Source organism: Phragmites australis, chromosome 9, assembly GCF_958298935.1.
Source record: "Phragmites australis chromosome 9, lpPhrAust1.1, whole genome shotgun sequence".
Classification (NCBI taxonomy): Eukaryota; Viridiplantae; Streptophyta; class Magnoliopsida; order Poales; family Poaceae; genus Phragmites; species Phragmites australis.
This window is the reverse complement of record NC_084929.1, coordinates 20,467,384-20,539,472: the sequence shown is the minus strand read 5'-3', so window position 1 is coordinate 20,539,472 and position 72,089 is coordinate 20,467,384. Positions and strand designations below refer to the sequence as shown.

The 72,089-nt window shown below is 42.0% G+C and overlaps 2 protein-coding genes across 7 annotated transcripts; both read right to left on the bottom strand.

Moving 5' to 3' along the window:
• Nucleotides 1-16,271: 16,271 nt before the first annotated feature.
• Nucleotides 16,272-25,421, bottom strand: LOC133928766 (beta-glucosidase 22-like). Of its 2 annotated transcripts, XM_062375242.1 has the most exons (13): nt 25,123-25,421; nt 24,922-24,985; nt 20,073-20,131; nt 19,720-19,795; nt 19,537-19,608; nt 18,794-18,881; nt 18,355-18,610; nt 18,143-18,258; nt 17,828-18,048; nt 17,575-17,603; nt 17,318-17,420; nt 16,890-16,980; nt 16,272-16,806 (listed from the first exon to the last, which is right to left on the bottom strand). In XM_062375242.1, the coding sequence occupies exons 1-13, from the start codon at nt 25,288-25,290 to the stop codon at nt 16,575-16,577; spliced, it is 1,575 nt and encodes a 524-aa protein (XP_062231226.1). In that variant the 5' UTR covers nt 25,291-25,421; the 3' UTR covers nt 16,272-16,574. The 2 variants fall into 2 exon arrangements, with proteins under 2 accessions (XP_062231226.1, XP_062231227.1); XM_062375243.1 differs by lacking the exon at nt 25,123-25,421 and having other exon boundaries at nt 19,987-20,131.
• Nucleotides 25,422-38,675: 13,254 nt separating this feature from the next.
• On the bottom strand, nt 38,676-45,321 carry LOC133928765 (uncharacterized). 5 transcript variants are annotated; one of them, XM_062375238.1, is made up of 6 exons: nt 45,246-45,321; nt 42,205-42,508; nt 41,017-41,324; nt 40,895-40,942; nt 40,058-40,467; nt 38,676-39,318 (listed from the first exon to the last, which is right to left on the bottom strand). In XM_062375238.1, the coding sequence occupies exons 2-6, from the start codon at nt 42,501-42,503 to the stop codon at nt 38,971-38,973; spliced, it is 1,413 nt and encodes a 470-aa protein (XP_062231222.1). In that variant the 5' UTR covers nt 42,504-42,508; nt 45,246-45,321; the 3' UTR covers nt 38,676-38,970. The 5 variants fall into 5 exon arrangements, with proteins under 5 accessions (XP_062231222.1, XP_062231224.1, XP_062231225.1 ...); XM_062375240.1 differs by having other exon boundaries at nt 42,205-42,511; nt 45,246-45,315; XM_062375241.1 differs by lacking the exon at nt 45,246-45,321 and adding an exon at nt 42,745-43,172 and having other exon boundaries at nt 42,205-42,511.
• Nucleotides 45,322-72,089: the final 26,768 nt, after the last annotated feature.

The following is a 72,089-nucleotide window of genomic DNA, read 5'->3' as shown; positions in this document are numbered from 1 at the left end:
TTATAACTGAGTAAAGTACAAGTTGAATGAGGATACAGGAGTGGATCCATGATCACTAAATATGTACCCACAGGGATAATAATTGTGGCTCGATCCAAATCCTCAATAAAATGCATCGTGTCTAGTGATAGTCATAACATTGCCATGTTTCGAAGTGTGGAAATATTTTTGCTCCCAAAAAATTGTTTTAGTGTTACGGCTATCCACTAAACAAATTTCTTCCATCTAATTTATGTCCCGTAAATTTTCTATATATACAAGAGAAAATTCCATAGGAATTTAACTCATATATAGAATACATAAAACCCTGATTTTCTTGAGTGGAGAGACACTATTGCATATAGTGATATACAATATATAATATCATGTAGGGTAATAGTATGCATATGACAATAATGGGATGATTAGGAGACTAATAGTGGTCGCCCAATTTTTTGACTTTACAGACATCTACAGAAAAGTTACATCTATTTCTCCACAACAATATCAAGTTCAGTGAATTTTCTAGGTAAAAAATGGCCTGGAAGATTGAGTTCTCGTCATCTGAAGTTTCTGCACTATTTTTGGAATATGCGTTTGTGTCCATAGCTTCCACCCCTTACATCAAACTTGAACAAAAAAATATACAATGGTTTCTATTCTATTACTGCTAAGGTGAGAAAAATAAGAGAAAAATAAAAAATTATAGCATCATGCTATGTACATATTTACTATATAAGCAAAAAAATATTAAGTAAGTTGTGATAGAAAACTGATTGACTAATACATCTAATGATTGATTAATTAAAATTCCTTCACCCGTTTTGTAGGATCACAACTTGATCCATTACTAATTATAGAAAACTGGTCTAATGATGGGTCACAACTTGACCCGTCACTAATGGCTCTTTCGGATGACACATCACTGATGTATTGGTTATTAGTAATGGATCACAACTTGACCTATCACTTATGATTAGCCAAGGAGACCCATCACTTATGACTGGTAACAAGTGACAGATCACAACTTGCATCACTTATGACTGGCAAAGGGCGACCATCACTTATGACTAGAAATAAATGACGGGTCACAACTTGACCCATCACTTATGACTAGTAATAAGTAACGGGTCAAAATTACGACCGTCACTATTATCATAAGTGACGGGTCATATTATGACCCATCATTAATTTCATGTCACCTTTATTTGTTTTTCACATAGTGAGATGTTGTTTGCTCATTGAAAAAATTGGGTTCTGATGGTAATAAATATTAGATTAATGAATGTAGCACCTTCGTACAAATGGATTTAGTAGTTGAATAATAACAGTGTTGCGATTGTTGCAAATTCAAGTCAGATTGTGGCATCTACTTACAATGGCAAAACTTTTGCAGGGTATGTTGTTATCATCTTTTGAATCATGAAGCTTCTATCAACATTTTTAGTTGTTAAGCAACTTGTGGTTGGAACCATTTCTACCAGGCCGGCCAATCCAAACAACCTATTAGTCTGGCCAAAAAAATTGGCATGCAAGAATTGACCTGACCTATTAGGAACTTAAGCAAACATAACTACACGGGCTATCTAATCTTTAAGGTAGATGCATTAGTCATCAGTCATTTCATTAAAGCAAGCAACCAATAAGATACTAAAGCTTGAAGGTCTTTGGGATGGCTAGTTAGATATGCATTTGATGAGGGTCCTTATAACAAAATCATTATCAATATTTCACTCAATTGATGATTCGGACATGAACCAACAAGATGTGACATAAATCGAAAGCTAAAGGTAAGAAAGACTTAGTAGAGACAAAAACTCATTTACCATAACAAATCATGGTTTAGAGTCTAAGGGAGGTAGGATCCCTAGGTGAGGTGAGGGACGCGGCCACACACACGTGCGGGGTGCTGGTCTGGCAACGGGCTCCCAGCCTTCCACGTCGGTGGCTCTAGCCATCCCTTCATGAAGCTACAACTGGGCAAGTGGAACGCCAAGATGGTCATGGTCAAGCGCAGTCTAGTGCTCGCGTAGGACGAGGAGTTCAACTTCCTCGTTGGTGACATCACCGAGGAGCTCATCATGTCTGAGCTCAACGAGGACATGCACTTCAGCAACGCCGTGTTCGGGAGCCATAGTCTGGCTCAGGTGGATGTCCCGCGTGGGGAATCGGGGTCAGCGCAGCCACCCGGGCTCGGTGACCTAAATCCTTGGAGGCGGTGGGGTGCCAGGAGCGTAGAGGCAACTGAGTGTTGGGCACGTTGAAGCAGCATGGTGTCGAGTGCGTCGAGTGGTAGTTAGGAGGTGGGATTGTGGATAGGGTTTAGCGATGGGGCTGCGCGACTGTGCTTGTGCGCTGTGCAGTTTTGGATCGGGCCGCACCGATGCAGGACGGTGGTATTATTTTGGATGGGCCGATGCCATATTAAAATTTGGTCAAAATTTTTTGTTCGATCGTGTTTTTTATCAGGTCCTCCGATTGAGCAATTTATTGCTGGTAAGGATTTCCCTACCCACAGATTTGAGCCCTTGACTAGCAGATCCACCGTTGCTCCACCTCATCTTGTCATGGCGGGTAGATCTCCGGTGATGCCAACTCCTCCTTAAAAACCCCAACTTCCCTTTTAATGCCTGAGGTTCTTCTACGCGTCCTTGACATATTCCTCCTGGATCTCGACAAACTCCATGTGGCGCTGGAGTGACTCGAGGAGCTGGGTAGGACGACAGGGGTGCCATCGGGTGGTCACCGGAGGGGTCAGGGTGGTCGCTGGAGGGGTCGGGGTGTTGGTGGTGGCTGACATCACCGAGGCGAGGGTGATGGTTTGGAGTATTGGGTTTGAGTATGGGGACGGGTCAAGGGAGTAGGGCGTGGGGAGGAGGCAGTTTGGGTGGAACCAAGATAGTTTCGTTACAAAACAGATTTCATCATTGAAGTGTACTAGGCACCATCTCATTTTTTTTGTGATGATGATATATAGTAACATCACAAAATAGTATAACGTCACAAAATAGTCGACATTCAATGACGATGATAACAGTTCATCATAGACACACATGACAAAATTGCCCCACTACGAACTCATGGTGAAATTTCTTGAATCATCACCAAAATAACCCCCATTTTGTGACATTTTTAGGTTTTTTCACAACCATTTTTGTCACAAATGATCAAATTTCTTGTAGTAGTTGCTCATAATGCTCCTAGAGGTAGTTCCAAAGAGCAAGTGGATCATTCTCCATTGAATACTTAGATTTGAGATCTAGATGGAGGTGATGCCATAAAAATGCAAAGTTGCATATTTGGAATGCTTAGAAATAGGATCGGCATTCTCTAGTGGTGGAGTTATGGTGGCGATATACTTCTTGGCAATCAAATTGAGTTTGATGTCCACAACCCAGGTTAAGTAATTATTGCCATCCAATGCAAGTTTTGAAAGATCTATTAAGGAAATTTCTGCCAAGTCCCACATGAAATGACAATGTAATAATTTACTAAAAGAGTAAATTAATAGCAAATATTGCAATATATTAAAAATTCTAATCATAAAATGTTAGAAATAACAAGTGATGCAGACCTTGGTATAGCTTATGCGATAAAACGCTACTATAATGTTAGACACTGTTCTGGATGGAATAGGTGGTAGTAGCCACTGCTAACATATAGACTTTGTACGAAAATGTTGAATAGACACGATGAAGGTAGTTATCAAAATGGTGTAAACCTCTCAGTATTAGGCGAGATAACTCACTGCTATTGTTATGGATTCCGTTCAATTAAGGCGGATGATGCTATAGTCACAGCCAATGTCAAAGTCTCCGATACCTTATGCTATGCCAACATTGCTTAGAAGGAAATAATCAATTTAACATCAATTTTCTGTGAATTATTTAAGCATAGGCTTAAATAAATAATAAATACAGAATATATTTATTCTATTAATAATTTGCAATGTGAAAAACTACAAGGAATAAAAATGTATAATAAACTGCAATACATTAAATGTCAAGGTATTAATGAGGTAACACATGTAAAATACAGTAATGCACATTATTTCTGCAATTCCTAAAGACTGGAAGGTCTAGAATGCATATTTACAAGAGGTAAATAAAACATAACGTAATTTATGTAAAAGCTGCAGGCTTAAATATAATAATTACAAGTATGTAATATTTTCATTTGGCATGTTCTGCAATTTTAAAGTTCTAAGGGTATCAAATGCAAGGACATCAATATACTTGAAGTTATATTTAAGCATAGCGTGATTTAGTGAAACCCAAGGGGTTTTATCCGGTAGTACAAATCACTATGCAATTTCTTATGACCTAAGAGTCTATAATCCATATTTACATTATGTAAATACAATATAGTGCAATACATTTAAAACAAGAGGGTTTAAATGTAAAAGGATAATAGACACTTATAGTGATTTGTGTGCATACACAAAAATTAGGGGCCTTTCTGTAAAAAGTCCATTGTGCCCCAAGCCAACTTGGGCTGAGGCTCAGTGGGCCTTTGGGCCCTTTCAACCTGGTAGGGGAGCCACCCCATATAAAAAGGAGGGGGCGGTTAGGGTTACATGCCCACCCTCCCTCGCCTAGCTCCATTGGCGATGGTGGTGCCACTCGGGTGGCTGTTGGTGGTTGCCTACGTCACCACTTGGGAGGATGCTGCCAGAGGGTCGGGAAACCGCTGGGAGGAGAATGGACGTCATCAGGCAGGCCAAGGCCACAATCGTCTAGGCAGGCCAAGTCAGGTAGGCAAGGCCGTCGCCACTATGGGCTTCGATGGTACTGGAGGGGTTGGGGATGCCAGTCGAGGGTCACCGCCTTATCGGGCCGATGAGGCTAGCCACTTGAGGTGGATGTCGTCGTCACAGATGATAGAGGAGAAGGCACCGTCGGGTAGCCTTGGGGGTAGCCAGCTTAGAGAGCTACCGCTGCTGGTGAATCGTGGGCCAGTCGGCCACCAAGAGGGTAGGCGTAGCCGTTGTGGCATGCTGGTCTCATCCAGATTTGCACACCAAGTGGTCTACGACCACGAGCGTCATCGCACGGGTGGTCGCCATCGACTATTTCTCCGGGCGCTGCCATAAGGGTGGGCACAATTGGGTGTTGCTGGCTGGGAGATGGTGTGTCGTGCTGGAGGATGGGTGTGCTGCCACCGGAGGGTGGGTGCATCACCGAGTGTCTCCATGATGTGTCGACGATGATGATGCAAAGCATAGCTATGCCAGGTTCGAGGAAGAAAAGATTACATACTCTAGTGCAACGAGTGAGGTAAGAACATCCTTGATTGCATCTCCATTGTTTGTTGGAGGGGATGGATCATTGGCGTTGCCGACTGCCCTTTTTCTGTGATCTAAGTTTATCCTTGCGTGTGTCGCCATTGCTATGTACTTCTGTTCTTTTCTGCTCTGGCCTACAAGCAATGTAGAACAATACGTGACTAAAAATGTGTTGAGAACTCAATAGAGACACAATTGATATATTCAATTGAGTTTCTTGCATTCATTCATTAATTCCATGTTACATATATACAAGTGAAAGGGGTGCCCGTTGGGGAGGCAACCCCTCCCCAACGAGTGGCTGTCCGACAACCGCCATGGGTGGTTGGGCAAAGATGAGATCAACCACAATAGCAATGATAGCAAGGGATGGGCAGCCATCCAAGACGAGGAGAAATAGTGTTGCAGCATCTAAATCAGCCATGATGACAATTGGCAAAGCTCCACTGGGCACTGACTACACCCGACATTCCTGTTGGCAATGTCTTTAACGAGGAAGATGAGGCGTGAGGCGGATGGATGGATTGGGGAGTAGAAAGCAAACAAGCAGTAGGGAGGGGAAACATAGGGGCTAGAGAGGACTGCAGATTGGGCACGTGTACAGTGGGCGAGAGGTGGTGTGAAGCATGAGTGAAAGGGCGAGTGGCGAGTCAGGTCGAGAGGGCTGGGGAGAGGGGGCGGCATAGTGCAGGGTACGATTATTAAATGATTATATTTGAGGGGAGAAGGATGATCTTCTCACTAGTACAAAACTAGTCTTTTATGTCGCCCCATCACTACCAGCTCCTAATGGGCCAGCAGTGATAGGGCATCACTGCTGGTTCATAACCCACGTGAAAAGAATCAATCATCATGGCTTATAAACCGGCAGTGATAAAGTTCATCACTGTCGGTCGATGCATTGAGCTGACAGTGATGCCCAGCTCCCTCATCACTACCAGTTTAAGCCACTATCACGTAGTGATAACAGGGCATCACTACCGGCTGGTTATATGAGCCGGGAGTGATGTCTCGGCTATATAAAAGTCACCCTCTCCTTCCCTAAGCTTGAGAACAATAGAGAGGAGGTCTGTTCTTGCTTGGTGGTGGCTATTTTTGGTCACCAAGTTCTTGGTGGCTTCAAAATTTTGAGGAATCCTTATGCCCTAGGTGTTCCAAGGTATGTAACTTACCCTCCAATCCATTTCTAGTTGAATTTTATTTTCTAAATTGCTCTAGATTTTGAAATGATGGAGATGAATCTATGACCATGATGTTTTGAGACAATGTAGATGCAATTATACCTCATTTATAATATGGAAGCTTCAATTAGTAGCTTGTGGTGGAAAGTGTCTTTATTATTGATTTACATTAGCTATATGTATGAGCATATTTATTTTTGTTTTTTTATGAATTAGAAAATTTAGCCATAATATTAAGGTATATAGCAAACTCCAATTATATCTTTTATATTTTAATTAATTAGCAAGCTCCAATATAGGAACTTTAGGTATGAGCATATTTATGGTTGATTTTTAATGAATTAGAAAAATTAGCCATGATATTTAGGTATGTAGCAAGCTCCAATTATATTTTTTATATTTTAATTAATTAGTATGCTCCAATATGGAAACTTTAGGTATGAGCATATATATTTTGATTTTTAATGAATTAGAAAATTTTGCCATGATATTTAGGTATCTAGCAAGATACAATTATATTTTTTAAATTTTATTTAATTAGCAAGCTCCAACATAGAAAATTTATGTATAAGCGTATTTATTTTTCATTGTTACTTAATTAGTCCTACATAAGGGTTGAATAATAATGAAAATTTCTACGGATGACACCAACAGACACTCATCGGAAGCGAACGCGAAAGCATACAAAAGGTGGCTCCTCTAACCCGGGTCAATTGCCGGTAGGAGATGGCGAGGTAATTTATTTGTTGGTGATCGCAAAAGTTTCTAGATGTTATGAATTTGGATTTACAATAATGATATAATTGTAGATGGATAGAAGATGGATGTACGAGCGAGTCGTGTGAGCGCAGAGTACAAGAACGACGTGGAGTGTTTCCTGGTAGTAGCCACAGCGCACAAGTCAAATACACAGTATCAATACATGTGATGTCCATGCATCGATTGCGAGAATAAGAAGAAGTTTTTCATCACCCAGCAGATATGTTCCCACTTGATACTAAGGGTCTTTATGCCTGGCTATACCCATTGGACCGAGCACAATGAAGCTGAGATCGTATAGGAAGGGCAATACATTGGCAGAGAGATGAAGACTTGTGCACCGATATGCCGACCGATGAATACATTGATACACCACCTGCTGGAGATACGTTGGTTGATGATGATCTAGAGGAGATGTTGACCGATGCTGACACCGATGATCTGGAGCAGATGTTGCGCAATGGGGAGGGGAACTTTACCAATGAAAGAGAGTTTCAAAAGTTTCAGCATATGGTAGATGACTCTAAAACACCGTGTTCTCGAGCTGCGAGAAGGAGCACACAAAGTTACGTACCATGCTTTCACTGCTATAATTGAAGGTAAGCAATGTGTGGTCTAATACAAGCTTCACAAAGCTATTACTGTTCTTGAAGAAATTACTTCTAAAGGGAAATGTGCTGCTAGAAAACACGTATCAGGCCAAGCAGGTTATGTACCGCGGAGAGCATGTAGACTTGGAAGCGTGTCTCGTCTGTGGTGCAGCACGGTACAAGCACGATGGTGATGATATCGATGGTGAAGGAAAGAAGAAAAGGTCTCCCGTCAAGGTATTGTGGTATTTTCCTATAGTCCCCCGTTTGGAGCGTTTATTCGCTAACAAAAGGCATATCTAACTGATGTGATGGCACGTCGAGGAGCGCAAGGATGACGGAATACTGAGACACCCCACTGATTTTACATAGTGGAGAAATATAGATAGGAAATACAAAGAGCTCTAAAGATGTGAGGAATATAAGATTTGAGTTGAGTACGGATGGGATGAATCCATTCAACAACATGAGCGGTGGTCATAGAACTTGGCCTGTGACTCTATGTATCTACAACCTTCCTCATTGGTTGTGTATGAAGCAAAAATACATTATGATGCCAGTGCTGATACTAGGGCCGAGACAACCTCACAACGATATCAATGTCTACCTGAAACTATTAATGGAAGATCTTGTAATACTATGAAACGATGGTGTGCAAATATGGGATGCATACAAAAGAGAGAACTTCACCCTACACACAATGCTGTTCGTAACAATCCAGTATTGACCAACCCTTGGCAACCTATCCAACTAGATTGTCAAAGGCTACTGTGTATGCGTGCATTGCTTGGATGAAACAAAGAGCTTGTGGCTAAAGAACAGCCAAAAATGATGTACCTAGGTCATTATAAATTTCTTCGTAAGGATCACCTATACCATAGCAATAGGAGATCTTTTGATGGAAAAGTTAAGAGTTGATCACCTCTTAAGCATCACACTGGGAGACATGTATATGAGATAGTAAAGGGACTTAGGGTTATCCTTGGAAAGTGATGCGGAAGTACACCGATTCCAAAATCTAATCTTAGAGCTCCTATGTTCAAAAAGAAATATATTTTTTATGACCAAGCTTATTGGCCGGATTTTTTGTTTCAACATGCAATCGATGTCATGCACATTGAGAAGAAGTGTGTGATAACTTGATCGGTACGTTACTAGACATACCTGGCAAAACAAAGGATCTGAAATATTTTAAACTAAGACAGGATCTATATCCTGAAGATATGGAAGAAGGCGACAAATATCTTGGTCCCGCTAGCTATAGTCTGAGCAAGGCGGAGAAAATTGCAATGTGCGAAAGCTTACATGGAATCAAAGTTCCATCTTGTTACTCCGCCAACAAAAAGAGACTAGTAAACATGAAAGATTTAAAATTAACTGGCATGAAGTCTCATGATTGTCATGTGATGATGATATAGATGCTTCCAATTGCAATTAGAGATATTCTGCCGCCGAAGGTCGGAAACCCAATCATAAAGCTGTGTTCATTTCTTTAACGCAATATCACAGAAGGCCATCGATCTGACCATGCTAGATAAGCTACAGGAAGATATGGTTGAGACACTATCCCAACTTGAGACATTGTTCCCTCCATCGTTTTTTGATATCATGGTACATCTTATTGTTCACATTGTGAAAGAGATGCCGACTCTTGGCCCCGTGTTTCTGCATCAGATGTACCCTTTCGAGAGGTTCATTGGAGTTCTAAAGAAATATATTCGTAACCAAAATTGGTTGGAAGGCTGCATGGCTGAGGGCTGGGGAACTGAGGAGGTCATTAATTTTTGCGTTGGTTACATGAATCTCAAATCGATTGGTGTGCCTGTATCTCGCCATGAGGGGAGGCTATAGGGGAAAGGGACGATAAGTGCAAGCTCATACCACACTAACAACCCTATTTCATTCACGCAGGCACATTCTGTAGTTCTGGAACAATCAATTTTAGTGGACCCATATGTCGAGGAACACCAGAAGATGCTACGCACTAGAAACCTAGGGAAGTCCGATGTTTGGATCGCACTAGAGCATCGAGATCATTTTGGCGCCTCGATACGTAGACAAGTGATGTATAAGCAGATAGAGTGTGCTCATGGACCATCAACTACAATCCTCATATTATAAGGATATAGCATAAATGACTATACATTTTATACGAGAGTTCAGGATAATAAGAGCGCCAACCAAAATAGTGATGTCCGTATAGATGCCTATGATTGCAATAGAAATAGGGAGATCTACTATGATTCATAGAAGAGATATGGGAGCTCGACTATAGAGTGTTAAAGGTTCTTCTTTTTCGGTGCCAATGGGATAGACTCCCAGGGGGTGTGAAGAACGATACGATATGACTACAGTAGACCAAAAACTCGTCGGATATAGAGAAGAACCATTTGTACTTGCGAAGATGTTATGCAGGTCTTCTATGTTAAGAACCCAGACCTAGCTAACAAGGAGGATCGCCACGTGGTTCTTCAAGAAAAAAAAGAAGGATTATCGGAGTGGAGAATATCGTTGACGAGGAATACTATAATCAATTCGACACGCTACCTCCTTTCGGAGAGGACGTCAACCTAAGTCCCATGGAAGACACCGACAAACCTCCATATATACGCCGTGATCATAAAGAATGGTGAATCATTAAGACAAAGTAGCTAAATTGTATTAATTACTATCTATGAATTTGTTTTAGATGCAATTATACCTCACTTACGTTGTGAAAGCTTCAATTTGTAGTTTACGGCGGAAGATGTCATTTTTATTGAGCATATTGATTTTTGATTTTTAATGAATTAGCACTAGCACAAGCACTATTACTATGTATTACTATTTTTTATTTTCAATGAATTGGCTATAGCACTAGCATATTGCTATTTGCAAATTGCATGGTATACATTAGTTATAGTTATGAGCATATTAGTTTCTATTTTTAATGATTTAAAATATTTATCGATGAAATTAAGATATATAGCAAGCCCCAATGTAGAAACTTAGGTACAAATTTATTTTAAATTTTTATTGAATTAGAAATTTGAACCATGAAATTTAGGTACAAAACTTAATTTTGGTTTATAAGAAGTTCAAATTTAAAAAAAAAAATATGTATTAGGATTTTAGGTCACAAAATGTTAATAATTATAGATAGTATAAACTCAACAGAAAATACTTGAGTAGCGCAACGGTTTAATTATTTGGTCTTACCTAGGGCAGGCCGTGGGTTCGAGCCTCTGTGCGCGCACAGCTAAATCAAATTTTTTGCACCCCGCACCTGCAATGAAAGGGGTTTCACTGCCGGTGAACATATTCGACTAACAGTGAAAGTTGTTTCATTGCCGGTGGATTTATTGGGCCGATAGTGAAATATGTTTCATTGCAGGTTATCCTATTGAGCCAGCAGGGAGATCCACTTTCACTGCAATCATCATCTTGAGTCAGCAGTGAAAGTACTCCCCTATAAAAGTGCTCGATGCCCACGCCCTCTGATACTTAGAAAATTTTTCCCCTTCCTATCATGTGCCCTCCACCGAATCACCTCCCGACGCCGAGGAGCTCGTGTTGCCCGTGCCATGCATCATTGTCAACCACTGCCATCACTGAGGATCACTACTCTAATGCGGAGGAGCTAACTACCTCCTCTCCGACGCCGAAGAGCCCGTGCTGTCATGCACTGCACTGTCGTCCACTGTCGCCATCGTCGAGGACCACCACCCCGACACTGAGGAGCCCGCTGCCTCCACCCCGACAAGCACCCTGATGCCGAGGAGCCGCTTTGCCATGCCATGCACCCTCGTCCACCGCCTCCGTCGTCATGGACCACCACCCTGATGTCAAGGTAGGCCTCCCGACTCCCCCTCCGTCTCCTTCTCCCCTCCGATTCCTAGGGTTTAAGTGCAAGTTCGTACTGATTCATGGCCGACTGATTGTGTGTTCAAATGATAAGAACAAATGCTTTTATGCTGGTCCCTTTGTGTGTTAAAATTATAAGAATAGATGCTGCTTGTGGTCCTTTTGTGTATTCAAATGATAAGAATAGATGCTGCTTGTGGTCCTTTTGTGAGTTCAAATGATAAGAATAGATATGCTATCTCAGTCCTTTTATGTGTTCAAATGATAAGAACAAATACTGGTTGCGATCCTTTTGTGTTCAAATGATAAAAACATATGCTGCTTGTGGTCCTTTTGTGTGTTCAAATGATAAGAACAGACACTCCTCTCGGTCCTTTTGTGTGTTCAAATGATAAAAACAGATGTTGGTTGTGGTCTTTTTGTATTCAAATGAAAAGAATAGATGTTGCTTGTGGTCCTTTTGTGTGTTCAACTGATAAGAACAGATGTTGCCTCGGTCCTTGTTGGTCTGTACTTGTATACTGAGACATATTTCTTGTGTTGACTCTGCAATAGGCTACCTATTATAATTTGATTCCTAGATGATGTGTTGTTGTAAGTTCAGAGACTGATTAGCATATCAGATTCTGGATAAGGAAATTGATTCGTCCTTTTTGTTCTGTCATTACCTGTTTGAATCCTGTTGTTCAGTCTCTATTTCGATATCAGCAGGAAATTTCTTATCTTTTTTAGAATCTATGCTCTCTAATTTTGTACAGTACCTCTATTCATGATGATATTGTGTGATTTTTGAGAATTCTGTCTAGGTTCTAATAACTAGATGAGAACTTAGTAAATTATCCAGTAGTTAATGTACTCAATAGAACAATTAGAGGGCATGACCTTTATTGTCCTGGGGCCAATTATTATTCATTTCCTGAGAGCACTTTTCTATACCTACCGTCCAGTTCTTGTTGTACACATGTCATCAGAAATTCTTTATTATGAATTGCTGTCATTTCTTATTATCGTATTATTATTTATAACACTTGCACCTTGGCCTTATTAGGTTCACATAATAGTGGAAGAAGTAAATTGTGGTCAATATCCTTCATCTTCCTTATTATGTGTGCCTATTAAGACAATTTGCTATAGCCACTGAGGTCATATTTCTTTTTTACTCCTGTTACGTTTTGTATTAAAAATTGCACTGTTTTCATACTTATTTTTCTTTTTGCAAATGATGAAATTAGAGACCATATATATGACTGCAAAGCTCGACTAGGATTGTTATTACACATGCACCGAGCTTGCAATCGTATATAATTATCTCTATAATCTAATGCTAATGTTGTTTTCATACTTGTTTTATATATTTTTTGGTGTTAGTGTGGTTTGTAGTATACCATTTTTTGGAGTTAATGGATTCAAAGAAAAATGTTACAAAGGATACAAGTCTAAACAGGAAGATGTTGCGGCATACAACAGTCAAGTCATCTAGACCGAGCTAAAATTGGCTACCTTTGAAAATAAGGAGAAGAAATTTGATTTCATGTATAAAGATGTCGTAATCTTAATTCTTGTTGTAATCATTATTTTGCTATATAAGATGATGTGACTTGTAAGGTCAGTGTGTCACTTGTCAGTACCTTTTTACATATTTATGCCTATTTGCTACGTAAGATGTGACTTTTTTTTGTTAAATGTGGTAGTAATATACTCAATTATAATATTGTATGTGTATGCATTCTATCTATCGACTCCTTCAAGGTTATCTCACTCTTTCGACAGCCTCTCTCCCTCCCTCGTCGGTTTTATCTCTATCTTCCTCATTCATCAGCTTGCTATATGTAGAATACTCAATCGCTCATCGTCATCGTATACAGAACTCGCAGGAAGGGATGACACCACCAATTGCCGATCCGGCTCAGGTGCTAGAAGGAGACGTAGCGCTGCCATCAAATACTGAAGAAGGTAGCCCGAGAAAATAGATACCTATGGAGACGATGAGGTAATTCATAAGTAGATGAATGCATCTGTTCTACATATTGTCATATAGGTTCTCAATAATTTTTTCGCTTATGCTCAGATGCTTAATGCTCCGGAGGGTTACGACAATGAATAATCTCAGGAGCGGTATTGTGTCCGAGGTCCCTCAAAGATGCCTACGGGATGATTTGTGATCATGGAGGTCTCACCAGCAGGGGTGCCAATTGCACTAGAGAGAGTTCTAGGGCTATACAAGTCAGTCTGTAGGATTGTTGTTAAGGATTATGTGCCCATCAGCTACAGGTTATGGATTGGCGAATGAGGTGATCCGCATGTGGTTCCTGATTCGATCCAAAACGACATCTTTTGGCCCAGGCAGGGTTTTCAAGCGTTCCCCGTAAGATACACATATGAATATTTCCTCAACAGGGACGACTCCTTCTTTGTGCAATTTTTGTACATGTATGAACTGTACAAGAAAGATGCCCTTGACGTGGCTATAGTCAGAGCGTGGACTCTATAAATGACTTATTCGTATAATTTATGTTATATGATATTGTACCTTGAAATTTCACGGCTAACTTGTCTCTTTCGTCGAATGGAGATCCACGCATGCAGACAAGAATTAGATAATAAAGTAGGATCCATCGATCCTGGGCTTGTGAACGAGGAACTTGTAAGGGAGCGTCCAGAATTCACTGAGGACCACTTATTGAAGTGTCTGCTCCACCACCAATAGAAGAAATTTGTAATCTTACCCTATAGCTTTGAATACGTGTTTGCATGACAGGGCGTTATGCTTTTATGAGCAACTCGATTCTAGTACTAATTTGCTATGGTGACATAATATTATTGTAGTTTTTATTGGATCCTCCTTGTCATCCACCCGGACTTGAGCAAGATCATTGTCTTGGACTCGCAAAAGAGAGATAAGATGACTTACCAAGACCTCATCGACATGCTAAATATGTAAACTTGATCATTTAATATTCTCGATGATTGCATCTAACTTTAATTGGTATTCATATTCATGTATAGGGCGTACACAAGATACCGCAGAAAGAATGTTATCCACTTTCCATTTAGGAAGCAGTATGATGTAAAAACTGATTTTTTTGGTACACAAGAAATGTTCATGACTTGCATTTCCTACTGAATAAAAATATTCAATTCATTACACTGACGAATCCTTTCCACTTGAAGTGTATGAGGAAGCCACCCGGTAATAATCTCTGCGGGTTTGATGTTCTTACTTTCATACACACATTCAGCGTAGATGGAGTCGTTGTTAGATACAATGATCTTGAGGTATGAAATTACATATCAATGCATTCTTTTCAATTTCTATACGTGTTGAAGGACTAATTCTTTCTATTCTTCAAACGCAACGCTCTAAACTACGCACATGTGCGTTACAACCTGCAGAAATATATACCCTTCAAGAACAGATTGCTGGGTTCTTCCTGAAATATGTTATCAACCCAAACGACGAGTTTCATGAACTGATCGTGCCGTCGACATAGGACAAACCTTCAGATGACACCGTACCTTCTAGTAGAGAGTATGCAACAAGTAGGAAGTCTACCAGGGGGTTAGACTGCTTATATATTACCAAATGACATCATATTAATGAATGAGATTAATTACTATATATTAATGAAGGACATAAATTACTATGTATTAATAATGTGTCTTTATTATTGATTTACATTAAATGTGTCTTATTGTATGCATGTATTGAGAGGGAGAGAAAGACGGAGAGATCGAGGGGAGAGAGAGGGAGGACATAGAGGAGAGAGATAGAGATATTGAGAGGGAGAGAGACGAAGGGAGGAGAGAGACAGGGAGGACAGAGAGGAGAGGGAGGAGAAGCAAAACACTACCGGCTGAAAGCTTCAGCCGGCAGTGATAACCCCTTTCACTGTCAGTCCGACTATCACTACCTATTACCTACTGTCGTCTCTAAAACCGGCAATGAATGGGATTTTTGAGCCGGCAATGATATATTATTCTATAGTAGTGTCTTACTAGAGTTTTGCGACAACGTGGAAGCACGAGGATTAAGCTTTAGAGGTAACACTGTAATTAATGGGATTGACTTGTATAGATATTATAGATAGGTTATGTCTCCTTATAAGGTCACTTAGATTTTGCTTTTGTCTTAATGACCTTTCTCAACTCCTGCAACGTGTATGTAGAACTATTGCAACATATAACAATATATGTTTCTTTATTGTTGTAATAAAGACAAAAAAACTACAACAAACGTAAATAACTATAGCAACAAATAAGAAGAACTATTGAAGCATACAAAAATACCTATTGCAACATACAATAATACCTATTGCAGCAGATAAACAATATATGAAGAACTATTGCAACATATAAAAATAACTGTTGGAACAATAATACCTATTGTGGCAGATACAAATTATTAAGAACTATTGCAACATAAAAAAATAATTATTGCAACATACAGTAATACCTATTTCAACACACACACAAGTTAACTAAGAGATATGCACAATCTCAAACGATTGAGAACTAGCAAATCTTTTGATATGCTCGCCATTTTTTGGGCACATCAAGGATGGTCCCACTTAATTGTGATATTGCACTTTGCTTCAAGATTTTCTATGAGATTTGTAATAGTAAGAATCCAATTACTTGTAAGATTAATTGATCTCTGCCTTTTTTTTTCCAAGCACAGGATCTCTGTATTATTTAATCTGAATATTTATGAGTAATGACTAGTGACTCGTGACAACAATGACATCCAGCCTACAGCTGAAGAGTGTGCCTACATGGCTATAACTCATTAATGAACACCAAATGTTGAGCAAGACTAATTATAACAAACCGATGAAAAAATGTTTCTTCCAACCCAAAAAAGGACAAGAAACTCTCTTTTCCTCTGCTTGTTTCCCCAGCTCCCCAATCTGAATTTATTTCTATGCACTGCCAATAATCTCATTGTTCGGCATGCGTACTTGCATCAGGACTGATCCTGTTCTCTATGTTTATCTCGATTTCGTTCCTCAAGAATTTGGAGTACCACTGGGCAGAGAGTTTTGGCTCCCTTGGCAGTTCCGGGTCCTGAAAATCGACATGATAGAGACCGTATCGCGATTCGTAGCCTGCCAGCAGTTCAAATACATCCAAGAATGACCAAACAAAGTAGCCCTTCACATTGGCTCCATTCCTGCAGCAACCACAATATCAATAATTTCGAAAAATGTTCTTATGTTTGTGGCAAAGAATACTATCTTCCTTTATCCATGATACCTGAGTGCTGCAAGGGTGCTACCAATGTAGCCACTCAAGTACTCCACTCTTTTATGGTCATAGATGGAGCCATTGAAGAACTGCCCATAGCCTAAATGTGTAATGGATTGGAAGAACAAACAAGAGAAGTTAGATTTGCAAAAGCATGAACGAGATGTAGTTTGCTTAAATTCTTGAGGAATGCAATCGAAATAAACATAGCTAGAGAACTGGTTCACTTTCTGCAGAAACTAAGTAACTGAGGTCAAATAACCTGTTCAGTTTCTGCAGAATTTGCAGGTCAGGCATCAGCAGTGAACTCATTTTTGTTCTTGGTGTTTTGTAAAGATTTTAACCCAACTTAGAGAAAGACAATACATTGGTGGTACTCATAATTGTGACAGGGTCTAACAAAAAAATGCAGTGCACTTGAGCAATAGGTCACTTGCCATTTTCTTGCACATACACAGGAACGTTCTTGTAGGTGTCACTGAGGTACTCGAGCATAGATTGCAGCCCCTGTGGATCGTTCGGCATGTTGGATGGGATAAACTGTACCAATGCACATCAAATTTGATAATTTTTAACATAAGAAATAGTAACAGAAAAACATAACTGAATTTGGTTGGGTGTAGTTTAATTCAGTTACATTATAGAAGATTAAAAAAAATTCAGTAATGGTACATAAAAGGGTTAAACAGAATACCTGACCAGTGGGTGGATCATTGCGAGAAACTGCGACAACAAACAAGCAGGATATGGTTACAACAGGTAATCAAATTTTGTCATGTTTAACAAATGAAATTCTGTAAATTGACTAATGAAACACTGCTCTCCAGCCTTCATTGCAGATAAAAGAAGCTGCAAGGCTTAAGTCTCTGAAGATACTAGATGCTCTCGTAGGTGTGGATGTGCCATATATACTGAACTTGCTTCTTTACCCTCAATATTAAACTTACATCTGAAGGTAGCGGCCAGATCAGCATTGAAGTCCCGGAGCCCAGCCTCTGCACTGTTCGATCGATCGCTGATGTACACTGACGTGTAGTGGTTTATGCCGATGAAATCAGTGCTCCCACGGATCATCTCGGATTGTTCTTTGGTGAACGACGGTAGCCGGGACCCAACCTTCTTCTTCATGATTTCAGGGTAGTCTCCATACACCAAGGGGTTTACGATCCTAAACAAAGCAATGTGTCATCATCTCATCTCATATATGTCATCACTGTATGTCCAACTAAGAGAACTAAGAAAATACAAATTGGAGAACTCACCAGCCGATCATGAAGTCCAATGATCTCTGAGCTGCTGCCACGTCTGCGGGGCTCGGCGAGAACGGGTAGTCCCAGAAGCTGTAGACGTTCATGCCGACCACGCCCTTCTGCGTAGCCTGCAACATTCATGTTACAGACAGAAGATCAATAAGTAACATAATCAGTGGTGCTGTTCTGATGACTGCCAGAAATTATGAGCAGTTTAATTTTACCTGGTACTTTTCTCTGTAGAGCTTGACGACGGAGGCGTGTGCCATGATGGAGTTGTGCCCTACGACGTAGGGCTCCACGGTGGAGTTTCCCACGGTGCAGTTGACCCCGAACGGCGCGGAGCAGCGGCAGGGCGGGAAGGCGCCGCTGTCGTAGGCGGCGATGGAGATGACGTTGGGTTCGTCCATGGTTGTCCAGTGCTTCACCCGGTCGCCGAACTCCCTGAAACACACGTCCGCGTACGCCGTGAAGTCCTCCCTGCATGTATGCACAAAATCTTTTCAGAACTGGATGAGAGCGTTCAGGCTTTCTTCAGTCTCTTGCCACCTCAATGAATGAACACTGTTTGAGTGTTTAGACAGGGAGTGACCAACTGATCACTGATGAGAGAGAGAGAGAGAGAGAGAGAGAGAGAGAGAGAGAGAGAGAGAGAGATCTTACACGACCCTAGGGCTGAGCCAGCCGTGGTACTCGTCTTCCAGGATCTGAGGGAAATCAAGGTGATACAGGGTTACGTGTATCTCAATTCCTGTAGTAGATTCAGAGAGCCGGTCAGATCACTACTGTTCTTTTGAGGGTTCTATGTATCGCGAATTCACGGTAATCGGTCATATTGGTGACCTCTAGTAAGTGGTCCCTACCTGTAAACGATTTTTTGTCAAACTTGGGCAATTTTTATTAGATTTATTTTTTCTTGCTAAATTTGAATCAATTTTCATTCAAAATTTAAAAAAATAAAAAAGAATTATATACAGATATTTCCCGGTTTTCAGTCAGTCCATTCGGAGAGCTGATCAATTTAGTACTATTGTTTTAGGGTTCTCTATATCGCTATAATTGACCGTATTAGTGACCTCTGGTAAGGAGCTCCCTACTGTATGCGGCTTGTAGTTTGAACAAAATTTGGTCGAATTTGTACATTTTTATCACATTTGATATTTTTTGCTAAATTTTAAAAATTCAAAGAATTTCGAACCAATAGTTTCCGATTTTTGGCAATAATCCAGTATCTTTTTTTTTTCAAAGCTGATAGTTTGAACCCTGGCTGACATATACTTTGTGATGTAATGTTACAGCATAACTAGCTAGGGTCAGGAATTTGTACTACTTGCAGTGAACTTTTTCTGAAAATTTTCAGAATTCCAAACGGTCTACAATATAGTAGTACATCCATCGCAACTTACCCCTTTTCACTAACTCGTTTATCAGGTTGTTGTAATACTCCAGTCCTTTCGGGTTGACGTGTCCTCTTCCTCCTGCGCTCATATAAAAAGGGGGAAAATAAAGCTTACAGTGTGAGTGATCTGAGATTACTTGGAATTTTACCAGGAAAGGTAAGTCTCCAAAGGTTTTGACAATGTTCTTACTTGGAATAAGCCTAGACCAAGAAATGGAGAAGCGATAGGCCTCCAGGCTGGTGTCACTCATCAGCTCCACATCCTTCTGAAAAGTATGGAATGGAATATATCCTCATGAGTAAAACTCATTCTACACGCAGTTGTAAATCGCGCTGTTTTGTCGGATATTTCCCTGTTATATCGAGCTTCAGATAAAAATCATGTATGCAATTTACTACATACTCCCTAGCTTCATTTCCATTTTGTCGATAAAGTATGGTTTGAAAGGACAGGCACATGGAACAAACGCAGAGATGTAGCAGAGCTAGCCGATTGCGCATTTCCATTGTCCGCTATTGAAATGAAGCGAAATGCAGATCGACCTTGTATTTGTGGTACCCGTCTGCGCCCAGATCGCCGGTGCTCTTGTCCGGCATCCTCCCTGCAGTCACAACCACAGAAGAAAGCTAGCGTCAGGGTCAGGCAACGGCCTTCATACGTGCTGAGCTAAGTAGAGAGTGAGACAGAAAGAGATAACTGATCGCAATGTACGACTTCGACAACTTGCCAAGACTTCGACAAAGATGTCAATATCAGATATTTTGTGTCTCTAATGTGGGCTTGAAAAACAATCGCACTATATTCATTTCTTTCCGAGGACGATATACGTTGTAGCTCTTTTGGAATTCGTTCGTTTGTGGGTTGCTAAAGTGCCTAGTGTGTGAACAAAAAAAAAATCAAAACTCAAAGGGAATTGCTAAATCTCACACTGAGTGTTTTAGAGTGCCCCAACACCTAAATTTTGGTGTCTCAGATTCGTACCAAGATTTGTGCTGCAGGGATGATGAGTATGAGGTAAGAAGAATTTGTGTGTTTTAAGGCCTTCTAACACCAGAATTTTTTTTATACATTAATTACAGTTACATTACATATGAGTTACAATCATTTTTTGTAATTTTCGAGTAATGATGGTGTAATAAAAATTTGGGTGTTAGAGCTTCCACTTGATTTTTTTTTGTTAGTACAAAGTTAGATGTAATATGAGCCACAAATCTCAAAATTGGATGGCTGGAAAATCTGGTGTTGAAAGACTCTAAAATACCCGAGTGTTGTATAGTGATATGGCTAATTCGGTGAGAGATAGGGACAAGGAGGTGGTGGCTTGTTCGCCCTCACGTTGAGGCTCTGAACGACCAATTTAATAGCTAGATAAATTCCTTTTTGTTCATCCCCTTAAGAGTTTTGCCATGCTCTTTATATAGAGGCAACCCTAACAAACCGAGCTAACAATCTCAAATGAATCTCCTAACAAATAGCTAACAAACTCAACTCAATCAACTCGAACTAATTCAATCCAACTTCAACTGAAATGGACTCGAGGCACTGGACGTCGTTGGCGTGCTCTAAATGCGCATGCTCTGGACGCGCGCGCACTGCACGCGCTCTGGTCAAACTTATGTTGTGGATGCCGCCTGCTGCTTGTTCCTCCATGTGTAGGTCTTGCCGACAAATACGTCCACAACACTTCCACCCTTCTTGCAAAACAGCTCATCCTCGAGCTGGAAGTCTGGATAGTGCGTCGTGAACTCACCGAGCACCCATTGCACGAGCAGCTCCCAAGAGCCACGGTTGAGTCTTGCATGCACTACCGCTGAAGGCGATGGCACCACACGACCGTGGACAATTGCTGGTAGAGGCATGACGTCGGTCGGAGCATCGCCATGGTGCTTTTTGAGGAACACCATGTGGAAGACGTTGTGGATGCGCACCTTGGGCGGAAGTTGGAGATGATAGGCAGCCGAGCCAATGTGTTCCAACACTTGGAACTGGTCGTAGTAGCGCGGAGCGGGCTTGGCACAGGTCTGGTTTGTGATGGTCGCAGTAGAGTGTTGGTGAAGGCGGAGCCACACCCAGTCTCCCACATTGGTTGCGTCTCGCAGTGCAACCTATCATGGTTGGCCTTCATGTTATCTTGTGCCTGCAGGAGGCATTCCCTGATGGCGTCCAGGTTCTCGTCCCTGTCCTGTAGCTGCTTGTCCAATGCTGCCACCTCGCCATGCTCAGCTGGTATGACGTGATAGTCGGTGGCTCACGTCCATACACGACGTGGAAGGGAGATGACTGCAGCGCCGTCTGATACGAAGAATTGTAGCAAAATTTCACCCACATAAGCCACCTGAGCAAGCTCCGAGGATGGTCCACCGCCAGGGAGCGCAGGTACACTCCGAGCACCCTATTCGTCACCTCCGACTGCCCGACAGTTTGCGGATGGAACACGAAGTTGAGGCGAAGGTTGATGCTAGCCAAGGTGAACAGCTCGGTCCATAGCGTGCTGGTGAACACCGGGTCCCTATCGCTCACCATGGAATAGGGGAGGCCATGCAGCTGCACGATGTGGTCGAAGAAGTCATGCGCCACGGTTAGCACTATGTAGGGGTGACCAAGGGCGATGAAATGGGCGTACTTGGAGAAGTGATCGACGATGGTGAGTACCACCGACTTGCCACCAACCTTTGGGAATCCTTCTAAAAGTCGAGTGAAATGTCTTCCCAAATGGCGTGCGGGACGTCCAACGGTTGTAGCAGCCTAGCCAGATGGAGGTTCTCGGTCTTATTGCATTGACACACTAAGCATCCTTGTACGAAGTCACAAGTTGTAGAAGGAAGCTCGCAGATGATGGAGGGTCTTCTGGATGCCCTCGTGCCTAGTGTCGTTAGTTGTCTCCAGAATCTACAGCCATAGCGTGGACGACTCTGGGACAAAGATACGGTCGTGATACAGGATGAATCCATGGCCACGCCATCGCTAGTGATCACATGGTCGAGGTATGCCTTGCTCTTCTCACCGAAGAGGCACTTGAAGCGCTTCAGGACCAGGTGGTGACCGCTCAAGACTGTGAACACTGCACGAACATGCTGAAGATGCTTGGATCATAACTTGCTGTATATCAGAATGTCGTCAAAGTAAACCAGTACAAAGCGGCGAAGAAATGGGTGCAAAACCTCATTCATCAGAGCTTGAAATGTGGACGACACATTGGTGAGGCCAAACGACATCACTAGGAACTCGAAGTGGCCATGGTGGGTGCGGAACGCCATTTTCTCGATGTTGTTCGGGTGCATCCGCACTTGGTGGTAGCCGCTCTGTAGGTCAAGCTTGGTGAAGAAGATGGCGCCCTTGAGCTCATAGAGTAGCTCGTCGATGATGGGGATTGTGAATTTGTCCTTGACCATCTTGGCATTCAAGGCCCTGTAATCGCCGTAGAAACGACAAGTCTCGTCTCATTTGTGCACCAGCAGCACCAACGACGAGAGCACCGATGTACTGGCTCTAATGATGCCTTGCCGGAGGATGTCCTTGCACTGATGCTCGATTTTTTCCTTGAGCTTCTGAGGATAGTGGTAGGGATGAACCACCATGGGCGCCGAGCCGGGGAGCAGATGGATGCGGTGGTAAAGTGGTGTTGCGGTGGAAGTCTGACGGGAGACTTGAAGATGTTGTTAAAATTTGCTAGCTACAGTTCAAGAAGTTTGCACTCCACTAGGACTCCTAGCTTGGGCGCAGTATCCGTGTCCATGCCAAAACACTTGACGCGATGATCGTTGCACCAAAACAGCATAGACAGTCACTCAAAATCCTAGAGGATTGGTCCCAATGTTCTCAACCACTAGCAGCCTAATACGAGCTCATAGCCATCCAGTGGGATCATGTAGAGATCGATGGAGAACACCTCTTGGTCGATGGTGATGTTGATGGCCTTGTAGACGCCGGAGGATGGCACACGCTCACCATTTGCAATGGCCATAGACAGGTGGGTAAAACATGCCCTTGGCATCGGTGTCGTTCGGGCTGGCGTGGAGGCTGTGGAAGGGGTGACGCCGGACGTAGATGTTGTAGGTGCTATCCTTGGCGCGGTCGCAGATGCCGATGCCTGAGGATGTGGTGTCGATGCAAAGCATGGCGGCGCGCGGAGCCTGGAACGGTGATCGTCATCGTCGATCTACAGACGACGCTCGAAGGTACCCATGGCATCCTCAAGGGTGTCCGGGCGTTGCATCTCGACATCGACACGGAGAGGATTGCAGAGACCGGCGGTGAAGATGTCGATCTGTTGGTGCTCGGTCATGTGCTTGCAGCGCGCCAGGAGCGTCAGGAATTGGTCCTGATACTCTACCACCGTTCCTGTGCGATGCAAGTGGGTGAGCTCACTGAAAGGATTGCTTTGAACTGGAGGGTCAAAGTGTAGGTTGACGAAGTCCACAAATTGTGGCCATGTCGGCACGCCAGGATTACAAACAAGGCAGTAGTACCATTGTTGTGCCACCTTGGACATGTAGAACGAGGCCATCCAGACTTTCTCCTCCTCCAGCGTGCGCTGAGAGTGAAAGAACTGTGCGCATTTATGCAGCCAAGAGATCAGATGATCTATACTGTCGTATGTTGGGAAGCTTGATGCAAGGACCAACGAGAGTCCGCCTGCATCTTGCCGCTATCGTCCTCCAGAGATTGAGACTGGAGCCGATTGACGGCCATAGGGAGGCGGCTCTGGTCGTCCTTAATGGTGGCCACTTGTCACGAACGGTGGTCACCTCGGTCTTGACCGTGGTGATCTCCTTGAGAATCTGGTCGACGGCGGCCTTGAAGTCTAATGTGGAGACGACATCTCTCATGATTAAAAAAAAAGTCTCTGATACCAAAGATGATATGACTAATTGGGTGAGAAACAAGGACAAGGAGATGGTGACGTGTTTGCCCTCACGTTATTGGGACAAGGAGTAGACAATGAAATTTTTTAACAGATGGTATGACTCAACAGTTAATTCTATGATAAGGAATGATCAGTATGCAAGTTTTAGAACCAGAACACTTAACTAGTTTAAAACTACGTACAACTGATGATGAAACAGAAAAACTAGTCATCATCGCAATAGAAGAAAGGAAAGAAAATAAAAGAAAGAACAAGGAAGCTATAAACTTTCAGGGAACAGGAATAGAACAGTTTAGTGAAGTCGTATATTACAAAGATTAACCGATCAAACTGAAGTATGAATTGAGTTTCTTCCATTTTCTTCAAGAAACGACAGAAAAAAAGGGAGATGGTACAAGAAATGGCATGTCGATCTGACATAGATATATAGTCATATCACTGAAACTCCAAAGATTGACAGGGGAAGTGAGCTGTCTATAACTATGTAATATGTTCATATTTATTTATGTAGTAATTAAAATCACCTGCATGAGTAAAAGTGTCCCAGATGCTTGGGCTCCTTCCGTCTTCATCGGTTGCCCCTTCGTACTACATATATATATAATTGAAGCGAAAAATCAAATACCACGTATACATCAAATTGGCCCAAGAATTATTAGAAGGTTGCATGATGGAATACGCCCAAAGCTTTGTCATGTTCAAGAGTATTAGTATATACTGCGTACCTGATACGCAGATGTGCCAGCCCCGAAGACGAAGTCCCTGGGAAAATCCTGCCTCGTGAAGTTGAGTGCTCGAGCTGCCGTCCCACCCTGCCATGGCGCCACGAGCAGCAGCTGCAGGAGCGTCAGGAGGAGGAAGGCGTGCCTGCGAGTACAAGAAGGGGTGCCCATGTTTCTCTCCAAAGTCTGAATGGAGAGATGGCCTTCTCTGGAGTTTGCCTCTGATCACTCTCTTGCCAACGCCGTATTTATGAACTTCTGGTTTATAACGAACGACGGAGAGATGGATAGATATTGCTTGGTGTGCCCGTTAGCTGTACAGTAACATAAAAAATATGTGGTCGGCTCTATTAAGGGTCGAAACTCAATGATATATATGGGCCACCTGAGGTGAATCGGTTACATGTCAGGGAATCATGGAACGAAGACAGCTCCCAGGGAACCAATATCGGAAATGACATACTCCTAACTCCTTTCACAGAAAATCCGTGTTTCAAATAGAACATAATAAAGGAAGTATGAGATTCCGTGTGTCAAATAGAATATAATAAAGTAAATATGAGATTTCATATTTCAAATAGAACATAATAAAGAAAGTATGAGATTCCATGTTTCAAATAGAGCATAATAAAGCCAATGGCTTTGATGGTTTCCTGTAAAGTTTTATCAAACATTCCTTGATATTATTGAGGAAGATTTAATGACATTGTTCCATGAACTACACTTTGAAAATCTTCAATTATATAGTATTAACTTTGAGTTAATTACTCTCTTACCGAAAGGTAAAAAAGCATGTCACATTCGGTAGTATAGGTCAATTTGCCTATCGAATGCCAGCTTTAAAATTTTCACAAAGATGGTCACAAATCGTATAAATAGCATGGCAGACCATTTAATCCGTCCCACCCAAACAGATTTTATGCGTGGTCGTGATATCTGGAAGGGGTCATAATTTTACATGAATTTATTCATGAACTTAATCTTAAGAAACTAAATGAGTTTTATTAAAAATAGATTTTGAGAAGGCTTATGACAAAGTCAAGTGACTTTTCTACTTTAATGTCTCCAGATGAAATGTTTCTCATCTAAATGTTGCTCATGGGTGGAGCGCATCAATTCATCACTGGAGGGAGTATATCAGTCAAAAGTAGACAATTCTACTAGCCGATATTTTCAAATTAAAAAAGGATTACGTAAAGGAGATCCTCTATCTCTGATTATTTAACATTGTCGCAGACATGTTAGCTGCCCTGATAGAGAGCGAAAAGCGCTCGTCAGATTAGGGGGATAGTGTCACACTTTCATGATGGTCTATCTATTCTTCAATATTCTGACAATATGATACTCTTCATAGAACATAATTTGGAAAAAGCCAAAAACTTGAAGTTGTTGCTATGTGCATTTGAACAGGTACCTAGTCTAACAATCAATTTTCATAAGAGCGAATTATTCTATTTTGATGAGGCATTGGATAATGCAAATCGGTATGAAGAATTGTTCGGAAGTGCCAAGGGAGAGCTCCCTCTACACTATCTGGGAATTCCGATTCACTATCGCAAACTTCGGAACTGAGACTAGAAAAGAGTAGAGGAACAACTTGAAAACAAGAGTAGCTAGATGGGAAAGTACATGATGTCCTTTTCTTAATTCCGCGTGGCGCACTTAAAAGACTAGATTACTTCCGTTCTAGATTCTATTGGCAAATTAGTAGTTAGAAAAGAAGTACCGTCTTATAAAATAGAGTGTCATATGCCAACCTAAAGATCATAGTGGCTTATGGATACAAGATCATGTTCAAAATAACTCATTAATATGTAAATGGCTATACAAACTTTTGACAGAAGAGGTTGTATGGCAGAACATATTACAAAAAAAATATTTAGGATCCAAATCTTTATCACAAGTGCATTGGAAGCCATGTGACTCATAGTTTTGGGTAGGGTTAATTAAAGTGAAGCGACATTTACTACACTTTGGTACCTTCAACATCAAAGATAGTTCTCAAATAAGATTATGAGAAGATATCTAGCCAAGAAATCCACCTTTGAGCAACCAATATCCTTGTCTATACAACATAGTTTCAAACAAACAAGATACGAATGCTAACGTATTACAATCTTACCCACCAAATATCTCATTCAAGCGGAGCTTGATTTGACCAAAACTAATAGTGTAGAATGATTTGCTCCCTTTCCTTATCGACATCAATTTGACATAAGAGTTTGATGAATTCCGTTGAAAATTGAACTAATCTGGAAAATTCTCAGTTAATTCACTACATCGGGTTCTTATGCACAGGGATATACCGATAACAAACAGTAAACTATGAAAACTAAAAGTACCTCGAAAAATAAAAGTTTTCAGAAATATTGCTTTTGTCACAAAAATGAGACGATAAGGCATTTATTTTTTGACTGTCATTTTGCAAGATTTGTATGGTTTATCATTCAAGTGGCTTTGAACCTTTACTCATCGAGTAGTGCTCTAAATATGTTTGGTAACTGGCTTAGTGGTCTTAGTAGGCATCGGAAAGCCAAAAATGGTAGTGGCGGCGGCTTTTTTTTTGTGGTCATTGTGGCTATAAAAAATGATATTATCTTTAATAATAGAAAAATTAACTCTCTTTTACAGGTTATTTATATATATACGTGGTGGCTACGTACATAGGCAGTGCTGCAGCGGCATGAGGATCAACAAATGATGACATTGACATGTACTACTCTGGAGCAGGCGTTCAAGGATATCTTTACCCAGTTTGGATAGCGTTAGAATTATTGGGACCGACCCATGTAATACTTCCTAATAAATCTCAAAGGTCTATATTGTGGAGAGGTGGTCCATATTAAGGCCCACCCTCTATTGGTACCATATGAAAGTAGAGGTAGAGGGTTTTCTCCCTATATATATGCAAAGACCCCTACCTCATTGAGTATACGTACAACATAGACTGCTAATTGAGAGTTGCCCTAAAATTGGGAATGCTCTCATTATGTGAGTCTATAAAAGAATTAGGGTTTCCCTCTTTATCACTCGATTGTTCTGCCACTGTAGTCTATTCCATCCCAACATCGGCGTGCATATGTGAACGGGAGAGCAGGTCTCCGAAACCCTCGCTCTTGGGATCTTGTACTAGGAGAGGGCGAATAAGGTTTTTAGGAAGTGCTCCGCGCGACTACTTAAATTCTTCATCACAGCTCATCTTCCTAGTCGCTTGGGCGCTGCTTGCTGTTATCGTCAACAAACTCGGTGCATCATCAAGAGAATCGATCGTGCCATCAACACAGTACAACCAGCATCTTCAGCAACCTCCACAACCCAGGCCGGTATGTAAAAACCATGTTACTCGTACTTTATTTCCTACAATTCCTAATTTTAAGTATAGTAGATCTAGCCATATGTTGTGCTTTCGTACACATATCTAGATTATGCTCTGATGATACGATCATATCAGTTTATCAGTTTCTGCTCATGAATTATTTACAGATTAAATTAAACCTAAATGTGCCTTATTTTCTAACAATCCAAAAACCTTGTTATAGGCACTTAGGTTTATCAATGGCAGGTTTTGTTAATGCACTGAGGCCAGACAAGTTTTTTGATGTGTACTTTAAGAGATGGCAAGTCAATGTCACTTTGCGGCTGACGGCTATGAATGTCTACTGGGTGGCTAATGGCAAGCTAGAAAGAATCCTTACTGTTCACGGATGCCAATACACTCTTTGTAGGGTGCATTCTTAGTATTATTGGTGATCATCTTTGTGATGTGTACATACACATACAAAGCGCGAAGGAGTTGTGGGATACACTGAATACTAAATTTGATGCATCAGATGCATGAAGTGAACTATATATATCATGGAGCAGTATCATGACTACCAGATGGATGAAAATCGCTCTGTAGTCGAGCATGTTCATGAGGTTCAGTGCATCGTGAAGGAACTCGAACTCCTCAAGATCAATGTACTTGACAAGTTTGTAGTTGGAGGCATCGTTGCCAAGTTACCTCCTTCGTGGAGAAACTTTGCCGCTATTCTAAAGCACAAGAGACAAGAGATTACTGTTAAGAGTTTGATCACGTCTCTTGATGTTAAGAAGAAATCTCAAGCTAAGGATATGAGTCTAAAAGGAGGCGAGTGATAGACTAGCGCTAATATAGTGCAAATGCCCTTCCACAATAAGAACAAAGGAAAAGATATAAGCCAAACAAAACTACCACCTTCAAGAAGAAGAAGATGAACACAGCAAAACTACCTTGCTTTGTGTGCAATGAGATTGGATATTTCGCCAAGGGTTGTCTAGACTGTAAGAGAAGAAGGCTCCACAAAAGCAGAACTCAAAGACTACTAATGTAATGACCATTGGCGAAGCTGGAAATGGAGCTGCAGGGTATGAAAAATTTCCTTAAGTGTTTTAAGTATTTTAGTCTACTAATTGGTGGATTGATACAAGGGCCAATATTTATGTGTGTGCTGATATCTTAATGTTCTCTTCTTATTAGGTCGCCTATGATTCTTCTGTTCTAATGGGGAATGAGTCACATGCTTCTGTTCGTGGTATTGGCACGGTAGATATGAAGTTTACTTCGGGAAAGATCATGCAGCTGAGGAACGTGCAGCATGTCCCTACAATGAACAAGAATCTAGTTAGCGGCTCCCTTATTTGTAGATACGAGTTTAAGGTGGTGTTAGTCCAATAAAGTAGTAGTGTCAAAGCATGGAGGTAAAGGCTATGAGTGCGGAGGCCTATTCCGTTTTTTCCTTTTTGATTTCAGCAAGAAGTTTGTGAACCATATTTGTGACAATGTTAATGATGATAGTAGTGTTTGCCATTCGTAGTTATGTCATTTGAATTTTGGTTCTATGACTCAACTTTTCAGCATGAGTTTTTCCATAGTCAAAGGTTCTAAGTGCCATAGTTGTGTGCAATCACAATAACCTCGTAAGCCCTATAAGGTAGCCGAGGAGAGAAATTTGGCACCTCTAGAACTCATTCATTCAGATCTGTGTAAAATGAATGGTGTGTTAACGAAGGGTGGAAAAAGATATTTCATGACTTTGACTTATTCTGTGAGAAACATGGGATTATTCATGAGAAGACGCATCCCTATTCACCCTAATCAAATGGGATTGCTGAAAGTAAGAACCGCACCTTGACTGACTTAGTTAATGTAATGTTAGACACTCCAGGATTATCTAAGGCATGATGGGAGAGGCCCTGTTGACTTCATGTTATCCTAAATAGAGTTCCTCTCAAGGATAAGGAGAAAACCCCATTTGAAGAATGGGAAGAGAGAAAGTCATCACTTTCTTATTTGCGCACTTGGAGATACTTGGCGAATATCAATGTACCAATAACTAAAAAGCGCAAGCTGAGACCTAAAACTGTGGATTGTGTCTTTCTGCGATATGCTCATCGGAGCATTGCTTATAGGTTTTTAGTGGTTAAATCTGAGGTACCTGACATGCATGTCGATTTTGATGCAACATTTTTTGAGCACATAATTTATATGAAAGATTTACATAGCATGTCTAGACTATCTTCTGAGATAATTTCTGAATCTACCCCACCTCTTGAGTTTATTGAACAAAGACATAAGCAAGATCCTGAGGAGGATGATTGTGACGCTCCTAGGAAGAGTAAGAGACAAAGGACTGCAAAGTCTTTTGGTGATGTTTTCACTGTGTATCTTGTGGATGACACTCCCAAGTCTATTTCAGAAACGTTTGCATCTTCAGATGCAGACTACTAGAAGGAGACTTTTCGGAGCAAAACTGATTCCATCCTCGCAAATGGGACTTAGGAGGTCACAAAACGACCATATGGTTGAAAACCTGTGGGTTGCAAGTGGGTGTTGAAGAAGAAGCTTAGGCCTGACGGTACTATTAAAAAGTACAAGGCTCGACTTGTGGCTAAGAGTTATACCCAAAATGAAGGTGAAAACTTCTTTAACAATTATTCACCTGTTACGAGATTGACTACTATTCGAGTGCTACTTTCCTTGGCTACCTCACATGGTCTCATCGTTCATTAGATGGGCGTTAAGACAACTTTCCTTAACGGAGAGTTGGACAAGAAAATTTATATGGAACAGTCTAATGGGTTTGTAGTAAAAGGTTAAGAAGGCATGGTGTGTAAGTTCTTGAAGTCCTTGTATGGCCTTAAACAAGTTCCTAAACAATGACATGAGAAGTTCAACAGAACTTTAATATCTGCAGGTTTTTCAGCCAATGAGGCAGATAAATGTGTGTGCTATCACTATGGTGGGGGTGAGTGAGTTATATTGTGCTTGTATGTTGATGACATACTGATATTTGGGACAAACCTTGACATGATTAATGAGGTCAAGTCTTTCTTATCTCAAAGCTTTGATATGACAGATCTGGGTGAGGCTAATGTAATCTTAAACATTAAGTTAATCAAAGAAGAGAATGGGATTACTCTTACACAATCTCATTATGTTGAGAAGGTCTTGAGCCGCTTTGGCTACCAAGACATCAAGCCTTCTCTAACACCTTATGATCCCAGTGTGATACATCGAAAGAATAAGAAAAGTGGTAGGAACCAACTGCGATACTCTTAGATTATTGGATTACTCATGTACCTATCTGGTGCTACAAGGCCTGACATCTCATTTGCTGTGAGAAAATTGAGTCACTTTACTTCTAACCTGGGTGATGAACATTGGCATGCGCTTGAGCGAGTCATGAGCTATTTGCTTGGTACTATGAGTCATGGTCTTCACTATTCTAGGTACCCATCAGTATTAGAGGGTTATAGTGATTCAAATTGGATATCTGATGCTGATGAGATTTACGCCACAAGTGGATATGTATTCACTCTAAGTGGTGTTGTTGTGCCATGGAGGTCTTGCAAATAGACTATCTTGACGAGATCAGCTATGGAAGCAGAACTCACTGTATTAGACACAACCACTGTTGAGGTAGAATGACTGCGTGAGTTGTTGATAGACTTACCTGTGGTTGAGAAATCGGTACCAGCTATCCTTATGAACTGTGATAACCAGACGGTTATTATCAAAGTAAACAATTCTAAGGATAATGACAAGTCCTCAAGGTACGTAAAGAGACGATTGAAGTTTGACAGGAAATTAAGAAACTCTGGAGTGATAACCTTGGATTATATCCAAACAGCTAAGAACCTAGTAGATCCCTTTATAAAGGGACTATCACAGAGTGTGATAGATAATATATCGAATGAGATAGGTATGATACCCATGTGAGTTATACCATAGTGGTAAACCAACTTATGTGATCGGAGATCCCGTGAATTAGGACCGGGGAAGAACAAGCTATTGATCTAACTGGAGGAGATCACCTTTGTTATTTGACCCACTCGAGTGAAGATGCAATACTCTCAGAGATATATAAGGCAGGTTGGCTATTACCTTAATGTGTTATGTTAGCTTTAAGTAGCAAAGATACTGACCTACTGTAGTGAAAATGGCCCTATTAGGTTAGGATTGTGATTTTGGTGATTAATGACAACATAGTCATTGTGACTAGCATGTTTGTCAAGGATATATGTTAGTAGGTCTCATAGATGCAATTCATCAAGAAGCCACTGCAGCTAGGATAAAGTTTGATTGAATTGAAAAAGGTCATAGAGAAATTGTTCTCACCGAAAGGTCCAGCGTTGGAAGAATTGCACTCACCGGAGTATTATGTTCAGAGGCAGTTTACCTCACCGGATGATCCGGTGATAAGAAATATACACGCCAGAGCAATTCTGTTAGAAGGAGTCAAAGTGTATTGCACTCACCGGAAGGTCCGACAATCAGAAGAGATGTACAATGGAGTATTTAACAAAAGCTTGGTATTTTCTGAGGAAATATTTCCTCAGAAAATACCAAGCTTTTGTTAAATAGTCCATTGTACATATCTTCCGTGATGAGATGGATATCACACCATTTAACAAAGTGTGTGAAAAATCCAGAAAAGAAGAAGTTCTACATACCGGAAAGTCCGGTGATGAAGACAATGCACACTAGAGTATTTTGTGTAGAGAAGAAGTTTGGCGCGGTTAGGCTCAAGTGTACTCATTGGATAGTCCGGTGATGGATTGAAGATTACACCGGACAATCTGGTGTTCAGAAGAACTCTGAGTGGAGTTCCAACGGCTAGTTTCTGAGAATATACACACTGGATGGTCCGGTGCTTGTACCTCTGTTAACGTCAGATCATCCGGTGTTCACAGAATATTTGAACCGTTGGGATAATGGCTAGTCTGTGGGGTTGAGGCTATAAATACCCCTCCACTCATTCATTTGGAGTTGCTGGAGTCTAGAGAAACCCTTGTACACCTAAGAAGACATCCAAGCAATCCAAGAGCATAAAGTGTTCATCCATGGTGATTAAGCACGTCATTAATGAGTGATTAGTGTGCTTATAGGCCTAGAGAGAAGAGTTGCTATGTGCTGCAACCTAGAGTGTGGATCAATGAGTGATCCAAAAGTGTACCGAGAGGTACGCCGGCGCCTTGGAGTCTTTGTGAATCGCCGGTAACTTGTTGACCCTTCGATTTGGTGTGGAGCGGCGACAAGATGATTGTGCAGGGACGTGAAGGCCCTTGTCTTTATGACTAAAGCTCCTAAGTGAAGACGACGTACAAGTGACCGGAAGAGAGGTTAGTGGTGAGACCTCATCTTGGTGGCTTGGTGGCTCATCGTGCTTGAGGCCTTATCTTGGTGACTTGGTATCTCAAGAGCCGTGACCAGAAGAGACTTGGCGACCGGGAGCATATCCTTTGTAGAGCTTCAACGTGAACTAGGGGTGGCTTGTGTGCCACCGATACCATGGGATAAAAATCCCTCATGTCTAGTTTGTCTCTCTACCTTATTTACGTTTCTGCATTTACATATTTGCAATTTACCTTGCAATCCTTATGAGTGGTAGAAGTAGACATATTAGATAAGCCTAGAGCATATTTAGATAGAAATTGATATAGACTTATCTTGTGAAAGTTTTGGAGCCAATAGTTTTTAAGTGTCCTAATTCACCCCTTTTAGGACGTCCTCGATTCCCTTCACCTACAGGGCATTCTTGAAAGTACACACCTATATGAGTCTGACTATTGTTCGTAGTCTATGAAATTTAGGTGATCTCTAGTAAACTCATGAAGAGACCATGGAGTAAGACTTATATGCTCCACCCGCGGGTAGCTTACTGGCAGCCAAATATCAGTTATGACCTTAAGTAAAACTTGTTTGCACAAAACTTGTAATTCAAGGTATAGTCCATTGTTCAAGTTGTGAATGAGTGTAGCTTGATGTTCTAGGTAGATATTCAACTTAACAGTCTCCACTGAAACACTGGTATATCAAATAACAGTGGGAAACTGACAATTCTCTATGAGACTTTGAGATTTGGTGGGGGATTGTTAGAATTATTAGGGCCGGTCCATATAATAATTTCTAATAAATCTTAAAGGCCCATATTATAGAGAGGTGGCCCATGTTGAGGCTCACCCTCTATTAGTACTATATTTCTAATAGAGGTAGAGGTAGGGGATTTTCTCCCTATATATGCAAGGATCCCCACCTCATTAGATATACGTACAACATAGACTGCTAATTGAGAGTAACATTAAAATTGAGAACACTCCCATTACGTGAGTCCATAAAAGAATTAGAGTTTTACCTATTTCTCTCTTGATTGTGCTACTATTCCATCCCGACGTCGGCGTGCATCGGCGAACGGAAGAGCATGTTTGTGAAGCCCTTTTCTCTTAAGATCTTGCACCACGAGAGGGTGAATAAGGTTTTTGGAAGCGCTTCGTATGACTGCTCAAGTTCTTCACCCACGGCTTGTCTTTCTAGTTGCTTGGGTGTTGCCCGCTGTCATCGTTAACAAACTCGCCGCGTCATCAGCAGGATCGATCGTGCTCAACACAGTGCAACTAGAATCTTCAGTAACCTTCACAACGTAGGACCAGTACGTAAAAACCATGTTACTCATACTTTATTTCCTACGATTCCTAATTTTAAGTATGCCTAGATTATGCTCTGATAATATGATCATATTAATTTATCAGTGTCTGCTCATGAATTATTTATGGATTAAATCAAACCTAAATATATCTTATTTTCCTACAGATAGCAGTCTAGACATTAGATTGAATCTCTATAATAGTCTATGAATTGTATTGTTTTGTTATTCATAACCTCTTTTTGCTATTTATGGTGGTGTTTTTTTCTTCTTATTTTTGGGTTATGTGCGTCTATGCTATGCATAAGTCAGAAATGAACTTTTTAAGTGTTATATCACTTTGATTTAACTATAAGAGTCAATAAAATTTTCTTTATCAAAAAATGAGAAATACAGATCACGGTGCTGACGGCGATGTCATATACTTGTATATTTTGGTGTAGCGGTAATAGAGGCATACACCATTTCATCCAAAATAGAGATATACTAGACCAATGCTACGACGAGCCTACGACCACTCCATCGCGGCCGGCACCATCATCACCCGAACATGGAGTACTCCCCTGATCTGGTAGGTCATCGTCCGCTTATTGAATCTCGAAGCTTTGTGGTGGAGCAAGATGTTCGTAACTTGGACACGAGTCCTAGCTTCTAGAGTTATACCATTACAATTCATTTGCAGTCAAACGAAACGTTGAGACCGAAAAATCTCTATCATGATCTGGGGTTAGACTTAACTTCTAGGAGCTCACCAAGAAAATTACACATTTCTGGCCTGTTTCTTAATTTCCAAGTTCAAGAAAGTCCTAGCCAAGCATGAGACTTACCCATTCCAAAAGCAAGTGTTCTATCTTGAAAGTTCCAAGAAACTACTGCACCAGTCCGGTGGTGAACAGAGCTTGGAGAGGTGTGGAAGTCTCCGCTAGCTGCAAAACGCAAAGATCAACTCTAGCTTGGAGCTAGCCATGTAGCTGCAAAGTGCCAAAGATGCCACGCCAGTGCTGCTGTAAGACGACGAAAGCAACAGGGTGTCAGGGTCACCCAATGACATGTACGCCATGAATGCATACTAGTTGGATGCATGCTACCTAGTACCTACTAGTGCTTCATCACTGCAACTAGGCGACCGGAAAAGCCAGGAAGACATCGACGACTCCAAGACGGCAGCGATCGAAAATGGATGGATATAATCTTCTGCGCCGGCAGATTTGGTGGGTGGGGCCATGCATGGAGCGACATCCTATCATCTCAGCATGCGTGCACCTGCTCAACTAGTTGAGGCCCTGTTTGTTTCAGCTTCGAATTCTGGCTTTCAGCTTTTATAATTCGAAGCTGAAACAAACATGCAGTTTTTGGTTATAGCTTTTTAAAATCTGTTGGTTGGATTGTGAGAATCTGAGAAGCTGGTTTTCCTCAGCTTTTGATAGATTATGAAAGTCTATTTTACTAAACTGTCCATTAATTTTTTTTTTAAAATCTACAGTCTAAAAGCTTTTCATAATCCAGCTTTTTACAATCCAGCTTTTAACAATCCAGCTTTTATAAGCTGCTTTTCAGAATCTCTAGCTAAAACAAACATGCCCTGAGTAAGATCCTATTTGTTTCAGCTGTAGATTATAAAAATCAGCTTATAGATTGTGGATGGTGAGAAGCTGAATTGTAAAATCTGGATTGTAAAAAGCTGGATTGTGGATTGTTAGAATCTAGTGAAAGGCAGATTGCTGGATTGTTACAATCTGTGTGTTAGATTGTAACAATCCAGCTTTTTCAACCAGCTGTTTGTTTCAGCTTTTGGATTGTGACCAGAATCCAGCTTTTACAATCCAGCCGTTTGTTTCAGTTTTTGAATTTTGATCACAATCCAGCTTTTATAATCTGAAACAAACAGCTCTGTAGATTGTGAAAATCAGCTTATAGATTGTGGATTGTAAGAAGTTGGATTGTAAAATCTGGATTGTAAAAAGCTGGATTGTGGATTGTTAGAATCTAGTGGAAAGCAGATTGCTAGATTGCTACAATCTGTATGTTGGATTGTAACAATCCAGCTTTTTCAACCAGCTGTTTGTTTCAGCTTTTGGATTGTGATCAGAATCCGGCTTTTATAATCTAGCTGTTTATTTCAGCTTTTAGATTTTGATCACAATCCAGCTTTTATAATCTGAAATAAACAGGACCTAATACGATGTAGGTCTGTACCTGTTTTCTATCTGGGTACAGCAGCTTACAACTTATTTTTGGATTAGTGAAGTCTATGCCCACAACTTCCCAGCAGCAGAGAAGACTTTGCACCGAACGACTAGAGGAAACCGCCACACCAATACGCATAACGTACAAAACAGGAAGCCATAAATAAAGAATCTGTTTGATAGAGTTAGGTCCACACGCATATGCACCTAACTATTTAAATTTTTTTTTAGTTATTTTTAACTTTAATTTTTTTTAAAGTTAAAACTATAGGTAAATTGAGAGTTTTTGGTTTAAATATTTTGTTTTTATTTTAAACTAAAAAAATATTTAAACTACTTTATTTAGTCTTATAAATTTCAAATCTTTTATATATTTTGGAGCTGGACCATATCAAATCGGGTCAAAGTTTAAGTTGCCTGATGCTATGACTGTGAGTGTTCTCGGCATCAGGTGACGGAAAGAGCATAGATGTGAGAACGAGCTTAGTGAGAGTTTGGTGTATATATTCTTGGATATTCGTCAAATCTCAACTCGAAATTAAAACTATATATTTATCGCCTGCTGCTGGGGCGCTTATGCCGTGCGCCAAGATCCAGGCCTGTTGAAGTTAGTTGAAAATTAATAACAGCTACAGCAGCAACAGCAGAAAAAACCTAAGGACGTGTTTAATAGTCTGGTGGAGAGCGGATGCAACTCCGCGGTTCGGTTGCCTGGTCTAGCGCTCGGGCCAGGTTTCGATTGTGCAGACAGAGCGCTCGGGCTAGGCTTGCTGATACGCAAATGAGGACCGTTTCTTGCAAGCCAGGTCCGACAGATGCAATGACTGGACATAAGTACGTGTGTTTTTTATTTAACTTTCGATTTTTTAAGTGTAAGAATCGTTTAAAAATTCTAAATATTTTTATTATTAAACTAGAATTCACTAGCAACCCATTTTAATTGATTTGATCTAAAAATCCTAAACTAATATTTAATTAAAATTCTCAAAAAACCTACTTTTATATCTTCTAGTAAATTTTATGTCTCAAATAAATTTCAAAAATCAGAAAAAAAATCACTAATATTTTTTTCATATAATGTACTAATTTATAAAAATATTTCTAACGCTAGATACAAACCAACCTGAGCCATACTAACAACTAAACCGGCCCTAAGAGATGGACTCATAGACGGAAGAGAAAAATGGTTCAACTGGCTCCGGACGCGTGGCTACTTTGGGCCCCACCAGAATGACCGTCACCGATGAGCTCAACATCTGGAGCACGGCCTGTGCCATGGGGATTGCAGAGCTACACAGGCAAGGCAATTGCAGAGGTACACAGGTGGATAAACCAACTTTCTCTCAGACCTGTGTTCGAACCATATGACAGGAAACAAAATGCAAGGCAATCGAATCGAGGACTGAAAGTAGGAACGAAGAGGAACTGAACCAATACAAGCAAATCCTTATCACAAGTTACAATGTTGCCTCCCAGTTTAACCAACTTTTCACCAGCTCAACAAGGCCATAAGCAAACGACAGCAGTAGAAACAGAAGCAAGACTGCCTTACAAGCACCTCTAGGCTGAAGCCAAAGTGCCATTTTCCATCTTGCCCTTGATTATGGCATCGCCAAGAAAAGTTTTTTTGAAAAAAAAAATCAGGTACAAGGAAAGACAAATTTGCAGCTGTCGTCGTCATCTAATTAAACTGAAATGAGAGAGATGGAGGCACTCCCATCCTAGAACTGCTTCTTTTTCCGAATCCTCTTGTTCCTCCACGAAAGGAGAGCCGCTGCTGTGCTTGAACCACCTCGTCTTCGCTTGACCTGCTTCATCGGCTTCCTCTCTCGCCGCTTTCCCGTGAAGCAGGGCTTCAGGATTGCTCCCTGAAGGCTGAAGCTGCTTGTGCCTTCTTCCTGTGCTTCTTTCTTGATGCCAACCACAGGGGCAACGCTCTCATCCTCAGAATGTGCACCGGTTTCTCGCTTTACTGATACTCTTAGTCGCTTGCTTGGATGACTGATCACCTCAAAGTTTTGGTACCCTTCCTCAGCTGCTTGGTTGTCAATCAATACATCTTCAGAACTCTGCAAGTGAAGAGATTATAGTAAAGAAACATAGCCAAAATAACAATAATACACATGCATTGCAGAATGAGAGAATTCTAAAAGCTGTGGGTTTATAGTGGAGCATAGAAACTAAAGGAGAACTCTCTAGCAGTTTACAGTCAGGTTTATAATCTGAACTAAAAGAAATATTCCAGACCATTGGATGATTATCGGACCACACTGAACATCTGAGAGGATGTGGCGCCCTCTTGTACTTTCTTTTAGACTCACAGCTTTAATGTAAGATTTTATTTCATCTAACCAGTTAGTTTATTGCTATTTTTCAGATCTCCTTTGATTTGGTATGCATAGTATCTCATCATTGAGAATGCGTGTAAAATTTCAAAAGACAACCACTATCACTAATTATCGTATAGCACTCAAAAGATTCATCTACTCAGAACATTGACCACTTCTAAATGTCAAATGCAATGTTAGGCCTGCCTGAAATGCTTAGGAGAAAGCCACCCAGATATAATGTGCTGGAGAGTTTTAACTTTTTCAGTGCTCCAAGTTGAAGCTCAAGCTCCAAAAAGAAAGGAGGTTGAAGCTCAAGCTCCAAAAAGAAAAGAGGTTGAAGCTCAAGCTCCAAAAAGAAAAGAGGTTGAAGCTCAAGCTCCAAAAAGAAAAGAGGTTGAAGCTCAAGCTCCTTCAAATAGGTGACGCCACTCCCAATCAAGATGTTATGGTGTGAGATAATAGAGTCGTAGGAGCTTACTTCACGTAGTTCTCCCATCTGATGTGGACCTTCAGCCGATAATAGGCTCATGGTGTTCTCAAAAATATCCATGTTGTTAGCTTCTCCATAGCTCGAGAGAGCACTTTCAGGCATGGCTGAATCGTCCATGTCACAATCTGATGTGTCCTGGGGAGATCTCTCAAGCAGTCCAGCAATTTTTCCCTTACCTGGTGAGCAGTTGGAGCTCTGTGTACCGTTGACCCATGTGTTAACTTTGAGGGTTATTCCCTTATTCTTCTTAGCCATTGCTTTCTTGATATTTGATCTCAGAGTAGATACTCTGTCCTGAACAGATTGAATGCTTAAAAGAATCTGCTCAGCAGTGGCATCACCTCCTTCAATACCAAGAAGCCAATCAGCGTCATTGGTTCCTTTTGTGTTGTCATCCGCTGTATGGTCAACAAAAGGTTTCATTAGTTCAACTGCACCATTTAACAAAAAATTATATATTGCACTCCTAAATAAAAGCACATTGATTGTCAATCAGATTGGAAGGTTTGTTAAACTGAGTTCCAAATGTAATAACGAGACCAAAAGTTTTACTGATTGGGTCATCAACCTAGTGCTACTGCTCATCACTGAAGCAGGAATTGAGTTTGTACTTACTTTTTTTTTGTGCTATCTCTTGCTGGAAGATGCAGCTAATAAAGGTCTTTTGCGCTACCAAATGTAATACTAAAGATAATCCAAAAACTATAACAAAAGGGAGTTGAATATGCATGAAGAAGCAAATCAGTGCTGTCAGCAATTCACTACTGTCATGCCCATATGGGATATCATATTTGTTTCCAATCACGAGGCAGTTGACATTATTACCTAAATTTGCATTGTCTTCAATAGAATGGCCATCTGCTTCTGTTTTCTCTGCAGGCCGATTGAAGTGAGATATCACCAAGACAATTGGTATCTCTATGTGTAAAGTAGAACATAATGCTTACCGAAATAAGAGAATATGGTGTGGTTTGAGATGTATGATGAAGCATCCATTTTTTCTTCGTTTTTCTTTCTCCTCCTCCGCTTCATAGTCTTCCTGCAGCAATGAGAGAAGAAGGGTACTGATCTCGACGAGGAGCAGTCCAACTCAATCATTTTTGTCTGCAGCTCCTTCTCATGCTTAAGCACAGAAAGCTCCTTGTCATATTTGGTGACTTGAGACTGCAAATCCTTCATCCGCAGCTCTAACCATTGACATCTCCACATTACTGGGCTTATATAGTTTCTCCAATGATCAGTTACCTTTTTCTTCCTGTATTAGATGATAACTTGTTACATGCACTTTGCCTTGTCTAAAGTAACATGAAATGCATAAACAGTGAAGTAATTGACACAATATCATGGATTGGAACCAAAGGAACTGGAGATTGCTGCAACCAAATAGAAAACTAGACAAATTGAATAGCATATTCTGTACCTAATGTTCATGCAACATGCTGCCAAGATTTGAACTTTGTCTGTTCATAGATGCTTAGGAATAGAAATCTACAGTATCATCAAAACTCACAAGGAAGACCTCGGTCACAAACTGCAGTCAGCATGTGCATAAGTTGGATACAAGAACCAACACTTCACTTAGGATATTGTGAAGTTCTAATTTCAGGAATCAACTATATTATATCCCAGAGATGGTTCGTTATCACAACTTTTTTTTTTTTTTTTTTTTTGGCATATGATGGATATTGAAATATACAGTAACTGTTTTTATTGTCCAGGGCTCAGAAGGTCAGCTTCTTAGAGCACTGAGCGAGCTATGAGAGAGAAGCACAAGGTTTGGAGCACTCAGCTGCTCTGGAGCTCGCTTCAGAAGCTAGCTTTCAGAGCCTAAAATTGGAGCTTAAGCTTAGCAAGTGCCTAAAATTTTATTTAAGCAATCTTGCAAAAAAAACAAGGATCTTTCAGATAGGAATGATCGATTGTCTATCTTAGGATATAACTGATCACTTTTAGCACAAGGGCAGTGCAGTAGATTTCAAAAGGCAAAAGAATAACACCTCTGCATTTGCTTGAATTTCAGTTCTGTCCCAATCTATCACTATGTGATAACCAATGGTTAAAAGGATGAATTTGACATTTATGAGAAGGCAGAAAAGCAAGTTTGGAAGTGCTAATCGATAACCCAAACTACTTACTTCAATAATCTATCCATATTGTCAGAAGCAGCTGCGTCCAGCAGAGCAGCAGCATCTCCATTAGGAGGATACCGGCAGAACGGCGAGTCCACCTCAATATCACTAATCTCTGAAGGCCTTGCATCATCCTCTGATCCCGATAGAGTGTCCCCGAAAGAACTTGAACACTCTGTAGCGTCAGGGTCCTCCGCGGTGGCCAATTTGCAACAAACAGCACCACCGCCCGGGCCGATAATGTCAATCTCCAAATCCACTGCTCCATTAGCATCATCCGTTTTAAACTCTGCAGCAACCTCCATATGTACTGCTAAATTTAAGAAGGCATTAGCATTTTCAAAAAAAATAATGGGATAGCATTACTACATAAGGATATGAAGTGTACCGCATGAGGGGGGATTTTTTTTATTCCTAACTGAGTTCACTTCGCATGTAGGCATCACATGAGTACAGGTTACTGGCTTGATTTGCGGAAAACTACGCAGTTTGCAACTTGTTCGAGCTAGTGAATTTGAATGCATGGCACCAACACGCAAGACTAACCAACGGAAGCGGCTACGACGGTGCGGCGGCTGCCCTCTGGCGATGTGCGAGAAAGACCGCGGCGCCTCTCGCGCGAGCCGTCCAGGGCGAGACGGTTGTCCCCAGGCCTCAGCTACTCCCGGCCAGTGGTGACGGCGCAGCTAGGCGCCGAGGCGGCCATAGGCACCACCGCAGCCGGCCGCCACGGCGAGGACGAGCAATGGCGGCTCCTGCAGCCCAGGCAAGAGCCGCCTGGCGCGCGTGCGCACCGGGCTGGGACGGCGGCGGCAGCAGCGCTTACACGGCGAGACTCACGTCTCTCCCCGGCCCGGCCTCTGAGCTCTCGTTCCCGCCCTCACGTACTCGCGCGGCGCAAAGCGAAAGCACGGCGGCGGCGGTGATGGTGGCGGCGGCTGGGGCAGCCCAGTATGGCGAAGGAATTAACAAGTCGCGGGAGAAAACAAAAGAGGGAACCAACAAAAAGGGAGGCAGAGTAACTGAAGGTCAATTGAGGCGAGGAGAATCCATCTAACCCTAATGGGCTTTTCAGATGGGCCTAATTGGGCCCCTGTGATGGGCCGGGTGTTACATATTCCACGATCCTTCGCACTTCTTCATTGGCATGTTTGCTAAAGCTTCTTCCGATCCAAATTATTTGGTAGGTGATTCTTTAAGAAAAATGATTATGTGATTGAAAATGATTTTTTATAATTCTCAAAGTTAAATTTTATGAAAAAAATAATTTTGTAGGAAAAGTGAATCAGAGAAAACTCATTTTTCAACTCCCAACATCTAATTTATTTCAGAGGATCACTCTGAGAGCTGAAAATGTAAACTACCGTTTGACAGAACTTCTGATTTCACTCTGAAAACTAAACTAAGAACTGATTTGAGAGCTCTATCAAACGAGCACTTTAAACAACACACCATATTCCTCTCTTTCTCTAAAAAAAAGAACTACACGTCCTATGATCCTAAATCCAAGCAGGGCCCTCTAATCTAGCTAGGACAATTTTTCAGGCTGAGCCTAGGAACTTTGCAGATTCACAAAAAACATCGTAGTTCCGCAGGAATCAAGCGACGAAATTCACTTATTCTAAACAGGGCGAAGCGTAAAGACATGACGAATGAAGCCAACAACAATGCCCTCATGCTCCCAGAATAAAGATCCTGCAATGATTTGTTCAGCTACATTGTTTTCCATGGGATTCATTTTGGTGCTTCTGCTTAGCAGACCTCCATCTGATCACTCATGGTGAGCCCCAATGAACCAACCCAGAACAGCTTCATATGCATTTGAACCAACAGCACAGGGCAGGCAGAGGATCACCTAGTTTCTCACCATTCCTTGCATGAAGCTGGCAACTCTAACCGGCAGAGCAAAACCATGACACATACTGCTAGCTAGCTCGGTAGATCCTGAATGTCGCAAACAAGAAGAACACAAAAGACCTCAACCCCACAAACAAAAGTTTCTTAAGGAGGACTAATACATGTCTTCCTAAATACCACAACGAAACCCTTTTGCATCAATGTTGCAAATTCCACTAGGCTGAAATGATGAGTAGCTCTCGAACAGGCTCGATCCCGACATTTCGATGGCTCAAGACGAGATTAAAAATAGAACTCCATTATTAAATATAAATCGTTCAGATCTAATTTTTTCAGTTTACTTTTAAACCGATATACACAGTATACATATACATATAGGGTCTCTGGATTTTAGGGGCCCGGGGTGGCCGCCCCCCTCGCCCCCCCCCCTCAGGGCTGGCTCTCGAAGCCGACATACAAAATAAGGGCGCATCTCGCACATGAAATCCTAAACCGATCAAGCAAGTAACAGAACCCAAGACATCAGACTGCTGATCGAATCAAACCAAGAGGTCAGCACGAACTGAAACGTGAAAGAAATGAGGCCCTGAAGCAGAGCTGGCTGAAGAACCGAGCTTGCAAAGAGTTCCTCACAAGTATTTACTCGAAAGACGGAACTAGGAAGGAAAGGCCTTCCCCTGTGCGTGGCATGCGCTAGACAACAAGCCAAACGACCCCAATCATCCATGGAAGCACTACCGGAAGCTAGCCCGATGTATGGAACAGTCACTCAACCGTGGCAAGGAGTGAAGAGCGGCACCAAAGCCATGAATATCCAAGCAGAACCGTAGCTGCAAGAGTTCTTCGATCCTGGTTTTCATAACTCGACGACACAACAACTAGGAGAGGAAGCCATGCCAAACACGAAGCTCTATAGAGCTGAATCATTACTTCTTCCCACTTCGCCGGGTGGCTGCGGCAGCAAATCGTTCGAGTTCTCGGGCACGGACCGGAAACAGCCGATGATTGACGACCGACCCGGGCAAGGAACAAGAGAGCCGCAGATACAGAGAAGGCCGGCGGCCGACCAAGTGATGCACGCGCGTCGAGCAAGCTGGGATCGGCCGCGGCCGCCGCGCGCGCTGCGTGGACGGGGAAGTGCGCGCGCGATGAGATAGAGATGCGAGAGAGTGAGAGAGAGAGAGGAATACCTGGGAAGGAGTGGAAGACACCTGCGTTGGCAGCGGCGAGCGAGAGGCTTCGAGGCTTTGGCTGCGCGGTTAAGCGCCGCCGTCAGAGAGGAAGGTGGAGCGAGGGAAGAAACGGGTTTTATTCAGTTGAGGGGGCTACATGGGCCGGGCCGAACTCTCGCTGAAACGGCACCAACTTCTCATTTACGGACGGGTTCACCGTTTGGTTCTATGAATTCAATGGGACCCATGGAATCCAAGCTCCGATTCCAATTCAACGAGGAAATGGAAATATGAATAGAGTTGACTGAAGTTCGAGTTCAAGCTTCCCGATTTATTTTATGAATGTGCAGCCTTGTTACATGAACGATGGTTTCATGTTGGATCAAGGATACCAATTAGAAGGTATTGTATTATCCCTAAAAAAGGAGGGTGTTGTGCTAAAAAGAGGTTGGCTAAAATTTATTTTATATGGAATCCAGCTTGGTTTTGGGTTGTGCACCAGTAACATACATCTATTTGCTGTGGTGGAGCTTAGGCTGAAATTTAGAGGGGCCGGTGAAGCTGAATGAGTTTTAACTGGACCAAAAAGGGGGCCGACACTATTACAGAACATCACATAACTGTGGGCTCAAAAGCTCCCTTCACTATCGATTTTAGAGCTGGCAGTGGGTAATGACTAGTGATAGTCAGGGGGCATCACTGTCGGCTCGGGGGATTGACAGTGAAAGAGTTATCACTGTCAGCTAAAGGCTTTAGCTGACGGTGATGATGGAGGAATCACTGTTGGCTGATAGTTTCAGCCGGTAGTGATGAAGGAGGAATCACTGTTGGCTGATGGTTTCAGCCGGCAGTGATGCTTTGGAAATCACTACCGGCTAATTCCCAAGACATCATTGCCGGCTAAATGCTTCGACTGGCAGTGTTTTGCCTCTCTGTGCTCCCTCTCTCTGTCCTCTCTCTCTCTCCTCGATCTCTCCGTCTTTCTCCCTCACAATACATGCATACAATGAGACATATATTTAATGTAAATCAATAATAAATACATATTCATTAATACATAGCAATTAATGTTATATTTGAGTGAACACATATTACAAGTCATAGGCATCAACAAACACACAAATATACATAATAATTCTCACAAGTCACCCCCCGAAAAGTTGATCGAGTTAAGCTAGTCCATATCACTCTACCTCTCCTGTGATGAGGGTCGCGTCTCTGCATGGGCGGCTAATGGCGTGTGTACATCCGGGGACTCTGAGGGACTGATGGTGGTGGAACGGAGGACCCAGACACGCCTGATCGACCATAGCGTCGCCTATGCTCCAGGCTCACTAGCGTGTCAAAGACATCGAAGTCTGATGCCTAAACGCCACTACGGTTTGAGCCTTCGGTCTCCTCCACAGCGCACTGACAGGGTACCCTCTCGTGCTCATCCACATCGCACTGAGGGGCCATCGTCTCAGCCTCCTCCTCTTGGGCATGCTTATGGGACGTTGCTTCTTGCTCTTTCGTAGCGCACAGCTGATAGGTCAGTCTGTCATCCTCCTCCTCCTAGCCACACTTATAGGCCACTGCTTCTGGCTCCTCCTTCGCATCATCGTTGAAAGGCCTTTCTGTCGAAGAGTCGCTTGACGGTACCAACTCCGAAAGCAGGTCAAAGGCCATAGTAGGATCCTCCGGATCAAGTGCATTGACATGAATACAATGAGACACATATATAATGTAAATCAATAATAAATACACCTTCATTAATGAATTATAATTTATTTCCATTATTAATACATAGTAATATCCTTCATTAAAATGATGTCATTTGGTGATATATAAGTCATTTAACCCTCTGGTAGTCTTCCTCCTTGTCGTATACTCTCTACTAGAAGGTACGGAATCATTCAAAGATCTCTCACGTGTCGACGACATGACCGGTTCATGAAACTCGCCGGCTGGGTTGATAACATGTTTCGTGAAAAACCCGACGACCTATTCTTGAATGGCATATATTTTTGCAGGTTGTAACACACATGTACGTTGTTTGGAGCGTTGCATTTGAAGAATCAAAAGAATTAGTCCTTGAACGCGTATAGAAATTGAAAATAAAGCACCGATATATAATTTCATACCTCAAGATAATTGAACATGACAGCATCTCCGTCAGAGCTGAATTTGTGAATGAAAGTAAGAACATAGAGCCCGTAGAGATTGTTGTCGAGTGGTTGCCTCATACATTTCAAGGGAAAGGATTCGCCAGTGAAATGAACTGAACCTTTTTATTCAATAAGAAATGCAAGTCATTAATATTCCTTGCGTATCGGAAAATTGGTTTTTATATCATACTTGTAGGACCAAGAATGGCGACTAGATAGGGTGCATAGGCGTCTCAAAAAATTTCTTTTGAAATAGATAACCTTCTCCTTTTTTGTCACCTAACACACCTTAAGAACAAAGAGCAACACAAAACGCAGAAACACAGCGGAAACACAGAGCTCAACTTGGAAGATCTGGCTAGACCAGAACAAAAACTCAAAGAATTCAAAAACTAATATTGAAGATCCAATCAAAGATGGGTCTCATGGTTGGAATCGAATACTAGGTTCCATAGCAATTATGAACATGATGATCAAGAATGTAGCATTTTATAGCCTACATGATTCATAAAATTGTCAAATTTCATCTTAGGGAAAGCAAGCTTGCTTGAAATGTATCATGTCAAAGCATCAAGAAGAGCCTAAGATTAAAAGATTGCTCCACACAACTACTCAACTTAGTCCAAATTCAAGTCTAGCAATCGAAAATGCTAAAGACATATAAATCAAAGCTCAACTATTATGATTATCTTACATAATGAAATGTAATGCAAATGCAACAAAAGTAAGATAGAGTATGTACAAAGGATAACTCCCCCTCACACAATGCTATAGGGATGGCACACACCAAGCTCTACTCTCAAATATGTAAATCTTATAGCATCTAGAGGCTTCGTGAATATATCGGCTAGCTGGTGTTTGGTATCTATGTAGCTTAACTCAATGTCTCCCTTCTAATTGTAGTCTCTTAGAAAGTGAAATCTCACATCTATGTGTTTGGTTCTAGAGTGTTGAACTAGGTTATTGACTAGGCTTATAGCACTGGTGTTGTCACACAAAAGTGGTAGACTCCTGAAATTCAACCAAAAATCTCTCAAAGTAGCAACCATTCACAAAATCTGTGAGCAATAGCTAGTAGCAGCTACATATTCAGTTTTAGCAGTAGATTGCACAATGCTAGACTATTTGCGAGCACACACAAGAGAAGTATCCAAGAAGTGACAAGTACCAGAGGTACTTTTCTTGTCAATTCTACAACCATCAAAATTCACATCTAAAAAAACTCGAAGAGAAAGCAAAGAGGATGCAGAAAACCAAAGACCGTACTCGAAAGTGTACTTGAGGTATCTCAAAATGTGTTTCACCACTTGGCGGTGAGACATCCTCGGTGAAGCTTGGAGGCGAGCACATAAGCAAACGATGAAGTGGATGTCGGATCTTGTCACCGTCAAGTACAGGAGAGAGCCGATCATGCTCCTGTACTCCCGTTGCTCCACATCCTCACCATCTTTATCTGGATCAAGCACGATCGAGGTAGCCATCAGTGTTGCCAAGGACTTCGCATCACTCATACCGAACTTCTTCAGCAAATCCTTGGTGTACTTCGTCTGGTGGACGAATGTACCTTTCTTGTATTGCTTAATTTGTAGTCCAAGGAAGAAGTTGAGCTCGCCTATCATCGCCATCTCGAGCTCCTTACTCATAGTTTCTGCAAACTTGGCCACAAGTGCATGAGAAGAGCCACAAAAAATGATATCATCCACATATATCTGAACAAGTAAGAAATCATTGCCATGCCTAAGAGTGAACAAAGTTTTTATCAGCTGACCCGATCACATACCCATGTTCTAGCAAAAAAGATCTAAGCCTATCATATCGAGCTCTATGTGGCTGTTTAAGCCCATACAAAGCCTTTCTAAGCTTATAAACTCTTTGTGGGTATTTAGGGTGCTCAAAGCCTGGGGATTGCTTAACATACTGAATGAAACCATTAAGAAAAGTACTCTTGACATCTATTTGGTACAACTTGAAACCTCGGGATGCCACAAATGCAAGGAGGATCCTAATGGCTTATTGTCTGGCTATCAGTGCAAAGGTCTCTCCAAAATCTATCCCCTCTACCTGAGTGAAACCCTGAGCCACTAGTCTAGCCTTGTTTCTCACTATAGACCCATCCTCCCCCTGTTTGTTTTTAAAAACCCATTTTGTGCCTATGGTGTGAACATTAGGAGGTGGCTCTACAAGGAGCCAAACTTGGTTTCTCTCAAATTTTTCAAGCTCTCTATGCATGGCATTGACCCAATTCGAATCAGATAAAGCATGTCCAACATCATGGGGCTCAAAAGAGCAACGAATGCAGAATCAGTAAAATGAACATGAGAAGCAGATTTGAACCTCGTTACCCTCTTATTGATGTCACCGATCATCGTTTGTGGAGGGTGTCGCTGCTGAATGTGTTGAGGGGCCTCATGTTGTGAGTGTACCTGCCCCTCAAACACTACTGGTGCAGGCTCGAAAGCAACTGAAGTGGAAGTAGTGGCTGCAAAACCCTCTGCTGGAGTAGAAGAAGTAGGAGCTAGCTCTGGAGTAGGTGTGGTAGAGGAAAGTAGTGGGTCATCCTTGTTATCACTAAGAGCTGGAAGGTCGTCATCTACAAAGATGCTCTCGTTCATCTTCTGATCACCTGCACACTAAAAGATAGAACTAGCACATGAGGTTGACTCATAAAAAGTCACATCATAGGATTCCATAATTGTGTTAGTGTCAAGATTGTAAACCCTGTAAGCATGACTATAAAGAGAATACCCTAAGAAAAATGCATCATAAGAATGCAACTTGAACTTGTCAATATTGTCACGCTTTAGGATGAAGCACCGACACCCAAAAACTCTCAAATGTGAAACCTTCAGCTTTCTCCCAAAATGCAACTCATAAGAAGTCAAATTCAAGATCAATCGCAAGAAAATTCGATTAGAGATGTAGCATGCTGTGCTAATGGCCTCAGCCCAAAACTTCCTAGGAGTCCTATGCTCATCGAGCATCGTCCTAGCCATCCACCAAAGTGCGATTCTTCCTCTCAATCACACCATTCTGCTGAGTTAAGCGTGGGGTAGAAAATTGATGCTCAATGCCATGCTCAAGACAAAAAGCATCAAAAAGATAGTTCTTAAACTTGGCATAATTATCATTGTGAATTGCTTTCATTGCACCAGTGAGTTCTTTGAACAATCTCAAAGCCAAGCTCCGAAAGTGTGAAAATACTTCATCCTTACTCACAAGAAAGAATACCCAAGAGTAGAGAGAAAAGTCATCAACAATGACAAGTACATACCACTTCCCGCCTGCCGAACGAACCTGAGAAGGACTAATAGTGTCCATATGGAGAAGTTCTCCTGGTCGTTCAATCATCATCAGATTGACTGATGGGTGGGAGGCAGCAACCATCTTACCATGCCGACAAGAAGCACAAATAAGATTCTTCTCAAACTTGAACTTGGGCAATCCTCAAATCAAGCCTAGGTCACTCAAACGAGTAAGCAAATCAAAACTCATGTGCCCTAGTCCTATACCACATCCAAAGCTTAGAAGAATGTTGAGCAATCAAACAATGAGAAGAATCAAGAGACTCAGAAAAATCAGCTCTAAAAACTCTCCAAACTTGAGAAATCTTGCAAATCAAAGCACTAAAAGAATCGAGAACTCGAGAAATATTGCGTTTCAAACGCACTTCTAGGACCTCATCCAACAACTAAGATATAGAGAGAAGGTTGTATCCCAGATGCTCCACTAAAGTTACATCGTTGAGAGTGAAACTCTCATTCACCCTTACCATACCTTTGGCTTTCACCCTTCCTTTCTGATCATCCCTGAATGTGATGTACTCGTGTCGCTTCACGGGGGTGAGGCTAGAGAACCATAATGATATCTCCAGTCATGTGGCGCGAACAAGCAGAGTCAATGAGCCACTTGTTCTCCAGGCCTCCGCCTGCCACGTACATATGAGAAGAATAATAGATGGTTGATTCAGTACTGGGGTCCTTTTGGGAATCCAGTACTGGGTCATCTGCCCTGAAGTGGTAAAAACAGGTGCAGGTAAAATAGATCTAGTACACTAAGGGCGAGTAACACGATGAGGAAAATGTGGTCTACCAAAAGCGCTGAGACTGAAAGCCTCTTACACGTGGACCAAAACCATATGAGTCATGGCAAAATCCACGCTGGGAAACACCTTTAGGAAGAGATTGAAAAGCGCTAGGGACTCTTGAGTGGAAGCGAGAAAAAGGCTCATGTGCACCAATAGAGGGGCGGTACATGTCCCGGGTGCTTCACTCCCACTCACGCCGCTCATTTCTCCTACGGTGAAAGCAAAACTCAACCAAGTGACCCTCTCTCTAGCAGTAGGTGCAGTGGTAGCGGCTCTCGAGAACTCGTCTGTTTGTCACTTGAGACTCTCTCACATGCTCTCATCTTAGGCTATGGAGCTTTCTTGGGTTGTGGTGTGGGTTTCTTCTTTATGGGTTGAGGAATGTGTTTCTTCATGGGTTGTGGTGTGACATTGATTTTGGACTTCTCAGCTTCTAGGGTAGTAGGTGTAGTGAGCAAGTCTTACTCTCCCCAATGTAAGCCACCCTCTCAAGACCCAACCCAAATGCCAAGCCCGCTTTGTCAGCACACATCTTAGTCTTGACCAAGATCAAATTCATTTTCCATTTACCTTCTGAGCACTTCTCCACTAGAGAAAGGAGGTACTCATTCTTAGTCAAAAGCTTTTAAACTTGCCCTCTAATCTAGCTAAGTTTTTCCTGAAAGATGGAGTAGCTGGAATAATTTGGCTGCACATCCTTAGAACTCTCAGCACTCTCCAATCTAAACTATAGCTCCTTCATGCGCTTGTCATTCCGTTCAATATCGTTTGCAAGCAAATGGCAATTCTTACAAGCACCTAAGAGAGTAGATCTAAACTCCTCCTCAAGGAGCTTCTTCTTAGCACTCTCAAGCCGATTGGTGACTTGAGCATGCACATTACGAAGCTCAGCAAGTTCAGCCATGACAATCAAGCAACTCTCACAGTCCTCAACATTGGGCCCAGACCTAAGCAATGCAAGTTCAGTAGAGATAGACTCATACTTGGGCCTAAGATCCTTCAACTTATGCACAACTTTATTAAGTAACCTATCATGGCTAATGAGAGCATCATTCAAAAGCTGGTCATAGGAAGGCAATACCTCAGAAGGATCCAGCTCGGGGTCACTGCCGTTGTTGTTGTCGTCCGCCATGAAGCAGAGGCTAGTGAAGTTCTTGGCCTTCTCCTTGTTCTTTGCTTGAGGTTCATCTTCCTTTGAGCTATCCTCCTCACTAGAAAAGGTGTCGATGTCATTGAGAGCCACCACGAACACCCTAGAAGCCGCCTTGGTCACCTTCTTGGCCATCTTGTCGTGGTTCTTCTTGAAGAAGGGCTTCTTGTTCTTCTTAAGTTTGGGGCAGTCTGCCTTAAAGTGGGTAGTGTCACCACACCCAAAGCAAACACGCAGACCACCCCTCCTCCGATCTCAGTGATTGTTGTAGAAGCGGGTGAACTTCTTCACAATTAGCGCAAGGTCCTCATCATCCAATGTATCCACCTGCTCCTCTGTGATAGAAACCAAAGAAGACAAAGCAAATCCACTCGATGAAGTGTTAACACAAGAAAAGCCAGCTGTAGACTGATTGCCACCATCAGGTCCAGAAATCAATGCCATGTTTTGAGACAGGGGATTTTCGAGACCGACCCAAACCACCTTAGCTATCTCGGTGGACTTGAGCTTGCTGAAGGGCTCATCATAAGTCAACGTGTCGTAACTTAGAGACTCTTCAATGCTAGAGATCTTCACTTCCCATATACTACGGTCAAGAGCATAGAGAAGCTTGATCACTCTCTCGTGGTCAGAATAGGTAAAAAACCAGTTGATCGATGATTGCTAACAATCCCATCAAAATGAGCAAACATCGTATATAAATACTCTTCAGGGTCTTGCACAAACATTTAGTATTCTTGATTGTATGTGCTTTGGCGTCTGGCCTTAATCTGATTAGTGCCTTCATGAATGACACTCAAAGTATTCTAGATCTCCCAGACAGTACAGAGGTGCTGGACCCTGTCAAACTCATTTTGACTCAGGCTAGTGAACAAAATATATCTGGCCTTGTTGTTAGCCTCATACTGTTCGATTTGAACCTGAGTCGTACGAGCAATAGAGATCTCATAGTTGGAATTAATTACTTCCCATATTACATTTCCTTGCTTAGAAGATAAGCCTCTATGTGCACCTTCCAGTATGAAAAATTATGGCCATGAAATAGCAGAATCTTCCCAGTTATCTCCATTTTACCTACGGATCACAAACCCGGTTAAGGTCGACAAGTGATCAAATCGGCTCTGATACCAATTGTAGGACTGAGAATGACGACTACGGGGTGAATAGACGTCTCAACAAATTTCTTTCAAAATAGATGGTATTCTCCTATTTTGGCATGCAACACACCTCAAGAACAAAGCGCAACACAAAATACAGGAACACAAGGGAAACATAGAGCTCAATCCGGAAGATCCGGCTAGAACAGAACAGAAACTCAAAGAATTCAAAAACCAAACTTGAAGATCCAATCAAAGGTGAGTCTCATGATTGGAATCGAACACTAGGTTCCATAGCAAACCAATCCATAACTCATCCCCACACAAAGTTTAGAACTTGAGAAGAAAGATTAAAAAAATCAAAGATAAGGTCACCGATTGAAGAAATTCTCTAAGTTGATGATCTAGAGGCAAGGGAGTTCAAAACCCATGAGTATACACTCGTATGTGATTTTTATGCCTCTAGCAACAAGAAGAATGACTTCACAAGGTGCTAAAAATTCAGCCTAAAAACTAAAACAAAAATCACAACAAAACACCGAAAACTTGCAAACTTGCAAGGGAACCAATAGAAGAAAACCAGAAGGAGGGGAATTCAAGCATATGCAAAAATATAAACTTCATTACTCAAAGAGGTCAACCCTATTTTAGGTGGATTACAAAGTTTTTTCACTCAAAACTCTCGCCTAATATATAGGCTAAACACTCATCCTTCCTCTCCTCTAAAACCCTAGCACTAGGCTCTCAAATGAGTGGCACAATAGGCTCAAGTGACTAGTTCATACTCTCTGATAGCCCTACCTCTCTATTGGATGATAAGGAGAATCCAATGAAAACTGCAAGAATATGTCACCATAGAAAATTAGTATTAGAATCAAGTTTCCCATAAAGGGAGAACACCCTGGAACATAAACATGTACTCAAAGCTGTAGGGTAAAAGTACGAAGGTCTTGTGTTGGTGGTGAAGTAGACACCTCAATAAGTAGTCCTCGGTAAAATCTGGATTAGACCGTATAATTTTCTAGTTGACAAGCCCATGATCGATGAATCCTACCTTATTATCTAATTCTTGTCTACACACTTGAATTTTCATTCTATGAAAGAGATAAATTAGCCATGTGATTTCAATGTACAAGATCATATAACGTGAGTTATATGCATAAGTCACTTACAGAGTTCTTGCTCTGATTATGGCCACGTCGAGTGCATCTTCCTTGTACATTTCATACAAGCACTTGAACTTCACCCAGAAGTAGTCATCCTAGTTGAGGAAATATTCATCTCTATATCTTATGAGGATCGCCTGTATACCCTGCCTAGATTGCTTCAAGTACCAATGATATAATCGGTGCATTTGAGTTGTAAGGTTTCTTTCTATATTTGGTTTGACCAAAGGTTTGCCCAACTCAAATGGCCATATAACATCTGACTTTGACATATCCGCTCCCACAGTAAGTTGTCCTAGTTCTTTTGCTGTTAATCTAGAAGAAGCTAGGAAGTCTCCAATTCTTGGAGCATCCTGAATGATTGAACTTGATTTGATCCTGGTCCTGCTTCTAACTGATACATTCATAGTTAGCCGGTAGCTTACTTGAAGCCGCCCCTATTTGTTTAGCTTTGGCTATATTCATGAAAAATTTCATGGTATCTTGAGGCACAACATGCTTTGGTGGAGGTGGCGGAGGATGGAAATAAGCCATGACACCGGCTTCCAAAATATTTTTGTTTTCCTCAGCAATGAGTGAATATACATCCTTGGGTTCTGCCACCTTAGATGACACCGACTTCTTAGATGATGTCGTCTGCTTGGATGCTACAAAACCTGATCGTGTTTTCCAAGTTGATGTTGATGGCTGACTTCTTAGCTTCTTGAGCGGTGGACTTCTTCGAGATGATGATTAAGGAGGTGGACTTCTTCTAGGAGATGGCTGACGAGAGGGAGATCTACGAGGTGACAGCGGCCCGGGGTGTCGTGGAGAGTATAGTTGTCACATCCCAAAACATTAATCAAGTATTTAAGCATGCATAATCATCATGGAAATTGTTTCTACGTGTTTATTTATTAAACGTGTTTTAAAAGTACTTAGAAGATGCTCTAGAGCTCTTTAGGAAAGCCCTAAATACTTTGGAGAAGAAGAAGAATAGAAGAAGGAAGAAAAAGGAAAAAAAGACAGTTCCCACAGTTTGACCGGGATTATCAACGGTCTGAACGCCAGAAGCAGCCACATGGGCTTTTAACTGTCTGACTGGTAGCTCCCACAGTCTGACCGCCACAACGCAAAGCGTCCACTTATGGAAATCGACCAACTTTCTCTCTCTTTCTCTCTCACTTCTCACTCTCACTCATTCTCTTCACACAAACTGAGGGAGAGAAGGAAGAGGATGACCCCGATGTCCGGATTTTGTGGAGGACACTTCCTCACACTTCCTGAGGATTTCCCCGAGCTCATCCCCTTCATTCTCTTTGTCGGAAACTTCTTCCATGTGAGTTCATCCACCTCAAGCTTGTGCCCCACCCCCGAAGCCCGATCTCCAAATCGTAGCCTCCCAGAGTGGACCCCTCTGCTAGAAAGTTTTCCTATGTCGAGGTGAGACACCCACTACCCTTGCCCTGTCATTCCTGAACTCTAGTTGGTCCTATCCTGATTAGGCCCAATCTTAACCCTAGCCTAGAGCTTGTCCATGGAGCTTCCCGAGTTTGGCTCATAGCGCATTTTAGCACTCTTCATGGTTGAAGGCAATGTCAGAGCCTTCGCCGACGACCTTATTTAGGTGGTGTTGGTAGGGTCCAGCGGTCAGACCACCACTAGGGCCGGTCTAACCGTCAGCTATCGATCTGACCGCCACCATGCCATTGGTCTTACCACCAAGGCCCAAATCTCTCTTCACGCTGGTGGTCTGGTCGCCGCTCCACTGTCAGTCTGACTGCTAGTTATTCAAAACTTTATACACTTAGGTGTCTTATCTGAGGTTTAAACCTTTTCTAACCCGGATTGTTTAGCGTTCCTTTGCAAATGTTTTCGAAACATGATGCTTTATTATTGTTCGAGCATGCATCATATTCACACATTTCTGTTATTGTTTATACGATGCATTCTTGATTCATTTAGAGAGTGTCATGCTAACGGTCCAAGTGATCAATGGTGACACCAGACCACTAGAGTTTTGTGAGTGCTGTGTAGGTAGCATCAGGCAAGCGCCGGAGCAGTAAGGGAAGCATCTAAGCATACTCACCCCACTACTTTGGATGGACTATGTCTAATATGATAAATTATGCTTTACGTATGTTTGCATGATTAGCGTTCCAGAGTTAGTTGATATGGGTAGAACCTATGTTGATGCATTACCTTAACCTTGATATTGTTGTTGATCCTTATCCTTATAACCTGGGTATGACAATGTTGATTTCTAACTTCAAAGGTTAATCGAAATGCTTAGCAATGCATAGGTCCTCGGTAGAAGTCGAGTGGTGGTTCAACCATTGCTCACAAGCTTAGTTCACAATGATAATGACATTGGAATGGATGAGTTGTGAGGATGAGACAAGATGTGGGCGGTGCTAGGGGTAGGTCGGGAGAGGAACCCAGATGCCATAAACCGCTTGCATCGTTTAATTACCTATCGTTGTTGCAATTGGCTCTAGACCTTTCTGTACTAACCATATGTCGATCTAATGGTAAGATAAGCCGATTATCACACGCCATGCTGATGCTTGCCTTGTAGCCCTATGACAAGTAAGAAAAAAGAAAAGGAGAAGCAAGGTGGCGGGGAGCCGGAGGTGTCTGGGACACGTTCGTGGTAACCCCGGCATAGTGGTATGTGCAAGTGGGTAGTTTTAGGTATGAGAAAAGTTAACACGAGTACCCCCTTGTGTGAGTCTATGTGGTCACGCAAGTCGAATGATCCTCGAGTCGTGTGGGTAAAGATATACCCCCCTGCAGGGTGCAAAAGCAATTTGAATTGTCACGCTCTCGGTTATAAGCATGCTTCTGTCCATTTGTAATAGTCGTAGAGTCACGAATGTGAGATAATGTGGTATGATATGTTGGGATGAGGTTGAGATAATTTTGATACGGATATGTTTATGATAGTTCCAGTTACATATAGGTTCATGTTGAGGATTACAGGGTAGAAAGGTACATGTGGTTAAGAATAGATACTCATACTTTTGTGTCAAAACTGCTTTTGCATATGAACTTTACTTAACCTTATGGTCGATCCTTGCTAATTTATCAAAATGCATAATCCTTTGAGTCGGGTTATTTATATGTACCTAATATGTATTAAGTCTTGTGAGTACTTTCGTACTCACGTTGCTCTTTCAGGTGCTATCGACGTGGAGGAGGTAGTGTTCGGCAACTTCACCCTCGTCAATGTCGGTGGCGAGGTTGAGTAGTGAAAACTACTTGTGTGATATTATTTTGGGGTGGAACCTAAGGGCATATGGCTCCACATATCTTTGTTGTTAATAGATATTGTCTTTCGCTATGTAGTTTCTCTTTTGACTAGGTGATGATCTGTTTATTGTCCCCTAGCTCTCTCTTTTGTTGTAAATTATCAAAAATTGTTAATACTAAAAGTCTTGTAATATATTTTCAATTCCTCGCTCTTTATTAAGCTTGTGGTGATGATATATGTTGGAAAGACATGTGTTCCGATGTTGGGTACAAAACACTTGCTGGGACTACCAGAATGATATTCTGGTTAATCATTACAGTCGTGATTATGGAAATGATCAATTTAATAATTAATTAGAATACTATTTGGATAATTCCTCACAGCATGGCATCAGAGCTTGGTTTAATGAAATATCCTAAAAATGCTTAGGATATGGGTCAATAAAATGTTTCAACTTCACTAAAGCAACCCACTAAAATTTATTTTTACATCCTAAGTCTTTGCTCTACCTTATTCTTCACCTTGTCTTAGGGTTTGTCGTACCTCCTTTTGTTAATAACATGTTTAATCTTGATCTTCGACTCGTCTTCTTCTAAGTGGGTTAAGAATGATTGCCTTTTTGGGTGAGTTGTCCTAAGTTAGTGAAGACAAGAAAAGTGAAATAGGGTATCATCCCCTTTTGTTAGTTTTGAACGGTAATTAGCTATATTATGCTTCTAAGTGTCATGTATTCGTAACCATATCTAGATGATGATCATGGTTGTCGGAATGAATTTCTTTCATAGTAAGTTCCATTGGGTGTAAATTGCGACAAATAGGCTACTGCCGGCAATAGAGTCCCAGCAATCTGACCGCCAGGTAGCAATCGCTTCTAAGTGTAATGTATTCATAACCATATCTAGATGATGATCGTGGTTGTCGGAATGAATTTCTTTCATAGTAAGTTCCATTGGGTGTAAATTGCAACAAATAGGCTACTGCCGGCAATAGAGTCCTAGCAATCTGACCGCCAGGTAGCAGTCAACCGCTAGGCGACGGTCTGACTATTGACACTTGCGCAGAAAATGTTGTGAGTTATGAGCTAGGCTACATTCTCGCATATGTTGTACTACACTTTTTATCATGTATTCTCCTTATATTATGATGCTCTAATGTGAATCATTTGCCCTGGTTCATTGATGCCATTTCCATCAAGTCAGAGTTTAAACTTTCGCTATTTTTCTTTTTGTTGTCTCTAATACGAGGAGAACCCACCAAAGTCTGGAACATCTTCCTAAGGGTTCCAATGAGAATAACCTTGTACCACCTCCATTGCCAAGTATGGCGGATGTCTGAATGAAATTGAGCAAAACTGTCAAGCTCAGATGGCTCTTCTGGAAGCTCTTGTGTGTAACACGGCCCCTCAAGGAGGAGGTGGGGCCGGACACCGAGATGACTTCTTGGATTTCCTCTGAACTTAGCTTCCCACCTTCACGCGCGTTGAGGATCATCTTGACACCGACCATTGGCTTTGCACAATCAAGCAGAAGCTCACTCTCCTTCAGTGCGAGGGCCACGAGAAGTTATTGGTGTATGGTGGACCAACTACCTCGGCATGAATGTCATTGATCATCGCGTATCTTGGGCGGAGTTCTTCCAAGCCTTCTGTGACTATCATATTTCCAAGGGGCTAATGGAGATCAAAAGGCGGGAATTCCTGGATCTCTAGCAGAGAGGCAAGTCTTTTATGGAGTATTTGGAGGTGTTCAACCACCTTGCACAATACGCGCAGGAAGAGGTCAACACCAAAGAGAGGAAGCAATACCATTTTTTGAATAGCCTCTCTTCCAAGATGCAAGACCGCTTGTTGGCTCATGAGTTCACTGACTTCAACAAGTTGGTGAGCACATCCCTCATAGTTGAATTTAAGATGAAGAATCACCAAGAGGAGAAGAAGCGCAAGAGGGTCCCGTCGCCTTCTGTGGGCAGGAGCTCTCAACATCTACATACGGAGAGTTAACTCCTTCCATCGCACATGACGACTTTGATTGCTCCGTGACCAATGTGGATAGTGCGGCATTCATCTTCCTCATCTCAAGGACAGCCTCCAAGACCTGCATGATCTCAGTGGAGTGTGACAGGTGGCCCCGAGGGCCTATCTTACAACTATGGATGTGTTAGGAACTTTGCACGGGATTGCCCTTTCCAAAGTCAAATGCTATGGTTACTACTCTATGGTCTTCACTGTTGGTCTAACCCCCTCGCCAAGCTTCCACGATGACGCACATTCCCAAGCGTGGCCGAGTGAACCACATCACCACTGAGGAAGCTCGGGAGAATGATAGTGTGCTCGTTGGTACGCTACTTGTGAATTCTCACCTTGCAGTTGTTCTTTTTGATTTGGAAGCATCTCATTCTTCAATCAAGGAGGGTTATGTTTTGAGTCACAATATAGTCACCGAGACCTTACCTTCTACCTTTCACATTAATGCATCTGGTACTAAGTTAAAAAACCAACCGAGTTGTTCCTAAGGCTAAGGTACTTGTTGAAGGAGTTTCATTTGCTGCAAACCTAATCATGTTGGATACTAGGGGAGTTGATGTCAGCCTAGGAATAAATTGGCTAACTAAGTATGGTGCTCATATTGATTGCACCAAATGGGTCGTTTCTCTCACAAATCCAAAGGTTGTTCAGATTTCTCTTCACCTTGGAGAGGGTGGTCTCCACTTATATGCTTTGACGAGTGTTGCAACCACGAGTCTCTTGGATATTCCAGTGGTATGTGAATTTCTTGATGTCTTCCCAGAAGAACTGCTAGTAATGCCACCTGACCAAGCAGTGAAATTCTCTATTGAGCTTTTGCCCAGTAGGGCCCGAATTTCAAAGAGATCTTATCAGATGCCTCCAAATGAGTTGGCAGAATTGAAGAAGCAAATTTAGAAGTTGCTCTCAAAGGGTTTCATTTGTTCGAGCTCCTCACCTTGGGGATGCTCGACACTCTTTGTGAAGAAGAAGGAACAAACTCTATGGATGCATGTTGACTACCGTCCGTCGAACGAGGTCACTGTCAAGAACAAGTATCCACTTCCTCAGATTGATATTTTGTTCGATCAATTGAACAGTGCCTGGATTTTCAACAAGATTGACTTGAGATTGGGCTATCACCAAATAAAGATCCGATTGGAGGATATTCAGAAGACGACTTTCTCTACCCATTACAGGGCCTATGAGTATACTGTTATGTCCTTCGGTCTGACCAATGCACAGACATTCTTCATGTATTTGAGGAACATGATCTTCATGGAGGAACTTGACAAGTTTGTTGTGGTTTTCATCCATGATATTCTCATCTAATCCAAGACCGAAGAAGAGCATGCCGATCATCTCCGGGTTGTTCTTGGCCTACTTCGAGATCACAAACTCTATGCTAAGTTCAGCAAATGCGAGTTCTTGCTCAAGGAAGTCGCTTTTCTGGGCCATGTCTTATCTAACGACGGTGTTTCTGTTGATCCGAGCAAAGTACAAGAGGTTCTCAACTGGGCTCAACCCAAGAATGTCACCAACATTTGGAGTTTTCTCGGACTTGTGGGTTATTAACGGTCATCAAGAACTTCTCAAAGATTTTCAAACCCATGACTGAGCTATTGAAGGAAGGAAGTGTATTCAAGTGGTCGAGTGAATGTGAGTCAACTTCCAAGACTTTGAAGAACTTGCTCATCACCGCTCCCATTCTTGCTCAGCCTAAAGTGGACAAGGGTTTCGTCGTCTATTGCGATACTTCCTGCATAGGCCTCGGATGTGTCCTAATGCAAGAATGCCGAGTTGTGCGTATGCTTCATGCCAATTGAAGCAACACAAAGAAAATTATCCAACTCATGACTTACAGGTTGCGATAGTTGTGCATGCTTTGAAGATTTAGCGTCACTACCTGCTGGGTAATCTTTGCCATATCTACACGTATCACAAAAGTCTCAAGTATATTTTCACTTAAGCTAATCTAAAAATGAGATAGAGAAGATGGCTCGAGTTGATCAAGGATTATGAGCTCAAAGTTCATTATCACCCCGGCAAAGCGAATGTTGTCACCGATGCACTAAGTCCAATGGCTTGATGCAATTGTGTCTCGCTCCAGCCTAAAGTCACCATGCTTTCTGATGATTTCCGAATGCTGTTCGGAGGGATTTCTCACAAACTTGGAGATCAAATCCATCCTCCTGGATCAAATTACCATGCTTTCTGATGATTTCCGAAGGCTGTTCGGAGGGATTTCTTACAAACTTGGAGATCAAATCCATCCTCCTGGATCAAATTAAAGAAGCTCGAAAGGATGATAAGGGTATGGTCTGAATTCAAGATAAAATGAAGGAAGACAAGGTTGCCTGTTTTTCTGAGGATGATCAAGGCATCATATGGTTTGAGAATAGGCTAGTGGTTTCGAAGGTTGATGTATTGAGGAAGAAGATTTCGGATGAGGCCCATGATTCTTTGTTTTCTATTCACCAGGGGAGTGCCAAGATGTACAAAAACCTCAAGCTAAGATTTTGGTGGACCCACATAAAGCGTGAAATCGCTCGTTATGTCATCGAGTGTGATTCTTGCCGTAGGGTAAAGGTCGAACACCTCAAGTCAGCCGGTATGCTCCAGCCCTTACCTATTCCCTCGTGGAAGTGGAAGGAGGTTGGTATGAATTTTATTACCGGGTTACCTAAGACCTCTCAAGGGTATGACTCGATTTGGGTCATCGTGGATAGGTTGACCAAGTCAGGTCATTTCTTTCCTATCAAGACCACATGCTCGGTCAAGAGATATGCGGAGCTATACCTCACTCGAATTGTTTGCCTTTATGGAATTCCAAAGAAGATCATCTCTGATCGAGGTACTCAATTCACCTCACATTTCTAGAAAGAGCCTTCATGAAACCATGGGAACTGAGGTGTTCCACAACATCGCCTACCATACTCAGACCGATGGTCAAACTAAGAGGGTGAATCAAATCTTAGAAGACATGTTGTGAGCTTGTGCTCTCACATATGAGAAGAAGTGGGAAATTTACTTGCTATTTGCAAAGTTCTCCTACAGTAATAGCTATCGGTTGAGCATTGGAATGTCTTCATTCGAAGCTCTCTATGGCCGAAAATGCCAAACACTGTTGAATTGGCCCAAATCCGGCGTAAGGGCTTTTCTAGGCTCAAATTTGGTCAAAGAGGCAGAAGAGCATGTTCTGACTATTCACAAGTGTCTCCTCACAGCTCAATCTCGTTAGAAAAGTTATGCGGATTGTCATCGATGAGATCATGTGTTCACCGTTGGAGATTTTGTATATCTCAATGTGTCGCCTCTCAAGGGGATTCGACGCTTTCAAGTCAGAGGAAAGCTAGCACCTCGATATGGGACCTTTTCAAATCATTGCTCGGCTTGGTTAGGTGGCCAATCAGTTGGACTTGCCTCCATCCCTCTCCACCATGCATAATGTGTTTCATGTCTCGCAATTTAAGAAATGCCTTCGAGTCCCATCGAAGTCATTGAAATGGCAAATCAAGAATTGCAACTGGATCTATCTTATTGTGAGCGACCAATGCAGATTTTGGACGAAGCGAAATGCAAGACTCGACATAATTCCATAAAATTCATCAAAGTGCAATGGAGCAATCTCTCAGAAGATGACGTAACTTGGGAGCACGAGGATCAAATCCGCTCTGATTTTTCTGATCTTTTTGAAAACTTGTGAGTATTGTTTTCAATTATACATATATTGAACATCTCACATGTCTAGGGTTCATTATCATGTTGGTTGGAAACTTCGATCCCAAAGGAGTGCACTTAGAAACCATTTCAACTGGGAGAACATACTCTTGGTGGTCCAACTGCGCCTGTACCGATCTAATTGCCTGAGGCGTCCAGGGCCATTTTGCTCTCTGCTCCTGCGCGGTCTGACAGCTCAAGACTTGCAATCTGACCATGGGAACCAAAAACTCTCTATATAAATTTCAGACTAACCGCCATACCAGTGGTCCAACCATCGAACTATGCCACGGTCTAACCGGGACTAGCTGCGCGGTCTGACCGCCACTGCACAGGAGGTCTGATAGCTATCTTATCGGTTCGTCAATATATTTCAACAAAATTCTTTTTCATTTATGGACAATTCCTTCCGACTTCATCACCGTCCCATTCTCCATGAGTTCGCCGAATCTCGGGACGAGATTCTTGTTAGGGGGAGGTTTGTCACGTCCGAAAATGTTAATCATGTAATTAAGCATACATAATCATCATGGAAATTGTTTCTACATGTTTATTTATTAAATTAAGTTTCAAATGAGTTTCAAAAGTACTTAGGAGATGGTCTAGAGATCTTTAGGAAAGCCCTAAATACTTTGGAGAAGAAGAAGAACAGAAAAAGGAAGAAAAAGTAAAAAGACAGTTCCTGCGGTTTGACCACCATTAGCAGCCACGTGGGCTTCACATGTGGGCTTTCCATGGTCTGACCAGTAGCTTCTGCGGTCTTACTGCCACAGCGCAGAGCCTCCACTTAAAGAAATTGACCAACTCTCTCTCTCTCTCTCTCTCTCTGTCACTTCTCACTCTCACTCACTCTCTTCACACAAACCGAGGAAAAGAAGGAAGAGGACGACCCCGACGACCAGATTTCAATGGAGGGCACTTCCCCAAGCTTCCTGAGGACTTCCCCAAGCTCATCCCCTTCATCCTCTTCGCCATAGATGTCTTCCACATGAGGTCATCCACCTCAAGCTCGCGCACCACCCCGGAGCCCGATCCCCAAATCGAAGCCTCCCTGGAGTGGACCCCTTCGCTAGAAAGTTTCCCTATGTCAAGGTGAGACACCAACTACCCTTGGTCCGTCATTCCAAAACTCTACTTGGTCCCATTCCTGATTAGGCCCAACCTCAACCCTAGCCTAAAGCTTGTCCATGGCGCTTCCTGAGTATGGGTTGGTGAATGTGGTCCAAATCACACTAGAAGCACTCCACTAGTCTCATAGAGCATTTTGGTGCCCTTTGTGGTCAAAGGCAATGCTGGAGCCTTCGCCTGTGACCTTGTTGAGGTGGCACCGATAGGGTCTAGCGGTTAGACCGCCACTAGGGCACGTTTGATCACTAGCTGCCTATCTGATCATCACCATGCCGTTGGTCTGACTGCCAAGGCCCAAATCTCTCTGCACACCGGTGGTCTGACCGCTGCTCCACTGTCAGTTTGACTGCTAGCTATTCAAAGCTTTATGCACTTCGGTTGTCTTATCTGAGGTTCAAACCTTTTCTAACCTGGATTGTTTAGCGTTCCTTTGCAAATGTTTTTGAAACACGATGCTTTATTATTGTTTGAGCATGCATCATATGCGCACTTTTCCATTATTTAGTTGTTTATGCGATGCATTCTTGATTCATTTAGACAGTGTCGTGCCAACGGTCCAAGCGGTTGAAGGCGACACTGGACCACCAGAGTTCTGTAAGTGCTACGCAAGTAGCGTTAGGCAAAAGCCGGAGTAGCAAGACAAGCATCTAAGTATACTCACACCACTCCTTTGGATCCATTATGTCTAATATGATAAATTTTTCTTTATGTATGTTTGCATGAATAGTGTTATAGAGTCGGGTGATATGGGTAGAACCTATGTTGATGTATTACCTTAATCTTGATATTGCTGTTGATCCTTATCCTTGTCACCTAGGTATGATAATGTTGATGTCTAACTTCAAAGGTTAATCGAAATGCTTAGCAATTCATAGGTCCTCGGTAGAAGTTGTGTGGTGGTTCAACCATTGCTCATGAGCTTAGGGCTTACTTATGGTTCATAATGATAATGACATTGGAATGGATGAGTTGTGAGGATGAGGCGGGATGTGGCAGTGCTAGTGGTAGGTCGGGAGAGGAACTCGAATGCCATAGACCGCTTGCATCATTTAAGCATTGATCATTGTTGCAGTTGGCTCTAGCACTTTCCGTACTAACCACGTGTCGATCTAATTGTAAGATAAGTCGATTATCATACACCATGCTGACACTTGCCTTGCGACCCTATGACGCGTAAGAAAAAAGAAAAAGAGAATCAAGGTGGAGGGGAGCCGGAGGTGTTTAGGACATACTCACGGTAACCCCAGTGGCATAGGTCCTGGTGCATTGAAATTGTTCAAGGAACTTCCTAGTACATTAAAAGCAATTCGCAGTGATAAACTTTTGGAGCTTGGTGTTGAGATTGTTCAAGGAACTTCCTGGTGCATTGAAATCAATTCACAGTGATAATGGCACCAAGTTCAAGAACTATCTCTTTGATTCTTTCTATCTTGAGCATGACATGGAGCATCAATTTTCTACCCCATATGTTTCTCAGTAGAATGGCGTGGTTGAGAGAAAAAATCGCACTTTGGTGGAGATGGCTAGGACAATGCTCGATGAGCATAGAACTCCTAGGAAGTTTTGGGCTGAAGCCAATAACACAGCGTGATACATCTCCAATCGGATTTTCTTACGCCCGATTTTAAATTTGACTTTTTATGAGTTGCGCTTTGGAAGGCAGCCGAAGGTCTCACACTTGACAGTCTTTGGTTGTCGATGCTTCATCCTAAAGCATGGCAATATTGACAAGTTCGAGTCACGTTCTTTCGATGGCATTTTCTTGGGGTATTCTATTAATGGTCATTCTTACAGGGTCTTTAATCTTGACACTAACACTATCATAGAGTCCTGTGATGTGACCTTTGTGAATCAACCCATTGTGCTAGTTCTTCCTTTGAGTGTGCAAGTGACCATGATATTCGTGAAAGCATCTTCTTGGATGGAGACCTTCCAGCTCTTGGGGATGACGAGGATGATCCACTACCTCCTACTACACTCACTCCCGAGCTAGCTCCTGCCTCTTCTACACCAGCAGAGGGTCCTGCAGGCTCTTCTTCCATTTCAGTTGCTTTCGAGCCTGCACCAGTAGTGTTTGAGGGAGAGGTCCTCTCACAGCGTGAGGCCTCTCAACACATTCAACAGCGTCATCCACCACACCAAATGATTGGTGATCTCAGCGAGAGGGTAACTCGTTCTAAATTTGCTCATCATTCTCACTTTACTGATTCAGCATTCATTGCTTCTTTTGAGCCCCATGATATTGGACATGCTTTATCTGATTCAAATTAGGTCAATGCCATGCATGCAGAGTTAGAAAATTTTGAGAGAAACCAAATTTGGGTCATAGTAGAACCACCTCCTAATGTTCACACCATTGGCCAAAATGAATTTTCAAAAACAAACAGGGAGAGGATGGGTCTATAGTGAGAAACAAGGCTAGGCTTGTGGCTCAAGATTTCACTCAAGTAGAGGGGATAAACTTTGAAGAGACCTTTGCACAAGTAGTTAGGATATAAGCCATTAAGATTCTTCTTGCATTTACAACATCCCAAGGTTTCAAGTTGTACTAAATGGATGTCAAAAGTGCTTTCTTAAATGATTTTATAGAAGAAGAGGTCTATGTCAAGTAACCCCCAGGTTTTGAGAACCCTAAATACCCTCATAGAGTGTATAAGCTTAGAAAGGCTTTGTATGAGCTTAAGCAAGCTCCTCGAGCTTAGTATGATAGGATTAAATCTTTTTTGCTAGAGCATGGGTATGAGATGGGGTCTGTAGATAAAACTTTGTTCATTCTCAGGCATGATAATGATTTCCTACTTGTTCATATTTACATAGATGATATCATCTTTGGTGGTTCTTATCATGCTCTTATGGCCAAGTTTGCAGAAACTATGAGTAGGGAATTTGAAATGTTGATGATGGGTGAGCTCAACTTCTTCCTCAGACTACAAATCAAAAAATGCAAGCAAGGTACATTCGTCCACCAGACGAAGTACACCAAGGATTTAATGAAGAAGTTCGACATGAGCGATGCGAAGCCCTTGGCCGCACCAATGGCTACCTTGATAATGCTTGATCTAGATGAAGATGAAGAGGAGGTGGACCAGCGAGAGTACAGGAGCATGATTGGTTCTCTCCTGTACCTGACGGCGGCAAGACCGGACATTCACTTTGTTGTTTGCTTGTGTGTGCGCTTCCAAGCTTCACTAAGGACGTCTCAACACCAAGCGCTGAAATGCATACACAAGTACCTCAAGCACACCTTGGAGTATGGTCTTTGGTATTCCGCCACTTCTCTCTCTTCGAGGTTTTTTTATGCAGATTTTGCTGGTTGTAGAATTGACAGGAAGAGTACCTCTGGTACCTGTCATTTCTTGGGTACTTCTCTTGTGTGTTGGTCTTCTCGCAAACAGTAGTTGCTCAGTCTACTGCTAAAGCTGAAATGTAGTTGCTGCTAGCTGTTGCTCACAGATTTTATGGATGGTTGCTACCTTGAGAGATTTTGGGTTGGATTTCAAGAGTGTGCCATTTTTGTGTGACAACACAAGTGCTATCAGCTTAACCAACATCCCAATTCAGCATTTAAGAACTAAACACATAGATGTGAGATTCCACTTTCTGAGGGACCACAATGAGAAGGGAGACATTGAGTTGAGCTACATTGATACCAAACAATAGCTAGCCGACATATTTACTAAGCATCTAAATGCAACCAGATTTGCCTATTTGAGAGGAAAGCTTGGAGTGTGCCATTCCTATAGCATTGTGTGAGGGTAGTTGCTCTTGTAAATACTCTATCTTACATTTGAGCATTCACATTGTATCTCATCATGTAAGATAATTATAGTAATTGAGCTTTGACTTATATATTTTTAGCATTTTCTTATGCTTGACATAAATTTGGACTAAGTTGAGTAGTTGCACGGAGCAATCTTTTAATCTTAGCTCTTCTTGATGCTTTAGCATGAAATATCTCGATCAAGCTAGCTTTCCCTAAGATGAAGTTTAGTAATTTTATGAATCATGTAGGCTACAAAATGCTACTTGCTTGACCACCATGTTTGTAATTATTTAAGCTTAGTCAATGCTTGTATTAAGACTAGTTTGATGAATATCTTGCTCTATGACTTCTTGGTTCAAGATAGTGGATTGGGGAATATTGCACTATATTTTCTGTCTTTCTTAAATATTTAGCTCATGATAGAACCTTGGGGAACATGTATTCCTTGTGTCACAAAGGCACTACTTAATTTGATCTTGTGACCATCTTGATAACTTGTGTAAATTCAATAATCATAGAAAATCAAGTCTCTTGTGCTAAAATGTGATCCAATACGGTTGTTTTGAATCCTCAAGGTGTTTACCGTACCCAGTCGTACGACACTTTGGTTGGATAAGAGGCAACTTGAGGATAAATTGAGAATGAAAGAAATGTATCTAAATGTTAATTCTTTTTAATCACTAGATCAATCTAAGTCTTGGTTTCATATGTGAACGTTTGCAAAGCCCTATGTTCTGAACACTTGCTTGCCTAGTTTGAGGTTGAAATTGTCTAGTTCTTAATGCTTGTATTGCCTCGGTACGAGTGGATACTTATGTGGTAGTCACTTTGAATATGATTCGACTATGTAAACTTCAATGCGTCAACTAATTCTTTGGGTTTAGCTTGTAATGCTTTATGTCCTTGTGTCACTGTCGATTTTTGTGCCTCTATGCAATTGTGAGCTCCACCTTCTCAGTTTCACAGCCCTTTGACAATTCTAGCTCTTGCAAATGCTTTGTGGTATACTTATGAAAGCTCATTAGGATTGTATATTCATGCATTGCATAATGTATTATCCTAGATATTTGCATTGCCAAAGGGGGAGAAATTCTGAAAGCATGTCTCAAAGGGGGAGAAAATGTATCATGTGCATTCATCAAGGGGAGCATAGGGAGAGTATCTTTTGTGTTTTTATTTGCTTTTTGGCTAGTCTCTTCTTATCTTCGAGCCTTTGCAATCTTCTTATGCCAAATGACATGTTCTTGCTCTTTCTCGAGTTTTTGGTCACTTAGATGAGCTTCTTGTGCAGTCTTCAAACCTTCCTTTGTTCTTTGTGATGTTGTCAATGCACTCATCAAGTGTGAGATTGAGAAACCAAGTTGAGATGTGCCTTGATTTATCTTGTGTGATGAGTGATTGACGTTTGTGTGGCTTTTGTTTAGTATATGCATGGTTATATACTGCAATGTTGATTTTGTCTAACCAAAGTTGAAAAGAATTGGAGTTTATATCGGTGTCTCGGTGCATGAAGATTGCACACACCGGATAGTCTGGTGTGAGGGTTCTTGTCCTCACCGGATAGCCCAGTGTGTTGTAGATATGAGCACCAGAGCTTTTCAGCGCAGAGGTAGAGAAAAATCCATTCATCAGAAGGTACGATGTGGGTAAGAGTGAGCACCGGACTAATTTTTCCAGAGAAGGGTGCAAATGTGAAAGTCTGGTGCGGTAGCCTCACCGGATGATCAAGTGTGTGTGAATGGGTGATCACCGAAGATTTCACCGGACAGATATTTCCAGAGAGGTTGAAAAACTAAGTTCCAGTGATGATGTACTCACCGGATGGTCCGGTGATGAGAGTGTGAACACAGAGAGTATCACTGGAGCCTTTCAGTTCTGAGACAAATGTTGAGGTGTTCATCGGATTATCCGGTGTTAGGATTTTATGATCACCGGACTAATTTTTTCAGAGATGAATACAAACCGGGTTCTAGTAGAGTTGTACTCACCGGATGGTCCGGTGTTGCACTGGTGTGAACGCCAAACCATCTGGTGTTCATATTTTTGTTACGTATGATCTTTTTCAACTTGATCTCTATTTGGACTAACATGTGATAATTTTATATGGTTCTGGAGATGCATGTTTGCTAGTCTCATGGTGTGCAGGTGATGGATGCAACTTGGCGGTCGACAGTGGGTGATCGGGGTTAAGCGGGGTGCTTGGTGCCAGACGATCAAGGAGACCAGGCGGAGTCAAGGATGATCCTAGCGGTACACGTGGAGGTCAAGCAAGACAAGATATGAAGGTTGATGATGGCAGTGTGTTGACAAAGTCAAGCGAAGGGGATGCCGGTGCAAGTGACAAGGCGGCCCGAGGGATCGGGAGCGGGAGAGACTTGCCGGCAGTCAAGATCGTAAGACAGAGGACACGCGTCAATATCGGAAGACTTGTTTGAGGTCAAAGCAAGCAGCTATGAGTCACGCCTTAAGAAGCGTGTGAGTCGGTTTCCTGGTTTGGCCACAAAACTGCGGGCAAATGGAGTGCGCGTGGCATTATTGTGAAACTTGCATCGAGGCGAAGCTAAGTCGGGAAGGTGTCACAGTCGTCAGATGGATGGAGGAAAAAATAGACCAAAATTCCCTCGGTGGTAGGTAGGAATGTACTACAAGAGAGGGGTATTTTGAGAACAGTTAAGGAAACTTTGGGGTCAAGTTTTCTAGGCTATAAATAGAGGGGTTTGGCTGGTTGGGAAGACCATCCCTTGAGCCATCCATATAAGATCTTCGTGTTAGGGTGTGTCACACCTGGTTTTAACGGACAAAACCAGATGCGACTTATGTGTGCACAGGATGTTCAACACACATAAGGACGTCACAGGTGAAGTAACAAAAACAATACTTTTTATTAAATAAACGTTATACTCTTACAGCAATTGATATATATTGTCTTCTATGAAGATATCTACAGTGGAACGAAGATATCTACAGTGGAACTGAAGCACTGGTACCCAACAACACCGCATGCAACTGACTGGGAGACACGCGCCTAGAACATCACAACCTCGTCAACATCCTCACTCGAGCAGCAGCACACATGTCGCATGGTATAGGGAAAATAGTAAGTGTGAGCACATGACGCACTCAATAAGTGTGAGAAAGATAATGATATGCAGACTTATATCAAGAATAGGCTAACACATGGTATATTTGCATAAATACGAGTAATGAAAACATATTAAGACTCAAAAAATATTAAATAATTATTAAGTGAATGTAACTCATATAGTCCAGCACCCAGCATACAAGGCTCCCCACCTTGCATATCATAACCGTCTAGTACTCCCTGTACTATAACCAAAACCGCAACCAAACCCATAACCACAACCCACTAATC

Coding starts and splice junctions, on each gene's coding strand:
- LOC133928766 (XM_062375242.1), bottom strand. CDS start 25,290: ATGGGCACCCCTTCTTGTACTCGCAGGCACGCCTTCCTCCTCCTGACG. Junction 18,049..18,142: donor TTGGACTTCATGATCGGCTG/GTGAGTTCTCCA, acceptor TGCTTTGTTTAG/GATCGTAAACCCCTTGGTGT. Junction 17,421..17,574: donor ATGATCCACCCACTGGTCAG/GTATTCTGTTTA, acceptor GCATTGGTACAG/TTTATCCCATCCAACATGCC.
- LOC133928765 (XM_062375237.1), bottom strand. CDS start 42,722: ATGCATTCAAATTCACTAGCTCGAACAAGTTGCAAACTGCGTAGTTTT. Junction 42,509..42,586: donor AAAAAATCCCCCCTCATGCG/GTACACTTCATA, acceptor TAAATTTAGCAG/TACATATGGAGGTTGCTGCA. Junction 40,468..40,894: donor TGAAGACAATGCAAATTTAG/GTAATAATGTCA, acceptor TTGACCATACAG/CGGATGACAACACAAAAGGA.